Source organism: Hordeum vulgare, chromosome 2H, assembly GCF_904849725.1.
Source record: "Hordeum vulgare subsp. vulgare chromosome 2H, MorexV3_pseudomolecules_assembly, whole genome shotgun sequence".
Taxonomy (NCBI): Eukaryota; Viridiplantae; Streptophyta; class Magnoliopsida; order Poales; family Poaceae; genus Hordeum; species Hordeum vulgare.
Window position 1 is genome coordinate 651,532,524 of NC_058519.1, and position 72,089 is coordinate 651,604,612.

General features: G+C 43.3%; 1 protein-coding gene across 1 annotated transcript; it reads left to right on the forward strand.

The window, feature by feature from the left end:
* The first annotated feature begins 21,869 nt into the window (after nucleotides 1–21,869).
* Nucleotides 21,870–24,505, forward strand: LOC123431234 (G-type lectin S-receptor-like serine/threonine-protein kinase At2g19130). Its single transcript, XM_045115060.1, has one exon. The coding sequence runs from the start codon at nucleotides 21,991–21,993 to the stop codon at nucleotides 24,391–24,393; it is 2,403 nt and encodes an 800-aa protein (XP_044970995.1). The 5' UTR covers nucleotides 21,870–21,990; the 3' UTR covers nucleotides 24,394–24,505.
* The last annotated feature ends 47,584 nt before the right edge of the window (nucleotides 24,506–72,089 follow it).

Sequence of the window (72,089 nt, forward strand, 5' to 3'; positions counted from 1 at the left end):
CAAATTTTGCAGTCTGAATATCCAAAGCGACTCAAAATCTTATCAACATAGTGGGATTGCAGAAGTGTAATCCCACCCTCATCATCTCTCAACAGCTTGATGTTCAAGATAACGTCAGCCACCCCAAGGTCCTTCATCTCAAAGTTTTGAGACAGAAAAGACTTAACCTCCTCAATTACTTTGAGGTTGGTTCCAAATATCAGTATGTCATCAACATACAAGCACAATATAACTCCTTCGCCCCCACCATGGAGATAGTATACACATTTGTCAGCTTCATTAACAACGAAGCCAACAGATGTCAGAGTTGTATTAAACTTCTCATGCCATTGCTTAGGTGCTTGTCTCAGACCATATAAAGATTTCAGCAACTTACACACCTTTCCTTCCTGACCTTCTATCACAAAGCCATCTGGCTGTTGCATATAGATTTCCTCATTTAGCTCTCCATTCAGGAAAGCCGTCTTAACGTCCATTTGATGAACGAGAAGACCATGAGAGGCCGCCAATGAGAGTAGTACTCTAATGGTGGTCAGTCTAGCCACAGGTGAATAAGTATCGAAGAAATCTTCCTCTTCTTTCTGGGCATAGCCCTTGGCCACAAGCCTAGCCTTGTACTTTTCAATCGTACCATCGGGCCTAAGCTTCTTTTTGAACACCCACTTGCATCCCAATGGTTTGCACCCATAGGGACGATCAGTGATTTCCCATGTCCCGTTAGCCATGATGGAATCCATCTCGCTACGGACCGCAGCTTTCCAGTAATCAGCATCTGGAGAAGCATACGCTTCTGAAATAGAAGTGGGATTATCATCCACGAGGTATACGAAGAAATCATCACCAAAGGTCTTTGCAGTCCTTTGTCTCTTGCCCCTACCACGGGCTTCCTCGTCATCCTCCTCAGGATTTTCATCATGTGTTTGTTCATAATATTCCATAGGAATGGCAGGCTCAGGAGTTATCTCAGATTCCTGTCTAGAAGTGCTTTGCATATCTCTCATGGGAAATATATCCTCAAAGAATGTAGCATCCCTCGACTCCATTCTTGTACCGACCTTCACGTGAGGTACCTCAGATTTCACTACTAGAAATTTATAGCCTACGCTATTCTTAGCGTATCCCAAATTAACGCAATCCACAGTCTTTGGTCCAAGCTTACGCTTCTTGGGGATCGGTACATTGACTTTCGCCAAGCAGCCCCAAGTACGTAAGTACGAGAGTGTCGTCCTTCTCTTCGACCACTCCTCGTAGGGAGTGACCTCATTATCTTTTGTAGGAACTTTATTCAGGACATGACACGCGGTCAATATAGCCTCCCCCCACCATGCCTTGGATAAACCCGATGTATCTAACATGGCGTTAACCAAATCAGTTAGAGTACGGTTTTTCCGCTCGGCAACCCCGTTTGACTGGGGTGAATAGGGAGGCGTCCTCTCATGAATAATGCCGTGTTCCGCACAAAATGAATCAAATTCGTTTGAGAAGTACTCTCCACCACGATCAGACCGGACTCGTTTAATTTTCTTTTCAAGTTGATTCTCAACTTCTGCCTTATAGATTTTAAAGTAGTGTCGAGCCTCATCTTTAGTATTTAAGAGATACACATAGCAAAATCTAGTGGAATCATCTATCAATGTCATGAAGTATTTCTTTCCACCTTTAGTCAACACACCATTCATCTCACAAAGATCAGAATGTATGAGTTCTAATGGTGCCAAGTGTCTCTCCTCTGCAGCCTTGTGAGGCTTGCGAGGTTGCTTTGCTTGCACACACGAGTGGCACTTAGAACCTTTGGCTAAAGTGAAAGTTGGGATTAAATTCAGTTTTGCTAGCCGCGACATAACACCGAAACTTATGTGACAAATACGTGAATGCCAAACTTCAGATTCATTAACACTCGAATGAATATTGTTCACGACTTTATTACAAAAATCTGCTAGAGAAAGGCGGAACAGACCTCCGCATTCATAACCTTTTCCAACGAAAAGTCCATATTTCGTAACTACTACTTTATTAGACTCGAACACCAACTTAAACCCTTCTCTACACAGAAGGGAGCCACTAACGAGATTCTTCTTGATGGCGGGGACATGCTGCACGTTCTTCAGCTGCACGATCCTTCCCGAAGTAAACTTCAGATCGACCGTGCCAACACCAAGAACAGAAGCACTCGCGCCATTCCCCATCAATACGGACCCGCGACCGGTGGCCTGATAAGAAGAGAACAATGATAAGTCAGCACACACATGAATATTTGCACCCGTGTCCACCCACCAATCGGTGGACTGACAAACTGTAAATACAGTAAGTAAATTACCGTACCCAGATGCACCACTTTCATTGTTGCCCACAATCATGTTTGCAGACTTGGAGTCCTGCGCCGGCTTCTTGTACTTGTTTGGGCATTTGTTCGCCCAATGTTCCTCTGAACCACAAGTATAGCAGCCATCTCCCTTCTTATTCTTCTTGAAGGGCTTCTTCCCCTTCTTCTTGAAGTCGGTATTCTGTTGGACAGAGTTCTTTCCCTTGGGCTTGTGAGAATTGAAGTTCCTCTGATGTACCATATTGGCAGCAGAAGAGCTTTCCACCGCTTTTCCATTGGAGTCCTTTGCTCTCGAGTTCTGCTCAACACTCAGATGGCCGATGATGTCCTCTACTGAGAACTCACGCCTCTGATGTTTCAGAGTAGTAGCAAAGTTCCTCCAGGAATTAGGGAGCTTAGCAATTATACAGCCCGCGACGAACTTGCCCGGCAAATTGCACTTAAGAACCTCAAGTTCCTTAGCTATGCATATTATCTCATGAGCTTGTTCCAATACAGAACGGTTGTCAACTATCTTGTAATCGTGGAACTGCTCCATAACATACATCTCACTCCCAGCATCGGTGGCCCCGAATTTAGATTCGAGCGCCTCCCACAAGTCCTTGGCAACATGCATATGTAAATATGCATCAACCAGCTTATCTCCGATCACGCTAATAACTGCTCCAAGGAATAGGACGGTGGCCTCCTTAAACATCTTCTCCTGTTCAGGAGTGATAGTTTCCGTAGGAGTGACACCGGCTACCCAGAACACGTTCATAGCCGTGAGCCATAAGGTGGTTCTCGTTTGCCAACGCTTGAAAAAAGTACCGGTAAACTTATCCGGTTTCAGTGCAGCAGCAAAACCATTACTCGAAAAATTCCTACAGACATTAGGTTTTTGGATTGTTGAGTAAATAGGCAATTTTCCGAGTACATTAATCCACAAAATAATAACTAGCATGGCATTGACTAGACTAATGACATACTGATCTTGAGCTAACCTAGCACATACTACGCATATAGTGGATGCATCTATGGAAACAAGTAGTACTGCTAGGATAAATACGAACATGAGGATAAACGAGTCATACCCTCCAATCGGCCAGTTGGCTGTAGCAGCAGCAGCGGCGGCGGCGGCAGTATCCTCTGCCGTCTTCTTCTCGGCTTCCTCGCGGAGACGATCAGCTTCGCTTGGTGAAGACATGGCGATGACGAGGGCGACGCGGACGTAGACGAAGCAGACGGACGGAGGCGAGCAGTCGCGTGATCGCTCCCCAAAAACCTAATCGCCCCTCTCCCGTACAGGAACCGGAGAGGCGAGGTTTCGGAGGCCTGCTCTCCCGTCGACCGTGTACGCGGTAAACGGGATGGAGTCGCCGGCGGCAGCAGCAGTCAAGGAACGAAGGCGTGAGGCAGATGTGATCTGATTCTCGTGACGGCTAGGGTAGGCGACCGCGTGCTTATAAAGGCGGCTGGGTGGAGAGACGTGGGCCAAGCCCACGTCCGAGTCGGTAACAGCCATGATCCGACGTCTCGGATCGTTCCTTGTCCGTTACGTATTCTCCGTTCCTGACCGGCAAAAATAAGCGCGTAGGTATGAGCTCGGCTCAGCCCATTCCCGCGTCGCGTCGCGTCGTGACGAGGCGTGGCGTGGCGTGGCGTGGCGAGGCGGGCGGCGGAGGAGGAGTGCGCGAGGACACCTTCTCTTCTCACTCTCCAATAGCATGTGGAAGAGAGACCCTTATAAAGGGGTCCAAACTCTCCTCCACTAGCGGGGTGGGACTAAACTCCCACCACCTTGCCATGCCACCACCTACATGGGCCCTTGTAGATTTTCTGAAATTCTCTAATGGGCCTAAGGCCTACCTCCAAATTTCAACAATCCCCCACCAGATCTCAAGGGCACATCGTGTTCCCTCGTTCCAATCACTGTTTTAATATACCAGCATTTCAGTGAAGACCTATTAAGGTTGAGCTTCACCTAGAACAAGTAGCTACACTCCTTTCCTATTCATGAGTTTACTAGAGATCACCCAAACCTCATAGACTGTGACCAGCAGTCAAGCTCATATAGGTGTGTTCCTCCAAAGATCGCTCTGTAGGACAGCATCTTGCTTACATATAAGCTTTAGAACACATTAAGACAGTAGTCATCCTACCGTACAGTATCCGAGAGTATTGCATCTCCAACGGAGTGGGTTAGTAAAGTTACTCTCTTCAGTTCACCACTGGCTTGTTTTCCCAGGTCCTACTTCACGGGATCTCCGATCATATAGGTTGGGTTACTATCATGGCAACTCATGTGGGTCTGATACCCATCTCCCTCGATGCACTATCTATCACAACACGTGATAGCCCTTTAGTAAAGGGATCTGCCAGATTCTTAGCCGTTTGGATATAATCCAACGCTATCACTCCGGAGTTTCTCAAACGTCTGACAGCCTTCAATCTCATTCTTATATGTTTGTTGGACTTCATATTGTCCTTTGAACTCTTCACTTTAACAATAACCGTCTGATTATCGCAGTTCATAAGGATAGCCGGAACCGGCTTCTCAACCACAGGTAAGTCCATCAAAAGATCTCGAAGAAATTCTGCTTCGACACCAGATGTGTCTAATGCTGTTAATTCTGCTTCCATTGTCGATCTTGTTAAGATCGTTTGCTTGCAAGACTTCCAGGAAACAGCACCACCCCCAAGAGTAAACATATACCCAGTAGTGGCCTTCATCTCATCAGCATCAGAGATCCAATTCGCGTCACTATACCCTTCAAGTACCGATGGGAATCCCGTATAGTGAAGCCCGTGGTTGACAGTACCTTTCAAGTAGCGCATAATTCTTTCAACAGCACGCCAATGAACATCGCCCGGGTTTGCAACAAACCGGCTAAGTTTGCTCACAGCAAACGCGATGTCAGGCCTCGTTGCGCTAGCTAGGTACATAAGTGAACCGATAATTTGAGAGAATCTCAATTGATCTATAGCTGTGCCTTTAAACTTTCGAATAAGCACACTAGGATCATATGGTGTTTGACAAATTTTGCAGTCTGAATATCCAAAGCGACTCAAAATCTTATCAACATAGTGGGATTGCAGAAGTGTAATCCCACCCTCATCATCTCTCAACAGCTTGATGTTCAAGATAACGTCAGCCACCCCAAGGTCCTTCATCTCAAAGTTTTGAGACAGAAAAGACTTAACCTCCTCAATTACTTTGAGGTTGGTTCCAAATATCAGTATGTCATCAACATACAAGCACAATATAACTCCTTCGCCCCCACCATGGAGATAGTATACACATTTGTCAGCTTCATTAACAACGAAGCCAACAGATGTCAGAGTTGTATTAAACTTCTCATGCCATTGCTTAGGTGCTTGTCTCAGACCATATAAAGATTTCAGCAACTTACACACCTTTCCTTCCTGACCTTCTATCACAAAGCCATCTGGCTGTTGCATATAGATTTCCTCATTTAGCTCTCCATTCAGGAAAGCCGTCTTAACGTCCATTTGATGAACGAGAAGACCATGAGAGGCCGCCAATGAGAGTAGTACTCTAATGGTGGTCAGTCTAGCCACAGGTGAATAAGTATCGAAGAAATCTTCCTCTTCTTTCTGGGCATAGCCCTTGGCCACAAGCCTAGCCTTGTACTTTTCAATCGTACCATCGGGCCTAAGCTTCTTTTTGAACACCCACTTGCATCCCAATGGTTTGCACCCATAGGGACGATCAGTGATTTCCCATGTCCCGTTAGCCATGATGGAATCCATCTCGCTACGGACCGCAGCTTTCCAGTAATCAGCATCTGGAGAAGCATACGCTTCTGAAATAGAAGTGGGATTATCATCCACGAGGTATACGAAGAAATCATCACCAAAGGTCTTTGCAGTCCTTTGTCTCTTGCCCCTACCACGGGCTTCCTCGTCATCCTCCTCAGGATTTTCATCATGTGTTTGTTCATAATATTCCATAGGAATGGCAGGCTCAGGAGTTATCTCAGATTCCTGTCTAGAAGTGCTTTGCATATCTCTCATGGGAAATATATCCTCAAAGAATGTAGCATCCCTCGACTCCATTCTTGTACCGACCTTCACGTGAGGTACCTCAGATTTCACTACTAGAAATTTATAGCCTACGCTATTCTTAGCGTATCCCAAATTAACGCAATCCACAGTCTTTGGTCCAAGCTTACGCTTCTTGGGGATCGGTACATTGACTTTCGCCAAGCAGCCCCAAGTACGTAAGTACGAGAGTGTCGTCCTTCTCTTCGACCACTCCTCGTAGGGAGTGACCTCATTATCTTTTGTAGGAACTTTATTCAGGACATGACACGCGGTCAATATAGCCTCCCCCCACCATGCCTTGGATAAACCCGATGTATCTAACATGGCGTTAACCAAATCAGTTAGAGTACGGTTTTTCCGCTCGGCAACCCCGTTTGACTGGGGTGAATAGGGAGGCGTCCTCTCATGAATAATGCCGTGTTCCGCACAAAATGAATCAAATTCGTTTGAGAAGTACTCTCCACCACGATCAGACCGGACTCGTTTAATTTTCTTTTCAAGTTGATTCTCAACTTCTGCCTTATAGATTTTAAAGTAGTGTCGAGCCTCATCTTTAGTATTTAAGAGATACACATAGCAAAATCTAGTGGAATCATCTATCAATGTCATGAAGTATTTCTTTCCACCTTTAGTCAACACACCATTCATCTCACAAAGATCAGAATGTATGAGTTCTAATGGTGCCAAGTGTCTCTCCTCTGCAGCCTTGTGAGGCTTGCGAGGTTGCTTTGCTTGCACACACGAGTGGCACTTAGAACCTTTGGCTAAAGTGAAAGTTGGGATTAAATTCAGTTTTGCTAGCCGCGACATAACACCGAAACTTATGTGACAAATACGTGAATGCCAAACTTCAGATTCATTAACACTCGAATGAATATTGTTCACGACTTTATTACAAAAATCTGCTAGAGAAAGGCGGAACAGACCTCCGCATTCATAACCTTTTCCAACGAAAAGTCCATATTTCGTAACTACTACTTTATTAGACTCGAACACCAACTTAAACCCTTCTCTACACAGAAGGGAGCCACTAACGAGATTCTTCTTGATGGCGGGGACATGCTGCACGTTCTTCAGCTGCACGATCCTTCCCGAAGTAAACTTCAGATCGACCGTGCCAACACCAAGAACAGAAGCACTCGCGCCATTCCCCATCAATACGGACCCGCGACCGGTGGCCTGATAAGAAGAGAACAATGATAAGTCAGCACACACATGAATATTTGCACCCGTGTCCACCCACCAATCGGTGGACTGACAAACTGTAAATACAGTAAGTAAATTACCGTACCCAGATGCACCACTTTCATTGTTGCCCACAATCATGTTTGCAGACTTGGAGTCCTGCGCCGGCTTCTTGTACTTGTTTGGGCATTTGTTCGCCCAATGTTCCTCTGAACCACAAGTATAGCAGCCATCTCCCTTCTTATTCTTCTTGAAGGGCTTCTTCCCCTTCTTCTTGAAGTCGGTATTCTGTTGGACAGAGTTCTTTCCCTTGGGCTTGTGAGAATTGAAGTTCCTCTGATGTACCATATTGGCAGCAGAAGAGCTTTCCACCGCTTTTCCATTGGAGTCCTTTGCTCTCGAGTTCTGCTCAACACTCAGATGGCCGATGATGTCCTCTACTGAGAACTCACGCCTCTGATGTTTCAGAGTAGTAGCAAAGTTCCTCCAGGAATTAGGGAGCTTAGCAATTATACAGCCCGCGACGAACTTGCCCGGCAAATTGCACTTAAGAACCTCAAGTTCCTTAGCTATGCATATTATCTCATGAGCTTGTTCCAATACAGAACGGTTGTCAACTATCTTGTAATCGTGGAACTGCTCCATAACATACATCTCACTCCCAGCATCGGTGGCCCCGAATTTAGATTCGAGCGCCTCCCACAAGTCCTTGGCAACATGCATATGTAAATATGCATCAACCAGCTTATCTCCGATCACGCTAATAACTGCTCCAAGGAATAGGACGGTGGCCTCCTTAAACATCTTCTCCTGTTCAGGAGTGATAGTTTCCGTAGGAGTGACACCGGCTACCCAGAACACGTTCATAGCCGTGAGCCATAAGGTGGTTCTCGTTTGCCAACGCTTGAAAAAAGTACCGGTAAACTTATCCGGTTTCAGTGCAGCAGCAAAACCATTACTCGAAAAATTCCTACAGACATTAGGTTTTTGGATTGTTGAGTAAATAGGCAATTTTCCGAGTACATTAATCCACAAAATAATAACTAGCATGGCATTGACTAGACTAATGACATACTGATCTTGAGCTAACCTAGCACATACTACGCATATAGTGGATGCATCTATGGAAACAAGTAGTACTGCTAGGATAAATACGAACATGAGGATAAACGAGTCATACCCTCCAATCGGCCAGTTGGCTGTAGCAGCAGCAGCGGCGGCGGCGGCAGTATCCTCTGCCGTCTTCTTCTCGGCTTCCTCGCGGAGACGATCAGCTTCGCTTGGTGAAGACATGGCGATGACGAGGGCGACGCGGACGTAGACGAAGCAGACGGACGGAGGCGAGCAGTCGCGTGATCGCTCCCCAAAAACCTAATCGCCCCTCTCCCGTACAGGAACCGGAGAGGCGAGGTTTCGGAGGCCTGCTCTCCCGTCGACCGTGTACGCGGTAAACGGGATGGAGTCGCCGGCGGCAGCAGCAGTCAAGGAACGAAGGCGTGAGGCAGATGTGATCTGATTCTCGTGACGGCTAGGGTAGGCGACCGCGTGCTTATAAAGGCGGCTGGGTGGAGAGACGTGGGCCAAGCCCACGTCCGAGTCGGTAACAGCCACGATCCGACGTCTCGGATCGTTCCTTGTCCGTTACGTATTCTCCGTTCCTGACCGGCAAAAATAAGCGCGTAGGTATGAGCTCGGCTCAGCCCATTCCCGCGTCGCGTCGCGTCGTGACGAGGCGTGGCGTGGCGTGGCGTGGCGAGGCGGGCGGCGGAGGAGGAGTGCGCGAGGACACCTTCTCTTCTCACTCTCCAATAGCATGTGGAAGAGAGACCCTTATAAAGGGGTCCAAACTCTCCTCCACTAGCGGGGTGGGACTAAACTCCCACCACCTTGCCATGCCACCACCTACATGGGCCCTTGTAGATTTTCTGAAATTCTCTAATGGGCCTAAGGCCTACCTCCAAATTTCAACAATCCCCCACCAGATCTCAAGGGCACATCGTGTTCCCTCGTTCCAATCACTGTTTTAATATACCAGCATTTCAGTGAAGACCTATTAAGGTTGAGCTTCACCTAGAACAAGTAGCTACACTCCTTTCCTATTCATGAGTTTACTAGAGATCACCCAAACCTCATAGACTGTGACCAGCAGTCAAGCTCATATAGGTGTGTTCCTCCAAAGATCGCTCTGTAGGACAGCATCTTGCTTACATATAAGCTTTAGAACACATTAAGACAGTAGTCATCCTACCGTACAGTATCCGAGAGTATTGCATCTCCAACGGAGTGGGTTAGTAAAGTTACTCTCTTCAGTTCACCACTGGCTTGTTTTCCCAGGTCCTACTTCACGGGATCTCCGATCATATAGGTTGGGTTACTATCATGGCAACTCATGTGGGTCTGATACCCATCTCCCTCGATGCACTATCTATCACAACACGTGATAGCCCTTTAGTAAAGGGATCTGCCAGATTCTTAGCCGTTTGGATATAATCCAACGCTATCACTCCGGAGTTTCTCAAACGTCTGACAGCCTTCAATCTCATTCTTATATGTTTGTTGGACTTCATATTGTCCTTTGAACTCTTCACTTTAACAATAACCGTCTGATTATCGCAGTTCATAAGGATAGCCGGAACCGGCTTCTCAACCACAGGTAAGTCCATCAAAAGATCTCGAAGAAATTCTGCTTCGACACCAGATGTGTCTAATGCTGTTAATTCTGCTTCCATTGTCGATCTTGTTAAGATCGTTTGCTTGCAAGACTTCCAGGAAACAGCACCACCCCCAAGAGTAAACATATACCCAGTAGTGGCCTTCATCTCATCAGCATCAGAGATCCAATTCGCGTCACTATACCCTTCAAGTACCGATGGGAATCCCGTATAGTGAAGCCCGTGGTTGACAGTACCTTTCAAGTAGCGCATAATTCTTTCAACAGCACGCCAATGAACATCGCCCGGGTTTGCAACAAACCGGCTAAGTTTGCTCACAGCAAACGCGATGTCAGGCCTCGTTGCGCTAGCTAGGTACATAAGTGAACCGATAATTTGAGAGAATCTCAATTGATCTATAGCTGTGCCTTTAAACTTTCGAATAAGCACACTAGGATCATATGGTGTTTGACAAATTTTGCAGTCTGAATATCCAAAGCGACTCAAAATCTTATCAACATAGTGGGATTGCAGAAGTGTAATCCCACCCTCATCATCTCTCAACAGCTTGATGTTCAAGATAACGTCAGCCACCCCAAGGTCCTTCATCTCAAAGTTTTGAGACAGAAAAGACTTAACCTCCTCAATTACTTTGAGGTTGGTTCCAAATATCAGTATGTCATCAACATACAAGCACAATATAACTCCTTCGCCCCCACCATGGAGATAGTATACACATTTGTCAGCTTCATTAACAACGAAGCCAACAGATGTCAGAGTTGTATTAAACTTCTCATGCCATTGCTTAGGTGCTTGTCTCAGACCATATAAAGATTTCAGCAACTTACACACCTTTCCTTCCTGACCTTCTATCACAAAGCCATCTGGCTGTTGCATATAGATTTCCTCATTTAGCTCTCCATTCAGGAAAGCCGTCTTAACGTCCATTTGATGAACGAGAAGACCATGAGAGGCCGCCAATGAGAGTAGTACTCTAATGGTGGTCAGTCTAGCCACAGGTGAATAAGTATCGAAGAAATCTTCCTCTTCTTTCTGGGCATAGCCCTTGGCCACAAGCCTAGCCTTGTACTTTTCAATCGTACCATCGGGCCTAAGCTTCTTTTTGAACACCCACTTGCATCCCAATGGTTTGCACCCATAGGGACGATCAGTGATTTCCCATGTCCCGTTAGCCATGATGGAATCCATCTCGCTACGGACCGCAGCTTTCCAGTAATCAGCATCTGGAGAAGCATACGCTTCTGAAATAGAAGTGGGATTATCATCCACGAGGTATACGAAGAAATCATCACCAAAGGTCTTTGCAGTCCTTTGTCTCTTGCCCCTACCACGGGCTTCCTCGTCATCCTCCTCAGGATTTTCATCATGTGTTTGTTCATAATATTCCATAGGAATGGCAGGCTCAGGAGTTATCTCAGATTCCTGTCTAGAAGTGCTTTGCATATCTCTCATGGGAAATATATCCTCAAAGAATGTAGCATCCCTCGACTCCATTCTTGTACCGACCTTCACGTGAGGTACCTCAGATTTCACTACTAGAAATTTATAGCCTACGCTATTCTTAGCGTATCCCAAATTAACGCAATCCACAGTCTTTGGTCCAAGCTTACGCTTCTTGGGGATCGGTACATTGACTTTCGCCAAGCAGCCCCAAGTACGTAAGTACGAGAGTGTCGTCCTTCTCTTCGACCACTCCTCGTAGGGAGTGACCTCATTATCTTTTGTAGGAACTTTATTCAGGACATGACACGCGGTCAATATAGCCTCCCCCCACCATGCCTTGGATAAACCCGATGTATCTAACATGGCGTTAACCAAATCAGTTAGAGTACGGTTTTTCCGCTCGGCAACCCCGTTTGACTGGGGTGAATAGGGAGGCGTCCTCTCATGAATAATGCCGTGTTCCGCACAAAATGAATCAAATTCGTTTGAGAAGTACTCTCCACCACGATCAGACCGGACTCGTTTAATTTTCTTTTCAAGTTGATTCTCAACTTCTGCCTTATAGATTTTAAAGTAGTGTCGAGCCTCATCTTTAGTATTTAAGAGATACACATAGCAAAATCTAGTGGAATCATCTATCAATGTCATGAAGTATTTCTTTCCACCTTTAGTCAACACACCATTCATCTCACAAAGATCAGAATGTATGAGTTCTAATGGTGCCAAGTGTCTCTCCTCTGCAGCCTTGTGAGGCTTGCGAGGTTGCTTTGCTTGCACACACGAGTGGCACTTAGAACCTTTGGCTAAAGTGAAAGTTGGGATTAAATTCAGTTTTGCTAGCCGCGACATAACACCGAAACTTATGTGACAAATACGTGAATGCCAAACTTCAGATTCATTAACACTCGAATGAATATTGTTCACGACTTTATTACAAAAATCTGCTAGAGAAAGGCGGAACAGACCTCCGCATTCATAACCTTTTCCAACGAAAAGTCCATATTTCGTAACTACTACTTTATTAGACTCGAACACCAACTTAAACCCTTCTCTACACAGAAGGGAGCCACTAACGAGATTCTTCTTGATGGCGGGGACATGCTGCACGTTCTTCAGCTGCACGATCCTTCCCGAAGTAAACTTCAGATCGACCGTGCCAACACCAAGAACAGAAGCACTCGCGCCATTCCCCATCAATACGGACCCGTGACCGGTGGCCTGATAAGAAGAGAACAATGATAAGTCAGCACACACATGAATATTTGCACCCGTGTCCACCCACCAATCGGTGGACTGACAAACTGTAAATACAGTAAGTAAATTACCGTACCCAGATGCACCACTTTCATTGTTGCCCACAATCATGTTTGCAGACTTGGAGTCCTGCGCCGGCTTCTTGTACTTGTTTGGGCATTTGTTCGCCCAATGTTCCTCTGAACCACAAGTATAGCAGCCATCTCCCTTCTTATTCTTCTTGAAGGGCTTCTTCCCCTTCTTCTTGAAGTCGGTGTTCTGTTGGACAGAGTTCTTTCCCTTGGGCTTGTGAGAATTGAAGTTCCTCTGATGTACCATATTGGCAGCAGAAGAGCTTTCCACCGCTTTTCCATTGGAGTCCTTTGCTCTCGAGTTCTGCTCAACACTCAGATGGCCGATGATGTCCTCTACTGAGAACTCACGCCTCTGATGTTTCAGAGTAGTAGCAAAGTTCCTCCAGGAATTAGGGAGCTTAGCAATTATACAGCCCGCGACGAACTTGCCCGGCAAATTGCACTTAAGAACCTCAAGTTCCTTAGCTATGCATATTATCTCATGAGCTTGTTCCAATACAGAACGGTTGTCAACTATCTTGTAATCGTGGAACTGCTCCATAACATACATCTCACTCCCAGCATCGGTGGCCCCGAATTTAGATTCGAGCGCCTCCCACAAGTCCTTGGCAACATGCATATGTAAATATGCATCAACCAGCTTATCTCCGATCACGTTAATAACTGCTCCAAGGAATAGGACGGTGGCCTCCTTAAACATCTTCTCCTGTTCAGGAGTGATAGTTTCCGTAGGAGTGACACCGGCTACCCAGAACACGTTCATAGCCGTGAGCCATAAGGTGGTTCTCGTTTGCCAACGCTTGAAAAAAGTACCGGTAAACTTATCCGGTTTCAGTGCAGCAGCAAAACCATTACTCGAAAAATTCCTACAGACATTAGGTTTTTGGATTGTTGAGTAAATAGGCAATTTTCCGAGTACATTAATCCACAAAATAATAACTAGCATGGCATTGACTAGACTAATGACATACTGATCTTGAGCTAACCTAGCACATACTACGCATATAGTGGATGCATCTATGCAAACAAGTAGTACTGCTAGGATAAATACGAACATGAGGATAAACGAGTCATACCCTCCAATCGGCCAGTTGGCCGTAGCAGCAGCAGCGGCGGCGGCGGCAGTATCCTCTGCCGTCTTCTTCTCGGCTTCCTCGCGGAGACGATCAGCTTCGCTTGGTGAAGACATGGCGATGACGAGGGCGACGCGGACGTAGACGAAGCAGACGGACGGAGGCGAGCAGTCGCGTGATCGCTCCCCAAAAACCTAATCGCCCCTCTCCCGTACAGGAACCGGAGAGGCGAGGTTTCGGAGGCCTGCTCTCCCGTCGACCGTGTACGCGGTAAACGGGATGGAGTCGTCGGCGGCAGCAGCAGTCAAGGAACGAAGGCGTGAGGCAGATGTGATCTGATTCTCGTGACGGCTAGGGTAGGCGACCGCGTGCTTATAAAGGCGGCTGGGTGGAGAGACGTGGGCCAAGCCCACGTCCGAGTCGGTAACAGCCACGATCCGACGTCTCGGATCGTTCCTTGTCCGTTACGTATTCTCCGTTCCTGACCGGCAAAAATAAGCGCGTAGGTATGAGCTCGGCTCGGCTCATTCCCGCAACCCGCGTCGCGTCGGGACGAGGCGTGGCGTGGCGAGGCGGGCGGCGGAGGAGGAGTGCGCGAGGACACCTTCTCTTCTCACTCTCCAATAGTATATGGAAGAGAGACCCTTATAAAGGGGTCCAAACTCTCCTCCACTAGCGGGGTGGGACTAAACTCCCACCACCTTGCCATGCCACCACCTACATGGGCCCTTGTAGATTTTCTGAAATTCTCTAATGGGCCTAAGGCCTACCTCCAAATTTCAACAATCCCCCACCAGATCTCAAGGGCACATCGTGTTCCCTCGTTCCAATCACTGTTTTAATATACCAGCATTTCAGTGAAGACCTATTAAGGTTGAGCTTCACCTAGAACAAGTAGCTACACTCCTTTCCTATTCATGAGTTTACTAGAGATCACCCAAACCTCATAGACTGTGACCAGCAGTCAAGCTCATATAGGTGTGTTCCTCCAAAGATCGCTCTGTAGGACAGCATCTTGCTTACATATAAGCTTTAGAACACATTAAGACAGTAGTCATCCTACCGTACAGTATCCGAGAGTATTGCATCTCCAACGGAGTGGGTTAGTAAAGTTACTCTCCTCAGTTCACCACTGGCTTGTTTTCCCAGGTCCTACTTCACGGGATCTCCGATCATATAGGTTGGGTTACTATCATGGCAACTCATGTGGGTCTCATACCCATCTCCCTCGATGCACTATCTATCACAACACGTGGTAGCCCTTTAGTAAAGGGATCTGCCAGATTCTTAGCCGTTTGGATATAATCCAACGCTATCACTCCGAAGTTTCTCAAACGTCTGACAGCCTTCAATCTCATTCTTATATGTTTGTTGGACTTCATATTGTCCTTTGAACTCTTCACTTTAACAATAACCGTCTGATTATCGCAGTTCATAAGGATAGCCGGAACCGGCTTCTCAACCACAGGTAAGTCCATCAAAAGATCTCGAAGAAATTCTGCTTCGACACCAGATGTGTCTAATGCTGTTAATTCTGCTTCCATTGTCGATCTTGTTAAGATCGTTTGCTTGCAAGACTTCCAGGAAACAGCACCACCCCCAAGAGTAAACATATACCCAGTAGTGGCCTTCATCTCATCAGCATCAGAGATCCAATTCGCGTCACTATACCCTTCAAGTACCGATGGGAATCCCGTATAGTGAAGCCCGTGGTTGACAGTACCTTTCAAGTAGCGCATAATTCTTTCAACAGCACGCCAATGAACATCGCCCGGGTTTGCTCACAGCAAACGCGATGTCAGGCCTCGTTGCGCTAGCTAGGTACATAAGTGAACCGATAATTTGAGAGAATCTCAATTGATCTATAGCTATGCCTTTAAACTTTCGAATAAGCACACTAGGATCATATGGTGTTTGACAAATTTTGCAGTCTGAATATCCAAAGCGACTCAAAATCTTATCAACATAGTGGGATTGCAGAAGTGTAATCCCACCCTCATCATCTCTCAACAGCTTGATGTTCAAGATAACATCAGCCACCCCAAGGTCCTTCATCTCAAAGTTTTGAGACAGAAAAGACTTAACCTCCTCAATTACTTTGAGGTTGGTTCCAAATATCAGTATGTCATCAACATACAAGCACAATATAACTCCTTCGCCCCCACCATGACGATAGTATACACATTTGTCAGCTTCATTAACAACGAAGCCAACAGATGTCAGAGTTGTATTAAACTTCTCATGCCATTGCTTAGGTGCTTGTCAGAGGACACCTTCTCTTCTCACTCTCCAATAGCATGTGGAAGAGAGACCCTTATAAAGGGGTCCAAACTCTCCTCCACTAGCGGGGTGGGACTAAACTCCCACCACCTTGCCATGCCACCACCTACATGGGCCCTTGTAGATTTTCTGAAATTCTCTAATGGGCCTAAGGCCTACCTCCAAATTTCAACAATATATATAGTACCTGGATGTCACCCTTCAGGTGTGATCTCTTGGATGTGAGTATGGTACCGTACCAGAGCTCACAAGTGAGCATTTTGCATGTTCTCTGTGGTGGTCATTTAAGCATTATGAATACAAAATACACACAAAGGTAAGAAATTGTTATTGGTGCTTCATGTTAGTTGTGGTGTACCTAGTGGGAAATGCATGTGAACAAGATTTATATGTGTGATGAAACGCGGGAGTTGCAGACCCCATTCAATCCCTGGGTCGCAGCTCGCATGAGTGGAGACCCTGTTCTTGCTGCAGGATGAAGGGAGTGGACAGAAGTCATCTTCCGTTCGTCAGCTCATTTGAGCTCGCGATGAACCATAAAATGAAAAAATAAAACGAAAAAACATTCAGAAAATTCTGATTTTTTTTCTGCAAACATTCACAAAATTTTTAAATGCTCACAAATTTTCATGCTGAAAAGACATTCGTGGAAGTCGTGTCGAAAGAAACAAAATCAGCACTCCGAAATGCTTTCGAAAATAGCACTTTTGGAGCATCATTGTTTTCTTCTTTTGCCACAACTTCCAAGAATGTGATTTCAAGATGAAATTTTGCGAGCGCGTAAAATTTTGGTCAATATTGCCACCAAAAAATCAGAATGATTTGATCTTTTTTAATTGTTTTTGGCTTTTTTGTTCACGGAACTCATTTGAACTCGAGCTCAAAAAGTCCACTTCCAGAGTGGAGCGCTTTGCTCTTTCCTGTTAGGCCCTTCCCAGTGCTCTATGATGTATATATGATAAAGGTGCCACATAGACAAAAAAAAAGGTGACGTGGCAAAGCAATTAAAGAAGAAAAAAGTTGCTAAACATGCAGGCCTATGTAAAATGCTTATCACCAAAGCATGAAATAGTTTAGACATTAAACAAGTAAATAAAGGAAGCTTAACTACAAAAGCTAAGCATGTATATATTTTAATGACTAGTTGCTAAAGTTTTTAATGCACTTAACATCTCATCTAAGCACCAATGCATTGGAGAGGCCTAAGACGCCAATGGAGAGAAAAAAAAAGGCATTTTACTTGCAGTGGGTGTACCTACTTATCATAAGCTTGTTTTTTTGCGGGTGCTACTTACCATAAGCTATACATGCTTTGTTCGCTACTCCATGCCTTCATCTATTACTACTTATAAAAGAGTATTGTCTGTTTAAATCAACTGCTTTGGTTGAACTCTTTAATTCTATCTCCTGCTAAGCAACAATGCCAGCAGCAATACACATACGTATGGATGCAGGATTTGGATGAAATCACACGGCTTACCAGCAGAGGTGCAAGCAAAGCCCTTGGGGTACGGTGAAATTAGAACAGGGATACTCGAAAAAATTCAAACAGCATACATCCTTTGAGAGTTTGAAGCAAAACAGGGCATCACCGATGCTGCCCTTTCGATCACAAACCAACAGTACATGCTGTTAACAAGTCAAGCTGTGTACCTAAAACGCGGATAATCATCGATTAGGTTGACGGATTTACATTTAAAAATACAAAGTTGCAGTTCAGATTAGGTATTGATGCTATTAAGATATGACAGAAATGTATCATTAAGATGCACTGGCGCCACTAGACATGTGCAGGGCCCTTGCATGGCTGCTACCAACCATTGACCAAGACAAGCGTGACTTCGGTCGGTCTCAGTCGGTTCCCATGGATGATCCATGGGTCCCCGACGCATGCCCTTTGGCCACTATACATTACTTACCTGCTGCGTGCTCTGTACGGCGAACGCGCTTCATATAGCATCTTGTTTTCTCATCGGAACATGCCGGCGAAGGCCAAGGCGGCGGCAAAAACGGGAACACGGGAGCTCAATAAAATTCTCTTCGGCACAGTACAAGGACAGGTGGACATCGCGGTTACTCGCCCTATTCCTGCAGCTTATTGTGTTTGATGCACGGCACACAAACACTCTCAATAGAACACCTAAGGTGCATACAGGAGGATTTTATCAAGACACTGCTAGTTATAGTGGAAGATACGTACGCATTCGGGTCCAGATTCTCCGCGGCCCTTTTCTCCCGTGGATTCACATCATGACAGGCCATGGGTGTGGAAGCTTCTTGCAGGTTGACAACAATCTTTCCCGGTCTACTTTAATTTCACACTGTAATTGGAATCTGCAGGACAGTTGGGAATTTGGTATTTCAGATGTGACTCTCTTTTATCATCCCAAATAGAATACGAATACGCGATCATCTTTTCTCGGTGGATCATCTTTTTTCCAGGGTCCAGGCTCCAGAATGGAACAATAGAGAAACTAGCAAGAATATAAAGAAGCAAAGATGAAGACATATCAGACTATGGAATAGGAAACACAATTGCCCACCTTGGAGTTTTCACCCTCGTCCTATTTATCCTTGTTGCCTTGTTGGGGTTGCCTTGGCCAGTTGGCCCTTCCAGCTGCCTTTAGCTCATCGCCCCTATCCAATTCTCTATGCTTTTTTTTTGGGTTCCAATTCTCAATGTTGAATCCTTCTGTGTTGCTTGTATTTTGTTATCCCGATAAGGTATGAGTAGACATGCAAGATTATGAGCCTAGTTTTTCCTTGATGTGATGTCGATCTGTACGTGTGATTGCAAATTAGCAAGACATGTAAACTACAAGAGCCACGATGAAAATGATGGAATCATATACCTTATCGAGACAACCCCTAGCAAAGCATTACTAGTTTGGGATGATAGCAGTGCAATCTGCACATAAGAATGCCTCTATGATGCAACATGCGTTAGTGTGTTCAGTGTTCTAAGGAAGTTTAAATCTCATTGTATTTATCATGAAAATTTAAATTTTTATGTTAATTTTTTCTATAGAAATTTCTCATATTCTTAAAATATTTTAAAATGGACCCGCTATAACCCAAATGGACACTTTTTATTTGATCTTCTTAATGATTACCATCGAAGGAACCTCCTCGTTGCGGAATACTCTTGCGTTTCTCTCTCAGCAAACCTCCCAGCAGGAAATACTGTTAACAAGTCAAGGAAGATTTATCTATCGTGTGTACCTAAGACGGGGATAATCACCCATTATACATTTATGAATACAAAGTTGCAGTTCAAACAATCTGACATGTACCTAAGACGGGGATAATCACCCATTATACATTTATGAATACAAAGTTGCAGTTCAAACAATCTGACATAAATATACACTCCTCCGTCCCAAAACAGACGAAGGATTTTTTTTTAATATAGAAAATATGTTAATATCTTGAAGATATCAAAAATAAAATATCGAAAGACAAGGATGCGCACAAAAAAATAGACGGAGGGAATATATGACAGGAATGTCTCGTTGTGATCCATATCCACTGTCGCCACTAGATATACGGAGCAGGAATCGGTTGGTACCAGCAGTTGACGAAGACCCACGCGCATGCACTGACCGTCCTGCAGTCCGGCAACCCTCCCACGGGCCAGTCTCACTCGGTTTCATACTTTCATTCGATTCCTTGCCCACTATGCTCTGTCCAGCGAACGCGGCCGATGTACTGCGTTTTCCATATGCTCTCTACACCCAAGGCGGCCGATGTAATCCAGTGCGTGGGAATCGAATCGTTGAACGTCAAGTGGGCTCCTACCGTCTCTTTTACAAAAGGGCACCCAATTTTGAAAGCATTGGAGAAGAAGCACCACACTATCCATTCTTCTTCTTCTTCTTCCACGCATCCAGCCATGTCACCGGCGGTCTTCGGGCTTCCTCTTCCCATCACCCTTCACTTGTGCATCGTCCTCGTAGCCTGACACTGGCGGTGGGAGTTTTAACCTCCTTTTCGAAGAAAAAAAAGTGTTTGTGCGGCTCTGGCACCATGGCAGCCTGCATGACTGGATTCTCAGCTGAGCCGCCAACCCAACCATGTTTGCATCGCCCACACATAAATGTGTCTAGTTTGTCGATCAAACCATGAGAGCTGCTAAAAAGCACTCAGAGTGAGAGTATCATTTTGCGAGCACCTTAACTTTCATCCAAATAAGTGTAGTGTTTTTCGGCTGAAAAATTACTCCACTTTGTGTCTCACAGACACTTCCATATATATATTTATTAAATACTAGCTAGCGAATTTGGAGAAATGAGATGACCCGAACTCCCTGGTCGCTGGCTTCCTGATTTACTAATGCTAGAGCTAACAACGAGAGGTGGTGGCATGCCATGCACAGACTCTCCTTCCTTCCAGATTCTACACTACTTTACTTCCATCAAGAAGGTCACCCGCTATGCTGGAAAAAGAATAACAAGTAGCACCTCACTACGTGAACAAGCTAGCATGACACAACCACCGGGAAATAAACTGAATGAAGCGCCTTCCACTTGCTTGGTTTTCCTCCAGTATCTCAGAGCTCATGGACATATTGAATGGGGGTGGAAACCAAAATGTAAGTCAAGCATAACACATTAGCGCGGATTATCGCTCTTGATCTACATGTAGTTTTGTTTTGAAGCAACTTCCTGGAAGCATATATATAGTACCTGGATGGATGTCATCCTTCATGTGTGAGAGCTCTTGCATGTGACTATGTGAGTACGGTATTCATTCGTTTTGTGGTTCATGTACCGTACAAGAGCTCGGTATTCATTCGTTCTGTGGTTCATGTACCGTACAAGATCTCACATGCAAACATCTTGTATGTTCTCTTTGGTGTTCTTTAAAGAATTATTATGAATCTAAAATATACTCGAAAGGTTAGAAAATGTTAGTTGGTTGCGGTGTAGCTAGCGGGAAATGCATGTGAACAAGATCTATATGTGTGATGAAACGTGTGAAGCTGCAGATCCCACAGGTCAGTCCCGCTCGATCGGTTCCATCGTCCCAGTTGGCCGCTATATGTGCTCTCAGTGATGCTGCTCATACCATCAATCACTAACCAACAGTAAACATTGCTAACATATTAAGAAAGATTCGTCAACAACATGTGTGTGTACCTAAACCAGGTGGATAGTCACCGATTAGATTGAAGAACACAAAGTTGCAGTTTAAATAATCTTTTGATTGATTGATAGAAGTGTCTTGTTGTGATCCACTGGCACGAGCGGACCCAACGGCTGGCACCAACCCTTGACCAAGACCCACGCGCATGCATTGCACTGACCCAACCTGCAGTCTCCATGGATGAAGTTCCCATGGATGATCCCCAGCTGGGTCCCTGACGCGTGCAACTTGCCCTCTGTACCGCGAACGCGGCTAAAGCACAAGCCTTTTCCATGAGCCACTATGTTTCTCATCCAGTGTATGTGTATGAGAAACGAATCATTGATCACCATGTTGGGTGAAGTACTAGCCTTTTTCCATGAGCTAGTTGGCCACTATGTTTCTCATCCAGTGGTGTTCTATAAAAGGGACACCGCCATTTCCAAGCGTAGGAGAAGCACCACGCCAGCAGTCCTCCTTCCCACTATTCTTCTTCCTCCTCCACGGATCGAGCCATGTATCCTCTGGTCTTCGGGCTTCTCCTGCTCATCACCCTCCACCTGCACGCCCTCCCTCCGTGCCATGCCGCCACGGACACCCTCTCGCCCAGCCAGGAGCTCGCCGGCCGCGACAAGCTCGTGTCTAGCAACGGCAGGTTCGCTCTCGGCTTTTTCCAGACCGGGAGCAACTTCTCCGACGGCACGCCCAAGTGGTACCTCGGGATATGGTTCCACACGGTCCCCAAGTTCACCCCCGTGTGGGTCGCCAACGGCGAGAACCCCATCGCCAACCTCACGGCGTGCAAGCTCATGCTCACCGGTGACGGCAACCTTGCCGTCCACCACCAGGACACCACGGTCTGGTCCACCAAAGCTAACGCCACAGCCAACGCCACCGTCGCCGCTCTCCTCGACAACGGAAACCTTGTCCTCCGCAGCAGCAGCGGCGGCGGCTCATCCAATGCGTCCGATGTTTTCTGGCAGAGCTACGATCACCCAACCGACACTGTTCTCCAAGGTGGGAAGATAGGCTGGAACAATTCCACCGGCGTGATCCGCCGTCTCGTCTCCAGGAAGAACGCCGTTGACCAGACTCCCGGCATGTACTCTTACGAGTTACTTGGCCACAATGGTGATACTTCCATCGTCTCTACGTTCAACTCGTCCAAGCAATATTGGTCCAGCGGGAAGTGGGGCGGCCAATACTTCAGCAACATCCCGGAGAGCGTGGGCCAGAAATGGCTCTCCCTTCAGTTCACCAGCAACAAAGAAGAGCAGTATGTCCGGTATGCCATTGAGGATCCGACAGTGCTGTCACGCGGCATAATGGACGTCTCCGGCCAAATGAAGGTGCTCTTGTGGTTCGAGGGATCATCGCAAGATTGGCAGGCCGTCTACACGGTGCCGAAATCTCAGTGTGATGTCTATGCTACCTGTGGCCCTTTCACGGTCTGCAACGATGTCCCGTCCCCCTCTTGCAGCTGCATGAAGGGCTACTCCATACGGTCGCCTCAAGACTGGGAGCTTGGTGATCGATCGGCTGGATGCGCGAGAAATACTCCACTCTACTGCAGCAGCAACAGCAACAGCAGCGGAGCCGGCGGTGAGACAGATAAGTTCTACCCTATGGCTTCTGTCCAACTTCCTACTGATGCCCAGAACGTTGGGACGGCCACCACTGCGGATGAGTGCTCACTTGCGTGCCTGGGGAACTGCTCCTGCACCGCGTATTCCTACGATCAAGGTGCCTGCTCCGTTTGGCACGACAAGCTGCTCAATATTCGGGAACAAGGTAACAGTGTTCTTCACCTTCGCCTCGCTGCAAAAGAAGTGCAAAGTAGTAAAACGAGTAGAAGGGGACTCATCATTGGCGCTGCTGTTGGTGCAAGCACTGCCGCTTTGGTTTTTATATTTCTGCTGATGATTTGGATGAGAAAAAAGCAGCAGTATGGTGATGATGCTCAGGGTGGCATGGGGATCATCGCGTTTCGATACATCGATTTACAACATGCAACAAAAAAGTTCTCAGAGAAGTTGGGGGCTGGCAGTTTTGGTTCAGTATTCAAGGGTTCGCTGAGTGACTCGACAGCCATAGCGGTGAAAAGGCTTGATGGACTCCGCCAGGGAGAGAAGCAATTCAGGGCTGAGGTGAGCTCAACTGGAGTCATCCAGCATGTCAATTTGGTTAAACTGATTGGCTTTTGCTGCCAAGGTGACAGGAGGTTACTTGTGTACGAGTACATGCCCAATGGCTCCCTGGACTCCCATCTCTTCCAGAGCAATGGCATGGTGTTGGATTGGACTACCAGGTACAAAATAGCTCTTGGAGTTGCTAGAGGGCTAGCCTATTTGCATTCAAGCTGTCGGGACTGTATTATACACTGTGATATCAAGCCAGAGAACATACTTCTAGATGGATCTTTCATCCCTAAAGTTGCCGACTTCGGAATGGCCAAACTTTTGGGAAGGGATTTCAGTCAGGTTGTTACCACGATGAGGGGAACTATTGGGTACCTTGCTCCTGAATGGATCAGCGGAACTGCCATCACATCAAAAGTCGATGTTTACAGCTATGGGATGGTTCTGTTAGAGATCGTATCGGGCAGCAGGAAATCCAGCAAGCAAGCCTCCTCCCAGAATGTTGTTCATGAAGGGTATTTTCCGGTGCGAGTTGCACGCAGTCTTGTCGATGGAGAGGTTGCAAGTCTGGTGGATGCGAAATTGCTGGGCGATGTGAATCTGGAGGAGGTTGAAAGAGTTTGCAAAGTGGCATGCTGGTGTATTCAAGATGATGAGCTTGATCGACCCACGATGACCGAGGTGGTGCAGTTTCTCGAGTGTCTGTCTGAAGTTGAGACACCTCCGGTGCCGAGGTTACTTCAAGCCATTGCCGGACACCCAAATCCGAAGATAATGTAGTTGCTAGTTTGGCCACCCTCTTTACATGGTAGTTGGGCGTGTTGTTGCTTTTCCTTTGTGCTACGCTTGTAATTTGGTCTCCCCAACAAGCTGTGAAAACTACGATGCTAACCACGAGGGCACAGATGTTCGCGGGCTTGGCAGTTGGCACAGACCAGATCAGGGCCCAGATCTTCGCGGGCTTGTGGTTGCTTCTTGGGCTGCGAAGGTCTGTTCATACTACTCTTCCAAACGGAAGCTCTCTAACCACAGAAAAAAAGGGAAGCTCTCTTTGGAGTTATTTCTTTCATAAAAATAATATTTGGGCGTTATGATTCTATTTTCCACTCTCTCTGTATTAAAATATAAGACATTTTAAGGTTAAGAAAATATAGGACATTTTAAAATAATATGAGAAAAATATAAGACGTTTTTAGAGACAATGATGATATAAAAAAATCATCTTATATTTTGGTGCGGCGATTGAGTAACTCAATGTCCTTGGGTTGTCACACGTTAGTGAAAAAAATACATACATGTGTGTTGCTTCAACACAATAACAAAATGGTGGTATATAGATATTGGTCAAAGTAAATTATATCATGATTTTTTAGTTTTTGCATTGTTGCACTTTGGCCGTCAACGTGGAATCTATCCTCTCATTTGGGGTGTGACTATATGTACTCCCTCCGTTCCTAAATATAAGTCTTTTAAGAGATTTCACTAGAAGACTACACACAAAGCAAAATGAATGAATCTACACTCTAAAGTATGTGTATACACATCCGTATGTAGTCACCTAGTAGAATCTCTAGAAAAACTTACATTTAGGAACGGAGGGAGTAAGTTGCATGCAAATAACTAAAGCATCGGTTGATTTTGGAGCACCCTATTTCTTCTTCTTCCTCCTCGCTCCTAGTGAATGATCGGGAACGTTGCATGGGAAACAAAAAAAATTCTACGCACATACAAGATCTATCCATGGTGATGACCATATACGAGAGGAGAGATCGGATCCACATACCCTTGTAGGTCGCTAAGGGGAAGCATATATAACGCGGTTGATGTAGTCGAACATCTTCGCGATCCAAATCGCAATCCGTCACGCGATCCCATCACGATTCGTTCCACGATCTCATCACGATCCATCCCGATCTAGTGCCGAATGGACGGCACCTCCGCGTTCAGCACACGTACATCTCGATGCCGATCTCCACCTCCTTGGTCCAGCAAGCGAGGGTGGAGAGGTAGATGAGTTCTCCGACAGCACAACGGCGTGGCGGCGATTGTGGTGGATCTGTCCCGGCAGGGCTTCGCCAAGCACTACCGAAACTGATCTAGAGTAGAAACAAACTAGAGGGAAGGAGAGAGGGTTGCGCCTTGGATTAAGGTGTAGCTATCCTCTCTCCCCTTCACTATATATAGGAGGAATGGGTTGGTTGGGGCACCCAAGGGTTTCCCCTGGGGCCTTGGCCGCCCCCCAAAGGAGGAGTCCTTCTCCACCAAGGGAGATGGAGTCCTAGTAGGACTTCCGCCCCACTTGGCCTCCTCCCACCTCTTGGCGCAAGGGCCTTTAGGGGCTGGCTGCCCAGCCCACTAGGGGCTAGTGCGCAACCTCTTAGGCCCATGTGGTCCCTGGGGTGCGTAGAACTCTCCTAATGGACCCCCGGAACCCATTCGTCACTCCCGATACAATACCAGAAGTACCCGAAATCATTCGAAGTCCAAATACCCTTATCCTATATACCAATCTTCGTCTCTGGACCATTCCATAACTCCTCGGGATGTCCGGAATCTCATCCGGGACTCCGAACAACCTTCCACAACCAACATACATAACTCAACTATACCGAAATGTCACAGAACCTTAAGTGTGCAGACCCTGCGGGTTCGAGAACTATGCAGACATGACCGAGACACTCTCTGGTCAATAACCAATAGTGGGACCTGGATGCCCATATTGGCTCCTACATATTCTACGAAGATATTTATCAGTCGAACCTCAGTGTCAAGGATTCAGTTAATCCCATACGTTGTTCCCTTTGTCCATCGGTATGTTACTTGCCCGAGATTTGATCATCGGTATCTCCATACCTAGTTCAATATCGTTACCGGCAAGTCTCTTTACTCGTTTCGTAATACAAGATCCCGTGACTAACTCCTTAGTCACATTGCTTGCAAGCTTCTTGTGATGTTGTATTACCGAGTGGGTCCAGAGATACCTCTTCGTTATATGGAGTGACAAATCCCAGTCTTGATTCACGCCAACCAAACAAACACCCTCGGGGATACCTGTAGAGCACCTTTATAGTCACCCAGTTACGTTGTGACGTTTGATACACACAAGGCATTCCTCCGGTGTCCGGGAGTTGCATGATCTCATGTTCATAGGAACACATACTTTGACATGCAGAAAACAGTAGCAATAAACGGACACGATCACATGTTACGTTCATAGTTTCGGTCTTGTCCATCACATCATTCTCCTAATGATGTGATCCCGTTATCAAATGACAACTCATGTCTATGGTCAGGAGACCTTGACCATCTTTGATCAACGAGCTAGTCCATCAGAGGCTCACTAGGGATAGTGTGTTGTCTATGTATCCACACATGTATTTGAGTTTCCAATCAATACAATTCTAGCATAGATAATAAATGATTATCATGAACAAGGAAATATAATAATAACTAATTTATTATTGTCTCTAGGGAATATTTCCAACAGACTCCCACTTGCACTAGAGTCAATAATCTAGTTCACATCACTATGTGATTCACACAAAATAAGTTTTGGGGATTAATCATGTTTGCTTGTGAGAGAGGTTCTAGTCAACGGGTCTGAACCTTTTAGATCCGTGTGTGCTTTAAAAATCTCTATGTTATCCTGTAGATGCTGTTACCACGCGCCATTTGGAATCATTCCAAATGACTGCTCCGCTATATGAATCCGTTTGCTACTCAGAGTCATCTGGATTGGTGTCAAAGCTTGCATCAATGTAACCCTTTACGACGAACTCTTTTATCACCTCCATAATCGAGAAACATTTCCTTAGTCCTCAAGTTACTGAGGATAATTTTGACCGCTGTCCAGTGATCCATTCCTGGATCACTCTTGTACCCCTTGATAGACTCATGGCAAGGCACACATCAGGTGCGGTACACAACATGGCATACTATAGAGCCTACAGCTAAGGCATAGGGGACGACCTTCGTCCTTTCTCTTTCTTCTGCCGTGGTCAATCTTTGAGTCTTACTCAAATTCACACCTTACAACACAGCCAAGAACTCGTTCTTTGACTGATCTATTTTGAACTCCTTTCAAAATCTTGTCAAGGTATGTGTCCATTGAAAGTTTTATCAAGTGTCTTGATCTATCTCTATAGATCTTGATGCTCAATGTTAAAGTAACTCAATCCAGGTTTTCCTTTGAAAAACACTTTTTCAAACAACCCTATATGCTTTCCAGAAATTCTACATCATTTCGATCAACAATATGTCAACCACATATACTCATCAGAAATTCTATAGTTCTCCCACTCACTTTCTTGGAAATACAAGTTTCTCATAAACTTTGTATAAACCCAAAAGCTTTAATCATCTCATCAAAGCGTATATTCCAACTCCGAGATGCTTGCTCCAGTCCATAGAAGGTTTGCAGGAGCTTGCAAACTTGTTAGCATACTTAGGATCGACAAAATCTTCTGGTTGTATCACATACAACCTTTCCTCAAGGAAACTGTCGAGGAAACAATGTTTTGGTTTCCATCTGCAAGATTTTATAACCAAAAAATGCAACAAGTGCCAACGTAATTCCAACAGGCTTTAGCATCACTACGGGTGAGAAAGTCTCATCGTAGTCAATTCCTTGAATTTGTTGGAAACCTCTTTGCGACAAGTTGAGCTTTCTAAATGGTGACATTCACCATCATCGCCTGTCTTCCTTTTAAAGATCCGTTTCTACTTAATAGCCTTACGACCATCAAGTAGTTCTTCCAAAGTCTACACTTTGTTTTCATACATGGATCCTATCTCGGATTTCATGGCCTCCAGCCATTCATCAGAATGCAGGCCCACCATCGCTTCTCCATAGGTTGTAGGTTCATTGTTGTCCAACAACATGACCTCCAAGACAGGATTAGCGTACCACTCTGGAGTAGTACGTGCCCTTTTCGACCTATGAGGTTCGGTAGCAACTTGATATGAAGCTTTATGATCATCATCATTGGCTTCCACTTCAATTTTGGTGTAGGCGCCACAGGAACAACTTCCTGCGCCCTGCTACACTCCGTTTGAAGTGACGGTTCAACAACTCATCAAGTTCCACCATCCTCCCACTCAATTCTTTCGAGAGAAACTCTTTCTCGTGAAAGGACACGTTTTCATCAACAAACACTTTGCTTTCGGATCAGAGACAGGAGGTATACCCAACTGATTCCTTTGGGTATCCTATGAATGATGCAATTATCCGCTTTGGGTTCGAGCTTATCAGACTAAAGCCTTTTAGTATAAGCATGGCAGCCCCAAACTTTAATAATCGATAGCTTAGGTTTCTCCAAACCATAGTTCATATGATATCATCTCAACAGAATTACGTGGTGCCCTATTTAAAGTGGATGTGGTTGTCTCTAATGCATAACCCCAAAACGATAGTGGTAAGTTGATAAGAGACATCATAGTATGCACCATATCTAATAGGGTGCGGCTACGATGTTCGGACACACCATCACACTATGGTGTTCCAGGTGGCATGAGTTGTGAAACAATTTCCACATTGTCTTAAATGTATACCAAACTCGAACTCAGATATTCATCTCTACGATCACATCATAGATATTTCATCGTCTTGTCATGATGATCTTCAACTTCACTCTGAAATTTCTTGAACTTTTCAATAATTCAGACTTGTGATTCATCAAGTAAATACACCTGTATCTACTCAAATCATGTGTGAAGTAAGAACATAACGATATCCACTGCGTGCCTCAGCACTCATTGGACTTCATACATCAAAATGTATTATTTCCAATAAGTAACTTGCTCGTTCCATCTCACTAGAAAAAGGAGGCCTTCAGTCATCTTGCCCATGTGGCATGGTTTACATGTCTCAAGTGAGTCAAAAAGATCCATCTGCATGGTGTTTTATCATGCGTTTACACCAATAGGCATGGTTCACATGTCTCAAACGATTCAAAAACGAGTGAGTCCAAAGATCCATCAGCATGGAGCTTCTTCATGCGTTTTATACCAATATGACTTAAGCGGCAGTGCCAGAAGTAAGTGGTACTATCATTACTACTTTGTATCTTTTGGGATCAATATTATGAACATGTGTATCACTATGATCGAGATTCAATAAACCATTCATATTAGGTGCATGACCATTGAAGGTATTATTCAAATAAATAGAGTAACCATTATTCTTTTTGAATGAATAACCATATTGCAATAAACATGATCTAATTATGTTCATGCTCAACGCAAACAACAAACAACATTTAGGTTCAACACTAATCCCGAAGGTAAATGGAGCGTGTGATGGTGATCACATCAACCTTGGAATCACTTCCAACACACATCATCACCTCGCCCTTAGCTAGTATCCGTTTATTCTGTAGCTTTTATTTCGAGTTACTAACATTTAGCAACTGAACCGGTATCTAATACCCTAGTGCTACAAGGACTACTAGTAAGGTACACATCAAGAACATATATATCCAATATAATTTTGTCGACGTTGCTAACCTTCTTATCTACCAAGTATCGAGGGCAGTTCCGCCTCAGTGATCATTTCCCTCATCATAGAGGCACATAGTCTTGGGTTTGGGTTCAACCTTGGATTTCTTCATTGAAGCGGCAACTTACTTGTCATTCTTGAAGTTTCCCTTCTTTCCCTTGCCCTTCTTGAAACTAGTTGTTTTACTAACCATCAACACTTGATGCTCCTTCTTGATTTCTACCTTTGTGGTGTCAAACATCGCAAATAGCTCAGGGATCATCATCTCTATCCCTGATATGCTACAGTTCATCACGAAGCTCCAGTAGCTTGGTGGCAGTGACTTTGGAGAACTATATCAATCACTATCTCATCTGGAAGATCAACACCCACTTGATTCAAGTAATTGTAGCACCCGAACAATCTGAGCACACACTCAACGATTGAGCTTTTCTCCTTTACTTTGCTGGAAAAGAATCTTGTCGGAGGTCTCATACCTCTCAACACGGGCACGAGCCTGAAATCCCAATTTCAGATCTTGGAACATCTTATATGTTCCGCGACGTTCAAAAACGTCTTGGAGGCCTCAATTCTAAACCGTAAAGCATGACGCACTGAACTATCACGTAGTCATAAAAAACGTGTATGTCAGATGTTCGCAACATCCACATACGACGCTGGGGGGGGGGGCAACACACCGAGCAGTGCATTAAGGACATAATCCTTGTGTGCATCAACGAGGACAATCCTCAGTTTTACGGACTGAGTCCGCATAATCGTTGGTACCATCTTTCAACCTAATTTTCTCTATGAACATATCAAAAATTCAGGGGAGCTACATCGCAAGCTTAATTATCTACAACATAACTTGCAAAGACATTTTGACTATGTTCATGATAATGAGTTCAATTAATCATATTACTTAAGAACTCCCACTCAAATTGACATCCCTCTGGTCATTCGAGTGGTACATAGATAACCCACAAGTATAGGGGATCGCAACAGTTTTTGAGGGTAGAGTATTCAACCCAAATTTGTTGGTTCGACACAAGGGGAGGTGATGACCCACAAGTATAGGGGATCAATCGTAGTCCTTTCGATAAGTAAGAGTGTCGAACCCAACGAGGAGCAGAAGGATCTGACAAGTGGTTTTCAGCAAGGTATAATCTGCATGCACTGAAATTGTCGGTAACAAGTGATTTGTGTGGTGAGATGATTCGTAGCAAGCAACAAGTAACAAAAGTAGAAACGGTGCAGCAAAGTGGCCCAATCCCTTTTGTAGCAAGGGACAAGCCTGGACAAAGTCTTATACGAGGAAAAACGCTCCCGAGGACACACGGGAATTTCTGTCATGCTAGTTTTCATCATGTTCATATGATTCACGTTCGTTACTTTGATAGTTTGATATGTGGGTGGACCGGTGCTTGGGTACTGCCCTTACTTGGACAAGCATCCCACTTATGATTAACCCCTCTCGCAAGCATCCGCAACTACGAAAGAAGAATTAAGACAACGTCTAACCATAGCATTAAACTAGTGGATCCAAATCAGCCCCTTACAAAGTAACGCATAAACTAGGGTTTAAGCTTCTGTCACTCTAGCAACCCATCATTTACTTACTACTTCCCAATGCCTTCCTCTAGGCCCAAATAAGGGTGAAGTTTTATGTAGTCGACGTTCACATAACACCACTAGAGGAAAAACAACATACAACACATCAAAATACCGAACGAATACCAAATTCACATGACTACTATTAGCATGTCTTATCCCATGTCCTTAGGAACAAAAGTAACTACTCACAAAGAATAATCATATTCATGAACAAAGAGGTAATGAGTAGCATCAAGGATCTGAACATAAACTCTTCCACCAAGTAATCCAACTAGCATCAACTACAAAGAGTAATCAACACTACTAGCAACCTTACAAGTACCAATCGGAGTCGCGAGACAGAGATTGGTTACAAGTGATGAACTAGGGTTTGGAGATGAGATGGTGCTAATGAAGATGTTGATGGTGAAGAGCCCCCTCCGATGGGAGGAGTGTTGGTGATGACGATGGCGATGATTTCCCCCTCCGGGAGGGAATTTCCCCGGCAGGATCGTTCTGCCGGAGCTCTAGATTGGTTCTGCTCAAGTTCCGCCTCGTGGCGGCGGCGAAACCATGAAAAAGCTCCTCCTTGATTTTTTTCTGGATGAAGCTCTTCATATAGCAAAAGAGGGCGGCAAGTGGGCCAGCAGGGTGCCCACAAGCCCTCATGGCGCGGCCAGGGGGGTGGCCGCGCCGTGCATGCTTGTGGCCACCTGCACGCCCCCCTCTAGCACTTCTTCGGCCCAGTATTTTTGATAAATCAGGAAAAAATCCTCGTTGATTTTTACAACGTTTGGAGTTGCGCAGAATAGGTATCTCAACTTTGCTCCACTTTCAGGCCAGAATTCCAGTTGCCGGTATTCTCCCTCTTCATGTAAACCTTGCAAAATAAGAGAGAAAAGGCATAAGAATTGTACCGGGAAGTGAAATAACAGCCCAAGAAGCGATAAATATCAACATGAAAACATGATGCAAAATGGACGTATCAACTCCCGCAAGCTCAGACCTCGCTTGTCCTCAAGCGAAAGCCTAGCTCAATAAATATGTCCACATGTTTAGGGAGAGAGGTGTCGACAAAACAAGATACGAACATGCATGCATCATGATCAAGCTCAAAACAGCAATACCAACATATTATCTCTCATGCTAAAGTGATAATTCCTTCACAAAGTAAAGCATGGATCAAGAACCTTATCGAGAAGTAACAACCGATAGCCTTTAGTCATTGAAACAATTGCAATTTATCACAACATCAGAAAGAGTCAAATAAGAGCTTGTAAAGCAAATCCACATACTCAATCATTCTTTCGTTCTCTACAATTTCTACAACTCACATGGTATTCATGAGATCAAAGTTTTAGCTGGACACAGAGAAAGATAGGGGCTTATAGTTTTGCCTCCCAACTGCTTACCTCAAGGGTAATGTCAACGATAATAATTCATGAATACTTACCTCCAAGTTGACATATGAATATAGATCTTCCCCAAGCATATGACATTAGCCAAGATATAGGCGAAATAAGGAATTGGTGAAGATCACCATGACTCTTTCAAGGGAAAAAAGTAAAGGTACAAGATAGGCCCTTCGTAGAGGGAAGCAGAGGTTGTCATGCGCTTTTCAGGTTTGGATGTGTGTCCTCTTAGTGCGGAGGAACGTCACTTTATATTGCCCCCTGTGATAAAGAACCTTATTATGCAGTTTGTCGCTTTTATGTCTTCCTCATCACAGGTTCGTACAAAGCTTATTTTCCACACACTAATAGATCATACATATTAGAGAGAAATTTTTATTGCTTGCACCGATGACAACTTACTTGAGGGATCTTATTCAATCCATAGGTAGGTATGGTGGACACTCATGGCAAAACTGGTTTGAAGGTTTATGGATGCACAAGTAGTATCTCTACTTGGTGCGGGAGGTTTTGGCTAATATGAGGTGGAAGCAATCGTCACATGCTAAGGGATCTCTAATCATATAACATTGTCCGGAGCCAAGCAAACACAATTCATTATGTTTTCTTCCTTGACCAACATCTACTTCTAGGCATGCAATAGTTTAGTGAGTGTTCACAATCATAGATGGTGTCAGAGATGATATATTTATATGTGAACCTCTCCTTCTTTATCACTTCCTATTAATTGCAACCATGACCAAGGTCTACGTTTGCCTACCCTCAACAAGTTTCAATCATCATTCTTTTTATATGTGAAGCCATCACTTCCCATAAGATCATTACATGATCTTTCATGCTTTTGTTCTATTCTCACCCTTTTGATCATGGCAAGAGGCAAAGCCCTTCAACTAAGACACTCTTTATTATATGGATCACGAGCTCGAATACATCGGGGGTGACACAAAGCAAAACTCAAGACTAAAACACTAAGACTTTTACTCTACTAGAAAAAGAGAAAACTGAAAAGGAAAACTAAAACAAAAGGTAAAGGCAAAAGATGTGATGGTGATACAATACTGGGGCACCTCCCCCAAGCTTGGCACAAGCCAAGGGGATTGCCCATACCAATGCTCAGTTGTCTTCCTTTGGAGGTGATGGTGGAGGAGTTGTTGAAGTGGTCTTGAGCTTGTTTAATTTCCACTTGAGCATGAAATTCTGCTCCCTCGGATCATCATTTTCCTCTTCAAGCTTCAACACCCTTTGGCATAATTCATGCTTACTCTCCTGCAAGAAACGAGAAGGGATAAACAAGGTATTAGGCTTATTCCTTGAGTCAGGGAGGCTCGACTTCTTGAACTCCACATGCGTGCGTCCAGGTTGAGGTAGAGGAGCCTCCTCTTCATCGGAACTCGTTTGTTCCTTCCCCTTGGGATCATAATCTTCTTCCTCATCACAGGTCCAGTCATAAGGATCAAAGTCCCCATAGACCTTGGGGTTAGCAAGGTAATCATCCACATAGCTCTCCGCCACTGAATACTGAGAAGACATCTTGACCTAGATTTGCGGCAGAACACAGGCTCGAAACAAAAAGCGGAAGAAATCGGCATGATGCAGGGGTCAGACCAAACGGAAGTATATATAATGATTTTTTTCAAACCAGAAGGAGTTCTGTGCACGAAAACGGAGTCCGGGAGGCGCACGAGGTGGCCACAAGCCCTCACGGCGTGGCCGGGGGGTGGGCCTGCGCCGTGCAGGCTTGTTGCCTCCTCGCGCACTTCCGGACTACTTCCAATTTTTGTATTTTTTCAAATATTCCAAAACAGAGAAAATTTCCTACTAGAAAAGTTTTGGACTCTGTTTACTTACCGAAACATATACCTCTTCGTTTTCAGAGTCTGAAACAGGGTGATAAACATCCCTTAGGTATTCCTCTAGAGTTATGGTATTGATTATATTGCTCTCAACATTTTATGGGAGTACCTGAGATATAATGCTTAATTATCTGCCCATTTACAACTCTCGGACAATTACCTTCCGTTCTGTTGATCTTGATAGCACCAGAACGATATACTTCCTCAACAACATAGGGACCTTCCCATTTAGAGAGAAGCTTGCCTGCAAAGAATCTTAAACGAGAGTTATATAGCAAGACATAATCACCTAAATTGAACTCATGCTTTTGTATCCTCTTATCGTGCCACCTCTTAACATTCTTTTTGAACAACTTGGCATTCTCATATGCCTGAGTTCTCCATTCATCAAGCGAGCTAATGTCAAATAACCTCTTCTCACCGGCAAGTTTGAAATCAAAGTTGAGCTCTTTGATTGCCAAATAAGCTTTATGCTCTAGATCAAGAGGTAAATGACATGCTTTACCATACACCATTTTGTATGGAGACATGCCCATGGGATTCTTATAGGCAGTTCTATAAGCCCACAATGCATCATCAAGCTTCTAAGACCAATTCTTTCTAGACCTGTTGACAATCTTTTGCAAAATTAGTTTAATTTCTCTATTGCTTAGCTCTACTTGACCACTCGACTGAGGGTGATAGGGAGACACAATTCTATGGTTGACATCGTACTTAGCAATCGTTTTACGGAAAGCACCATGAATGAAGTATGAACCACCGTCGGTCATTAGATATCTAGGGACTCCAAATCTAGGGAAGATAACTTCTTTAAGCATCCTGATAGAAGTGTTGTGATCAACACTACTAGTAGGGATAGCTTCTACCCACTTAGTGACGTAATCAACAACAACTAGGATGTGAGTATACCCATTGGATTTTGGAAAAGGTCCCATATAATCAAAGCCCCAGACATCAAATGGTTCAATGACAAGTGAATAGTTCATAGGCATTTCCTGACATTTGCTAATATTACCTATTCTTTGACATTCGTCACAAGACAAGACAAACTTACGGGCATCCTTGAAGAGAGTGGGCCAATAGAAACCTGATTGCAATACCTTGTGTGCAGTTCTATCTCCCGCATGGTGTCCTTCATAGGCCTCGGAGTGACACTTCTGTAGGATCTGTCCCTGTTCATGTTCAGGTACACAATGTCTAATAACACCATCTACTCCTTCCTTATAAAGGCGAGGATCATCCCAAAAGTAATGTCTCAAGTCAAAGAAGAATTTCTTCTTTTGCTGGTACGTGAAACTAGGTGGTATGTATTTGGCGACGATATAGTTTACATAATCAGCATACCACGGTGCACGACGTGAAGCATTGATGACATTCAATTGTTCATCGGGGAAGCTATCATCAATAGCTTGTGGGTCATCAAGAACGTTCTCCAACCTAGACAAGTTATCTGCTACGGGGTTATCATCACCTTTTCTGTCAACAACGTGCAAATCAAATTCTTGTAGCAAGAGAACCTATCTGATAAGTCTAGGTTTAGCGTCCTTCTTCTCCACTCGGTACTTAATAGCAGCATGATCAGTGTGAATAGTGACTTTGGAATCAACTATGTAAGACCTGAACTTTTCACATGCAAACACAACTGCTAAAAATTCCTTCTCATTAGTAGCATAGTTTCTCTGGGCACTGTCTAGAGTTTTACTAGCATAGTGAATAACATTCAACTTTTTATCAACTCTTTGCCCTAGAACAACACCAACAAGATAATCACTAGCATCACCCATGATTTCAAAAGGCAAGTTCCAATCAGGTGGTTGAATAATAGGTGCAGTTATCAAAGCCCTCTTAAGTATTTCGAAGGTTTCCTCACAATCATCGTCAAAGACAAAAGGAATATCCTTTTGCAAGAGATTGGTAAGAGGCCTAGAAATCTTAGAGAAGTTTTTAATGAACCTTCTATAGAAACCATCATGACCAAGGAAACTTCTTATACCTTTGATATCTCTGGGGTATGGCATTTTCTTGATTGCATCAACCTTAGCCTTATCGACTTCAATACCTCTTTCAGAAATTTTATGTCCTAAGACGATGCCTTCATTAACCATAAAGTGTCACTTCTCCCAATTCAAGACAAGATTGGTGCCTTTACATCTCTGTAAGACTCGATCAAGGTTGCTGAGGCAATCATCAAAGGAAGACCCGTAAACGGAGAAGTCATCCATGAAAACCTCGACAATCGTTTCACAAAAGTCAGAGAATATAGCCATCATACATCTTTGAAAGGTGGAACGTGCATTACATAAGCCAAAAGGCATACGTCTGTACGCAAAGGTACCGAAAGGGCAGGTGCAAGTGGTTTTCTCCTGATCAGATTGTGCAACTGGTATTTGGGAGAAACCAGAATAACCGTCTAGAATGCAGAAGTGTGTGTGTTTAGACAACCTTTCTAGCATTTGGTCAATAAAAGGCAGAGGGTAATGATCTTTCCTAGTGGCTTTATTCAACTTCCTAAAATCAATCACCATCCTATAGCCAGTAATAATCCTCTGTGGGATTAATTCATCCTTATCATTAGGGACAACGGTAATGCCTCCCTTCTTAGGAACGCAATGCACCGGACTCACCCAATCGCTATGAGCAACAGGATAGACAATACCCGCTTCCAGGAGCCTTAGTATTTCTTTTCTTACTACTTCTTTCATCTTAGGATTTAATATCCTATGATGATCAGCAACTGGTTTGAAGTGAGGATCAGTTTGAATCTTGTGCTGGCATAGAGTGGGACTAATAGCCTTAAGATCATCAAGAGTATATCCAATAGCAGCACGGTGCTTCCTCAGAGTTTTTAGTAACTTCTTTTCTTCATGCTCTGAGAGGCTAGCACTAATAATAACATGATATATCTCCTTTTCATCAAGATAAGCATACTTAAGAGTATCAGGCAATTGTTTAAGCTCGAAGACAGGATCACCCTTTGGTGGGGGTGGATCCCCAAGCAGTTCAACAGGCAAGTTATTCTTAAGACAACTCTATCTATTTGATCCCTTTCACCCATATGCATATCATTTTCATGCCCAAGCAAGTATTGCTCTAAGGGATCAGTAGGAGGCACGACAATAGAAGCTAAGGCAATAGTTTCATCCTTACTATGCAACTCTTTTTCATGAGGTTGTCTACCAAACTTGGAGAAATTGAACTCATGTGACACACCTTCAAAGCCAATAGTGACAATTTGCTTCTCACAATCAATATGAGCATTGACGGTATTGAGAAAAGGTTTGCCAAATATGATGGGACAAAAGCTATCTTGTGCGGTAGCAAGAACGAGGAAATCAGTAGGATACTTCGTTTTACCACACAAGACTTCAACATCCCTAACAATTCCCACAGGGCAGATAGTATCTCTATTGGCAAGCTGAATAGTTACATCAATAGGGTCTATCTCAACAGGTGCAATCTCGTCCTTAATTTCATCGTATAAGGATTGAGGTATTGCACTAACACTAGCACCCACGTCACATAAACCATGATAACAATGATCTCCTATCTTAACAGAAACCACAGGCATGCCAAAAACATGCCTATGTTTGTCTCTAGCGTGAGGTTTAGCAATTCTAGCAGCATCTTCACAGAAGTGAATATTATGTCCCTCAACTTCTTCAGACCGAAGATCTTTGATAAGAGCAATGCTAGGTTCAACTCTAATTTGCTCAGGGGGTGTAGGTGTTCTAATGTAGCCTCTACGTATCATAGTTGAAGCTTTAGAATGATCCTTTATCCTAATAGGGAAAGGTGGTTTCTCAATGTAAGCATTGGGAACCACAGGATCATTATAGGCAATGACTTTCTCTTCAACTGGAGTGGGTTTAACTACATTGACTTCTAAAGGAGGATGATATTTAAACCACTTCTCTTTGGGAAGATCAATATGGGCAGCAAAGGATTCACACTGTGAAGCTACTATCTCAGAGTCAAGTCCATACTTAGCGCTAAAGTCACAAAAAGTATTTTTGTCTCAGCAAAGGATTTAACGCAATCAAAAGTGAAATTCATACTTGACTCCTTACCTTCTTCAAGCTCCCAATCTTCAGAGTTGCGTTTCATTCTCTCCAATAAATTCCATTTGAAGTCAATATCTCTCTTCATAAAAGAACCGGTACAAGAAGTGTCAAGCATGGTGCGATCATCATGAGAGAGCCGAGCATAGAAGTTTTGAATGATAATTTCTCTCGAGAGCTCATGATTGGGGCATGAATATAGCATTGATTTAAGCCTCCCTCAAGCTTGAGCGATGCTTTCACTGTCACAAGGCCAAAAATTATTAATATAATTCCGATCACCATGTACTAAATGCATAGGATAAAACTTTTGATGAAATTCCAATTTCAACCGATTGTAGTCCCATGATCCAGTATCATCACATAGCCTATACCATGTCAACACCTTATCCTTCAAAGATAAAGGAAAGACCTTCTTCTTGACCTCATCCTCGGGCACACCTGCAAGCTTAAATAAACCACAAACCTCATCTACATAGATTAGATGCAAGTCTGGATGTGATGTTCCATCTCTTGTAAAAGGATTAGCCAGCAGTTTCTCAAGCATACCCGAAGGAAATTCAAAGAAAATATTTTCAGTAGGTGCAGCAGGTTGAGGAGCAACTCTTTGTGCTTCCGTTCGAGGTGAAGATACCCGAACAAGCCCCTCAAAGGATTAGTATCCATAGTGACAAGTGACAATAAATTTCAGCACACTATATGAATGTTTCCTTACCAAGTTCCACTTACCAAAGGCGCTTCACTCCCCGGCAATGGCGCCAGAAAAGAGTCTTGATGACCCACAAGTATAGGGGATCAAACATAGTCCTTTCGATAAGTAAGAGTGTCGAACCCAACGAGGAGCAGAAGGATCTGACAAGTGGTTTTCAGCAAGGTAAAATCTGCACACACTGAAATTTTCGGTAACAAGTGATTTGTGTGGTGAGATGATTCATAGCAAGCAACAAGTAAAAAAAGTAGCAACGGTGCAGCAAAGTGGCCCAATCCCATTTGTAGCAAGGGACAAGCCTGGACAAAGTCTTATAGGAGGAAAAACGCTCCCGAGGACACACGGGAATTTCTGTCATGCTAGTTTTCATCATGTTCATATGATTCGCGTTCGTTACTTTGATAGTTTCATATGTGGGTGGACCGTTGCTTGGGTAGTGCCCTTACTTGGACAAGCATCCCACTTATGATTAACCCCTCTCGCAAGCATCCGCAACTACAAAAGAAGAATTAAGACAAAGTCTAACCATAGCATTAAACTAGTGGATCCAAATCAGCCCCTTACGAAGTAACACATAAACTAGGGTTTAAGCTTCTGTCACTCTAGCAACCCATCATCTACTTACTACTTCCCAATGCCTTCCTCTAGGCCCAAATAATGGTGAATTTTTATGTAGTTGACGTTCACATAACACCACTAGAGGAAAAACAACATACAACACATCAAAATACCGAACGAATACCAAATTCACATGACTACTATTAGCATGACTTATCCCATGTCTTCAGGAACAAAAGTAACTACTCACAAAGCATAATCATATTCATGACCACAGAGGTAATGAGTAGCATCAAGGATCTGAACATAAACTCTTCCACCAAGTAATCCAACTAGCATCAACTACAAAGAGTAATCAACACTACTAGCAACCTTACAAGTACCAATCGGAGTCGCGAGACGGAGATTGGTTACAAGTGATGAACTAGGGTTTGGAGATGAGATGGTGCTGATGAAGATGTTGATGGTGACGAGTCCCCTCCGGTGAGAGGAGTGTTGGTGATGACGATGGCGACGATTTCCCCCTCCAGAGGGAAGATTCCGCGGCAGGATCGTTCTGCCGGAGCTCTAGATTGGTTCTGCTCAAGTTCCACCTTGTGGCGGCGGCGAAACCACGAAAAAGCTCCTCCTTGATTTTTTTCTCGACGAAACCCTTCATATAGCAAAAGAGGGAGGCAAGTGGGCCAGCAGGGTGCCCACAAGCCCTCATGGCGCGGCCAGGGGGGTGGCCGCGCCGTGCAGGCTTGTGGCCACCTGCACGCCCCCCTTAGCACTTCTTCGGCCCAGTATTTTTGATAAATCAGGAAAAAAATCCTTGTTGATTTTTACGGCGTTTGGAGTTGTGCAGAATAGGTATCTCAACTTTGCTCCACTTTCAGGTCAGAATTCCAGTTGCCGGTATTCTCCCTCTTCATGTAAACCTTGCAAAATAAGAGAGAAAAGGCATAAGAATTGTACCGTGAAGTGAAATAACAGCCCAAGAAGCGATAAATATCAACATGAAAACATGATGCAAAATGGGCGTATCAAGAGGCAAAGTATATTCTCGAGTATTAGCAGTTGAGTTGTCAATTCAACCACACCTGGAAGACTTAGTATCTGCAGCAAAGTTTCAGTAGGGAAGTAGTGTGATAGTAACGGTAGCAGCGGTAATAGTAGCAATAGTGACAGCAGTAGCGGTAAAGTAACTTAGCAAGGACCGGTAGGAAAAGCTCGTAGGCATTGGATCGGTGATGGATAATTATGTCGGATGACATTCATCATGTAACAGTTGTAACATAGGGTGATATGTAACTAGCTCCAGTTCGTCAATGTAATGTAGGCATGTATTCCGTATTTAGTCATACGTGCTTATGGAAAAGAACTTGCATGACATCTTTTGTCCATCCCTCCCGTGGCAGCGGGGTCCTAATGGAAACTAAGGGATATTAAGGTCTCCTTTTAATAGAGAACCGGAACAAAGCATTAGCACATAGTGAATACATGAACTCCTCATACTATGGTCATCTCCGGGAGTGGTTCCGGCTATTGTCACTCCGGGGTTGCCGGGTCATAACACATAGTAGGTGACTACAACTTGCAAGATAGGATCAAGAACACACATATATTGATGAAAACATAATAGGTTCAGATCTGAAATAATGGCACTCGGGCCCTAGTGACAAGCATTAAGCATAGCAAAGTAGTAGCAACATCAATCTTAGAACATAGTGGATACTAGGGATCAAACCCCATCAAAACTAACTCGATTACATGATAGATCTCATCCAACCCATCACTGTACAGCAAGCCTACGATGTGATTACTCACGAACGATGAAGAGCATCATGGAATTGGCGATGAAGGATGGTTGGTGATGACGACAACGTCGATTTCCCCTCTCCGGAGCCCAGAATGGACTCCAGATCTGCCCTCCAGAGGAAGAACAGGTGGTGGCGGCGGCTCCGTGTCGTGTAATGCGATGAACTCTTCTATCTTAATTTTTCTGGGCCAGAGAGAATATATAGAGCTGGAGTTGGAGGCTGCGGAGCCACGATGGCCTCACAAGCCTGCCAGGCGTGACCTAGGGGGCGCCTCCGGGGCTTGTGGGCTCCTGGCTCTGTGTCTTCGGGTGATTCTTGCGCCAGTATTTTTTATATATTCCACAAAAAATCCTCGTAAATTTCGTGTCTTGTGGGCTCCCGGCTCCGTGTCTTCAGGTCATTCCTAGAACTTTTATTTCTGTGCAAAAACAACACCATGGCAATTCTGCTGAAAACAACGTTAGTCCGGTTAGTTCCATTCAAATATGCAAATTAGAGTCCAAAACAAGGGCAAAAGAGTTTGGAAAAGTAGATACGATGGAGAAACATTAACTCCCCCAAATTTAAATCCTTGCTTGTCCTCAAGCAATTCAGTTCACAAACTGAAAGAGACAAAAGAAAAAACTTTTACGAACTCTGTTTGATCTTGTTGTTGTAATTATGTCTAACTCATATTCGGATTTTCAGCAAGATCATAAGCTAACCACATAAGCAATAACATTTAGGTCTCATGGTGTACTCATATCAATGGCATAATCAACTAGCGAGCAATAATAAGAAGTTTCAAACGTCAACACTTCAATCAAAACAATCATAAAACAATATGAACAGATGGTATCTCGCTAGCCCTTTCTAAGACCGCAAAACATAAATGCAGAGCACCTTCAAAGACCAAGGGCTGACTGAAGATTGTAATTCATGGCAAAGAAGATCCAGTCACAGTCATACTCAATACCAATTAAAAGCAAAGCATAAAAATGACGGAGGTGCTCCCTAACTGGTGCTTTTAATAAGAAGAGGAGGACTCAACAGAAACGTAAATAGATAGGCCCTTCGCAGAGGGAAGCATTGATTTGCAGAGGTGTGATACGTCCATTTTGCATCATGCTTTCATGTTGATATTTATTGCTTTTTGGGCTGTTATCACACTTCAAGGTACAATACTCATGCCTTTTCTCTCTTATTTTGCAAGGTTTACATGAAGAGGGAGAATGCCGGCAACTGGAATTTTGGCCTGAAAAAGGAGCAAGTTTGAGATACCTATTCTGCGCAACTCCAAAAGCCGTGAAAATCAACGTGGATTTTTTAGGATTTAAGAAAATACTGGGCCGAAGAAGTGCCAGAGGGGCGCGAGCAGGTGGCCACAAGCCTGCTAGGCGCGGCCACCCCTGTGGCCGCGCCTAGGGGACTTGTGAGCTCCCTGCTGGCCCACTGGCCCCCCTCTTTTGCTACAAGAAGGGTTTCGGTCTGGAAAAAATCAGGAGGAGGCTTTTCGGAGGATTCGCCGCCGCCACGAGGCGGAACTTGAGCAGAACAAATCTAGAGCTCCGGCAAGACGATCCTGCCGGGGAAACTTCCCTCCCGGAGGGGGAAATCGTCGCCATCGCAATCACCAACACTCCTCTCATTGGAGGGGACTCATCACCATCAACATCTTCATCAGCACCATCTCATCTCCAAACCCTAGTTCATCTCTTGTAACCAATCTCCGTCTCGCGACTCCGATTGGTACTTGTAAGGTTGCTAGTAGTGTTAATTACTCTTTGTAGTTGATGCTAGTTGGATTACTTGGTGGAAGAGTTTATATTCAGATCTTTGATGCTACTCATTACCTCTCTGGTCATGAATATGATTATGCTTTGTGAGTAGTTACTTTTGTTCCTGAGGACATGGGATAAGTCATGCTATAAGTAGTCATGTGATTTGGTATTCGTTCGATATTTTGATGTGTTGTATGTTGTTTTTCCTCTAGTGGTGTTATGTGAACGTCGACTACATAACACTTCACCATTATTTGGGCCTAGAGGAAGGCATTGGGAAGTAGTAAGTAGATGATGGGTTGCTAGAGTGACAGAAGCTTAAACCCTAGTTTATGCGTTGCTTCGTAAGGGGCTGATTTGGATCCACTAGTTTAATGTTATGGTTAGACTTTGTCTTAATTATTCTTCCGTAGTTGCGGATGCTTGCGAGAGGGGTTAATCATAAGTGGGATGCTTGTCCAAGTAAGGACAGTACCCATGCACCGGTCCACCCACATATCAAACTATCAAAGTAACGAACGCGAATCATATGAACATGATGAAAACTAGCATGACAGAAATTCCCGTGTGTCCTCGGGAGCGTTTTACCTCCTATAAGACTTTGTCTAGGCTTGTCCCTTGCTACAAAATGGATTGGGCCATGTTTCTGCACTGTTGTTACTTTTGTTACTTGCTACTTGCTATGAATCATCTCACCACACAACTACTTGTTACCGATAATTTCAGTGCTTGCAGATATTACCTTGTTGAAAACCACTTGTCAGATCCTTTTTCTCCTCGTTGGGTTTGACACTCTTACTTATCGAAAGGACTACGATAGATCCCCTATACTTGTGGGTCATCAAGACTCTTTTCTGGCGCCGTTACCAGGGAGTGAAGCGCCTTTGGTAAGTGGAACTTGCTAAGGAAAGATTTATATAGTGTGCTGAAATTTATTGTCACTTGTCACTATGGAAACTAATCCTTTGAGGGGCTTGTTCGTGGTATCTTCACCTCGAACGGAACCACAAAGAGTTGCTCCTCAACCTGCTGCACCTACTGAAAATATTTTCTTTGAATTTCCTTCGGATATGCTTGAGAAACAGCTGGCTAATCCTTTTACAGGAGATGGAACATCACATCTAGACTTGCATCTAATCTATGTAGATGAAGTTTGTGATTTATTTAAGCTTGCAGGTTTGCCCGAGGATGAGGTCAAGAAGAAGTTATTTCCCTTAACTTTGAGGGATAAGGCGTTGACATGGTATAGGCTATGTGATGATACTGGATCATGCAACAACAATCGGTTGAAATTGGGATTTCATCAAAAGTTTTATCCTATACATCTAGTACATCGTGATCGGAATTATATTTATAATTTTTTGCCTCGTGACAGAGAAAACATCGCTCAAGCTTGGGGGAGGCTTAAACCAATGTTATATTCATGCCCCAACCATGAGCTCTTGAGAGAAATTATCATTCAGAACTTCTATTCTCGGCTTTCTCATGATGATCGCACCATGCTTCACACTTCTTGTACCAGTTCTTTTATGAAGAAAGATATTGACTTCAGATGGAATTTATTGGAGAGAATTAAACACAACTCTGAAGATTGGGAGCTGGAAGAAGGTAAGGTGTCAGGTATGAATTTCAAGTTTGATTGCGTTAAATCCTTTGTTGAAACAAATACTTTTAGTGATTTTAGCGCTATGTATGGACTTGACTCTGAGATAGTAGCTTCATTGTCTGAATCATTTGCTGCTCATATTGATCTCCCCAAAGAGAAGTGGTTTAAATATCATCCTCCCTTAGAATTCAATGTAGTTAAACCCAATCCAGTTGAAGAGAAAGTCATTGCCTATAATGATCCTCTTGTTCCCAGTGCTTACATTGAGAAACCACCTTTCCCTGTTAGGATAAAGGATCACTCTAAAGGTTCAACTGTGATACGTAGAGGCTACATTAGAAAACTTACACCCCGTGAGAAAATTAGAGTTGAACCTAGCATTGCTATTATCAAAGATCTCCTGTCCGACAATGTTGATGGCCATGATATTCACTTCTGTGAAGATGCTGCTAGAATTGCTAAACCACACGCTAGAGACAAACATAGGCCTATTGTTGGCACGCGTGTTGTTTCTGTTAAGATAGGAGATCATTGTTATCATGGTTTATGTGCCGTGGGTGCTAGTGTTAGTGCAATACCTCAATCCTTATATGATGAAATCAAAGACGAGATTGCAGCTGTCGAGATAGAACCCATTGATGTCACTATTCAGCTTGCCAATAGAGATACTATCTGTCTTGTGGGAATTGTTAGAGATGTTGAAGTCTTGTGTGGTAAGATGAAGTATCCTGCTGATTTCCTCGTTCTTGCTACCACTCAAGATAGCTTTTGTCCCATCATATTTGGCATACCCTTCCTTAATACCGTCAATGCTCATATTTACTTTGAGAAGCAAACTGTCACTGTTGGCTTTGAAGGTGTGTCACATGAGTTCAATTTGTCCAAGTTTGGTAGACAACCTCATGAAAAGGAGTTGCCTAGTAAGGATGAAACTATTGCCCTAGCTTCTATTGCCGTGCTTCCTACTGATCCTTTAGAGCAATACATGCTTGAGCATGAAAATGATATGCATATGGATGAAAGGGATGAGATAGATAGAGTTGTCTTAGAACAATATCCTATCCTTAAGAACAATTTGCCTGTTGAAATGCTTGGGGATCCACCCCCACCAAAGGGTGATCCTGTGTTCGAGCTTAAACAGTTGCCTGATACTCTTAAGTGTGCTTATCTTGATGAAAAAGAGATATATCATGTTATTATTAGTGCTAGCCTCTCAGAGCATGACGAAAAGAAGTTACTAAAAACTCTGAGGAAGCACCGTGCTACTATTGGATATACTCTTGATGATCTTAAGGGCATTAGTCCCACTCTATGCCAGCACAAGATTAAAACTGATCCTGATTCCAAACCAGTTGCTGATCAGCAACGGAGCTTAAATCCTAAGATGAAAGAGGTAGTAAGAAAAGAAATACTAAAGCTCCTGGAAGCGGGTATAATCTATCCTATTGCTCATAGTGATTGCGTGAGTCCGGTGCATTGCGTCCCTAAGAAGGGAGGTATTACCGTTGTCTCTAATGATAAGGATGAATTGATCCCATAGAGGATTATTACTTGCTATAGGATGGTGATCGATTTTAGGAAATTGAATAAAGCCACTAGGAAAGATCATTACCCTTTGCCTTTTATCGACCAAATGCTAGAAAGACTGTCTAAACACACACACTTCTGCTTTCTAGACGGTTATTCTGGTTTCTCCCAAATGCCAGTTGTGCAAGCTGATCAGGAGAAAACCACTTTCACCTGCCCTTTCGGTACCTTTGCTTATAGACGTATGCCTTTTGGCTTATGTAATGCACCTACCACCTTTCAAAGATGTATGATGGCTATATTCTCTGACTTTTGTGAAACGATTGTTGAGGTTTTCATGGATGACTTCTCCGTCTACGGGTCTTCTTTTGATGACTGCCTCAGCAACCTTGATCGGGTCTTGCAGAGATGTAAAGATACCAATCTTGTCTTGAATTGGGAGAAGTGCCACTTTATGGTTAATGAAGGCATTGTCTTAGGACATAAAATTTCTGAAAGAGGTATTGAAGTCGATAAGGCTAAGCTTGATGTAATCGAGAAAATGCCATACCCCACAGATATCAAAGGTATAAGAAGTTTCCTTGGTCATGCTGGTTTCTATAGAAGGTTCATTAAAAACTTCTCTAAGATTTCTAGGCCTCTTACCAATCTCTTGCAAAAGGATATTCCTTTTGTTTTTAACGATGATTGTGAGGAAGCCTTCGAAATACTTAAGAAGGCTTTGATAACTGCACCTATTGTTCAACCACCTGATTGGAACTTACCTTTTAAAATCATGTGTGATGCTAGTGATTATGCTGTTAGTGCTGTCCTAGGGCAAAGAGTTGATAAGAAGTTGAATGTTATTCACTATGCTAGTAAAACTCTAGACAGTGCCCAAAGAAACTATGCTACTACGGAAAAGGAATTTTTAGCAGTCGTGTTCGCATGTGAAAAGTTCAGGTCTTACATAGTTGATTCCAAAGTCACTATTCACACTGATCACGCCGCTATTAAGTAACTATTGGAGAAGAATTTGATTTGCATGTTATCGATAGGAAGGGTGCTGATAACCTAGTAGCTGATAACTTGTCTTGGTTGGAGAATGTTCTTGATGACCCACAACCTATTGATGATAGCTTTCCTCATGAGCAATTGAATGTCATCAATACTCCACGTAGTGCACCGTGGTATGCTGATTATGCAAACTATATCGTTGCCAAATATATACCACCTAGTTTCACATACCAGCAAAAGAAGAAATTCTTCTTTGACTTGAGACATTACTTTTGGGATGATCCTCACCTTTGTAAGGAAGGAGTAGATGGTATTATTAGGCGTTGTGTATCTGAACATGAGCAGGGACAAATCCTAGAGAAGTGCCACTCCAAGGCCTACGGAGGACACCATGCGGGAGATAGAACCGCACACAAGGTATTGCAATCAGGTTTCTATTGGCCCACTCTCTTCAAGGATGCCCGTAAGTTTGTCTTGTCTTGTGACGAATGTCAAAGAATAGGTAATATCGGTAAACGTCAGGAAATGCCTATGAAATATTCACTTGTCATTGAACCATTTGATGTCTGGGGCTTTGATTATATGGGATTTTTTCCAAAATCCAACGGGTATACTCATATCCTAGTTGCTGTTGATTACGTCACTAAGTGGGTAGAAGCTATCCCCACTAGTAGTGCCGATCACAACATCTCTATCAGGATGCTTAAAGAAGTTATTTTCCCTAGATTTGGAGTCCGTAGATATCTAATGACCAACGGTGGTTCACATTTCATTCATGGTGCTTTCCGTAAAACACTTGCTAAGTACGATGTCAACCATAGAATTGCGTCTCCCTATCACCCTCAGTCCAGTGGTCAAGTAGAGCTAAGCAATAGAGAGATTAAATTGATTCTGCAAAAGATTGTCAATAGGTCTAGAAAGAATTGGTCTAAGAAGCTCGATGATGCACTGTGGGCTTATAGAACTGCCTATAAGAATCCCAGGGGCATGTCTCCGTACAAAATGGTGTACGGTAAAGCATGTCATTTACCTCTTGAGCTAGAGCATAAAGCTTATTGGGCAATCAAAGAGCTCAACTTTGATTTCAAACTTGATGGTGAGAAGAGGTTATTTGATATTAGCTCGTTTGATGAATGGAGAACTCAGGCATATGAGAATGCCAAGTTGTTCAAAGAAAAGGTTAAGAGGTGGCGTGATAAAAGGATACAAAAGTGTGAGTCCAATATAGGTGATTATGTCTTGCTATATAATTCTCGTTTAATATTTTCTGCAGGCAAGCTTCTCTCTAAATGGGAAGGTCCTTACATTGTTGAGGAAGTATATCGTTCCGGTGCTATCAAGATCAACAACACGGAAGGTTATTTTCCAAGAGTGGTAAATGGATAGAGAATCAAGCACTATATCCGAGGTACTCCCATAAATGTTGAAAGCAATATTATCAATACCATAACTCCGGAGGAATACCTAAGGGATATTTATCAGCCTGTTTCAGACTTCGAAAACGAAGAGGTATGTGATTCGGTAAGTAAATAGACTCCAAAACTTTTCCAGTAGGAATTTTTCTCCGTTTTGGAATATTTAGAAAAATAGAAAAAATTGAAGTAGTCCGGAAAGCGCACGAGGAGGCGATAAGCCTGCCAGGCGCGGGCCACCCCCTGGCCGCGCCTAGGGGGCTTGTGGCCACCTCGTGTGCCTCCCGGACTCCGTTTTCCTATAGAGTACTCCTTCTGGTCTGGAAAAAATCATTATATATTCTCCCGTAAGGTCTGACCCTCGTATCACGCAAATTTCCTGTGTTTTCTTTTCGAGCATGTTTCTGCTGCAGATCTAGATCGCTATGGCGTCCCCAAAAGCTCCAAAGGACAAGATCTTCGAGATGGTCATCAATCCCTACCTCACGGGAGTGCTGCAACACCCTCAATCTATCGAGATGCGTGAGGGGATGTTGCACATCCGTGATGTTGAGGGTCCCAAGAAGACCGGAAGCGTGGAGGCGAGGCTCGAAGCAATGGAGCAACAAGTCTTCAAGTGCCAAGGGATGGTGGAGTGTGGACTCAACGCCAACCACATGATGATCACGGAGTTCATCAGCAAGAACAGGATCGACGCCAATGACATCGGGAAGCACCTCTCGAGGCTCTATGACATGATTGATCACCTCCAAGCCCAGATCTATGACCCGCAGAACCAAAACTGTGAGTATGAGTATAGATTTAAATCTATACGGTTGGCTGCAGATTTGAGGATTCCGGAGACTCATTCATCTTTTCATGATGGAGCACCTATGCCTTGGAAGACGGAGGATCAAACTCATGTTGCAACAACTCCACCACCATCACCTCCAAAGGAAGACAACTAAGCATGGGTATGGGCAATCCCCTTGGCTTGTGCCAAGCTTGGGGGAGTTACCCCGGTATCGTATCACCATCACATCTTTTGCCTTTACCCTTGTTTTAGTTTGTTCCTTTTCAGTTTTCTCTTTCTCTAGTAGATTAAAGGTCTTAGTGTTTTAGGCTTGAGTTTTTCTTTGTGTCACCCCCGATGTATTCGAGCTCGTGAGCCATATAATAAAGAGTGTCTTAGTTAAGGGCCTTGCCTCATGCCATGATCACAAGATTGAGAACAGAACAAAAGCATGAAAGATCATGTAATGATATGATGGGAAGTGATGGTTTCACATATAAAAAGAATGATGATTGAAACTTGCTGAGGGTGGACAAACGTAGACCTTGGTCATTGTTGCAATTAATAGGAAGTGATAAATAAGGAGAGGTTCACATATATGATTGTGAACACTCACTACACTATTACATGCTCAGAAGTAGATGTTGGACAAGGAAGACAACATAATGAATTGTGTTTGCTTGGTTCCGAACAATGTTATATGACTAGAGATCCCTTAGCATGTGATGATTGCTTCCACCTCATATTAGCCAAAACTTCCGCACCAAGTAGAGATACTACTTGTGCATCCATAAACCTTCAACCCCAGTTTTTCCATGAGAGTCCACCATACCTACCTATGGATTTAATAAGATCCCTCAAGTAAGTTGTCATCGGTGCAAGCAATAAAAATTGATCCCTAATATTTATGATCTATTAGTGTGTGGAAAATAAGCTTTGTACGAACCTGTGATGAGGAAGACATAAAAGCGATAGACTGCATAATAAAGTTCTTTATCACAGGAGGCAATATAAAAGTGACGTTCCTCCACACTAAGAGGACACACATCCAAACCTCAAAAGCGCATGACAACCTCTGCTTCCCTCTGCGAAGGGCCTATCTTGTACCTTTACTTTTCGCCCTTGAAAGAGTTATGGTGATCTTCACCAATTCCTTATTTCGCCTTTATCTTGGCTAACGTCATATGCTATGGAAAGATCTATATTCATATGTCAACTTGGAGGTAAGTATTCATGAATTATTATTGTTGACGTTACCCTTGAGGTAAATAGTTGGGAGGCGAAACTATAAGCCCCTATCTTTCTCTGTATCCAGCTGAAACTTTGATCTCATGAGTACCACGTGAGTTGTAGCAATTGTAGAGAACGAAAAGATGATTGAGTATGTGGATTTGCATTACAAGCTCTTATTTGAATCTTTCTGATATTGTGATAAATTGCAATTGCTTCAATGAATATAGGCTATCGGTTGTTAATTCTGGGTAAGGTTCTTGATCCATGCTTTACTTTGTGAAGGAATTGTCACTTTAGCATAAGAGTTGATATGATGGTATTGCTGTTCTGATCATGATCATGATGCTTGCATGTTCGTATCTTGTTTTGTCGACACCTCTCTCCCTGAACAGGTGGGCATGTTTATTGATCTCAGCTTTTGCTTCAGGACAAGCGAGGTCTAATCTTGGGGGAGTTGATACGTCCATTTTGCATCATGCTTCAAAATTGATATTTATTGCTTTTTGGGCTATTATTACACTTCAAGGTACAATACTTATGCCTTTTCTCTCTTATTTTGCAAGGTTTACATGAAGAGGGAGAATGCCGACAGCTGGAATTCTGGCCTGAAAAAGGAGCAAGTTTGAGATACCTATTATGCGCAACTCCAAAAGCCATGAAAATCAACGTGGATTTTTTTGGGATTTATAAACAATACTGGGCCGAAGAAGTGCCATAGGGGCGCCAGCAGGTGGCCACAAGCCTGCTAGGCGCGTCCACCCCCATGGTCGCGCCTAAGGGGCTTGTGAGCTCCCTGCTGGCCCACTGCCCCCCCTCTTTTGCTACAAGAAGGGTTTCGGTCTGGAAAAAATCACGAGGAGGCTTTTGAGAGGATTCGCCGCCGCCACGAGGCGGACCTTGAGCAGAACCAATCTAGAGCTCCGGCAGGATTTCCCTCCCGGAGTGGGAAATCGTCGCCATTGCAATCACCAACACTCCTCTCATCAGAGGGGACTCGTCACCATCAACATCTTCATCAGCACAATCTCATCTCCAAACCCTAGTTCATCTCTTGTAACCAATCTCCGTCTCGCGACTCCGATTGGTACTTGTAAGGTTGCTAGTAGGGTTAATTACTCTTTGTAGTTGATGCTAGTTGGATTACTTGGTGGAAGAGTTTATGTTCAGATCTTTGATGCTACTCATTACCTCTCTGGTCATGAATATGATTATGCTTTGTGAGTAGTTACTTTTGTTCCTGAGGACATGGGATAAGTCATGCTATAAGTAGTCATGTGAATTTGGTATTCGTTCGATATTTTGATGTGTTCTATGTTGTTTTACCTATAGTGGTGTTATGTGAACATCGACTACATAACACTTCACCATTATTTGGGCCTATAGGAAGGCATTGGGAAGTAGTAAGTAGATGATGGGTTGCTAGAGTGACAGAAGCTTAAACCCTAGTTTATGCGTTGCTTCGTAAGGGGCTGATTTGGATCTACTAGTTTAATGCTATGGTTAGACTTTGTCTTAATTCTTATTTCGTAGTTGCGGATGCTTGCGAGAGGGGTTAATCATAAGGGGATGCTTGTCCAAGTAAGGGCAGTACCCAAGCACCGGTCCACCCACATATCAAACTATCAAAGTAAGGAACGCGAATCATATGAACATGATGAAAACTAGCATGACAGAAATTCCCGTTTGTCCTCGGGAGCGTTTTACCTCCTATAAGACTTTGTCCAGGCTTGTCCCTTGCTAGAAAAGGGATTGGGCCACTTTGCTACACCGTTGTTACTTTTGTTACTTGCTACTTGCTACGAATCATCTCACCACACAACTACTTGTAACTGATAATTTCAGTGCTTGCAGATATTACCTTGCTGAAAACCACTTGTCAGATCCTTCTGATCCTCGTTGGGTTCGACACTCTTACTTATCAGAAGGACTACGATAGATCCCCTATACGCGTGGGTCATCAAGGTGCCAGAGCTCATGCTTTTAAAACAGAGATAAATAATTTTGGGTGGCATGCTTTCATTGTCAACGCGATGACCAAGAGTTTTCACCATCTTCCATGCTACACACATTGTAGGCGTTCCCAAACAGAAAAGTAAAGTTTTGACTCCCCCACCACCGATCAATCACACTCCACGACTAGCCAAATCCTTGGGTGCCATCCATACCAACAACAATCCAGGTGGAGTTTTGTTTACAATTATATTTTTGATTTGAGCATGGAACTGGGCATTCCGATTACCGGCCCCTTTCTCGTGAGTGATAGTGATTAAACATGTATCGAGGATAACACGCCTAGCATGGAAGATACTGACCGCCCCTTGTCACCACATGAGCGGTTCGGGCATACAAAACAGATTATTACTTGAAGGTTTAAAGAGTGGCACATGCAAATTTACTTGGAACGGCAGGTAGATACCGCATATAGATAGGTATGGTGGACTCATATGGAACAACTTTGGGTTTATGGAAGTGGATGCACAAGCAGTATTCCCGCTTAGTACAAGTGAAGGCTAGCAAAATACTGGGAAGCAACCAACTAGAGAGCGACAACAGTCATCAATATGCATTGACATTAACCAACATTGAGTGCAAGCCTGAGTAGGACATAAATCACCATAAACATGAATATTACAGAGGCTAAGTTGATTTTGTTTCAACTACATGCGTGAACATGTGCCAAGTCAAGCCACTTGAATCATTCAAAAGAGAATACCATCCTATCATACTGCATCATAATCATCTTGAAATTCATGTTGGCATCCAAGACAAACCATTATAAGCTCCTAGCTAATTAAGCATGGCATCAGAAACTATGATCTTTAAGTTGTCATTGCAAACATGTTTGTCTCATAACAAAGCTAAATTAGGAACGATGAGCTAGTCATATTTACAAAAACAAAAAAGGTCGACTTCATACCAGCTTTTCCAGGCTTAGTCACTTCATCATATATCGTCATTATTGCCTTTTACTTGCACGACCGAATGATGTGAATAATAATGAGAGTGTTCGTGCATTGGACTAAGATGGAATCTACAAGCAAACTCAGAGGAGAAGACAAAGTAATATGGCTCTTCGACGGATAAACAATAATGCATATGAGAGCCACTAAACATTTTAACCATGGTTTTCTACCTTGACCCAAAGAAAAAGAAAACTATTTACACGGGAAAGCTCCAAACAAGCAAATGAAGAACGGGAAATATTTTTGGGTTTTCCTTTTTTAAAAACCACTAAGCAAGCTGGAAAGTAAACTTACAACTAATTTTTTTTTGTTTTTCTCAATTTCAACAAACACACAAGAAGAAAGCGAGAAAAAGAAATAAACTAGCATGGATGATACAATGGCAAAGTGTGAACACGAGCAATGCTATACCTACGTAAGGTAGTTACTTAAACTTACGTAATTGCTTATCTGTCCTTTTTTAATTGGGATTAGTTAGGGGAGGGGGGCCCACCCACTTGAAATCAGGGAGGGGGGAGAGATTGTTTAGGAAAGTTACGTAAGAGTACGTAGGAATTTTACGTAAGTGTAGCATTTTTGGTGTGAACACCGATGTATCAAAGTGAATGTGTGAGCATGAATATAAAGTCGGTGAGAAACACGTACTCCCTCAAGCTTAGGATTTTGGCCTAAGTTGGTCTACTCCCAAGGAGGGAAGTAACCATCTCCGGGGTACTCCAGAGTGTACTGAGTATGCCACTGCTGGGTGAGCTCCTCTGGCTCCCATTGATAAACTGGCGTCTGGTACTCGACTGGTAGCTCGGGCACGGGCGCGTGTGGTGGCGCTATGCCCCAATATGCGTAGATGTCCCAGGGCATAATAATGTACCTGCCTAGATGAAGATTGAACAAAGAAGGAGCAGGCAAAGTAATAGTCTCACGAGTACCCTGGCTAAATACCAAGTTATAAATTATCCTCTTACTATTATCTTTATCAAGAAAGTCATGGCGAACCATGCTATCATAATCTAAATATCTCTCAGGAAGAAGCATCTCTTCTTCCTCGTAGAGTCTAATAGGTATCTCAAAATGTTTACCAAGGCGGGTAGCATAGATACCTGCATAAACATCGCCTTTAGTACGGTTCGTGTTCAACCGTTGAGCCACTATAGCGCCCAAGCTATAAGTTTTATCTTTATAAAGAGCTTCGTGCAAAACCGCAAGATCTGGGGAGATAAGAGCCCCAGCTTTCCCACGACCAATCAAACATTTTCCCACGAATAAAGAGAGATACCGAAGCACGGGAAAATGTACGCTAGCAACTCTAGGGCAAGATACTCCTCTCTCCTCTCCTACAACAATAGTATCGATGAAAGCCTCCAAGTCCCGTGGACGAGGTTCATGAATATCCCCAACATAAGGTAAATTGCAAACAGTGCAAAAATCCTGAAGTGACATGCGTTGGGGGATATCAGATAACTTGAACTCAACCATAGGAGAACTCTTCCTTGGATAGAATATAAATCTTTGCACGAAAATATTAGTGAGGAGGAGGTATTGTGGACACTTATCTTCGACAAAGGCGGTAAGGCCTGCGTTCTCCACCAAGTAATAAAAATCCTCATAAAGACCAGCGGCTTGTAAGAACACATCGCTTGGCCACTCGCATGCTCGAACTTCTGCAACTCGGGGGATCGGATACTTGGGTTTCTTCTTCTCATTTTCATCTTCCTTGGGGTCACGGCTTGAAGAGCCTCTTAGGAACCTCCTCATCTTTTCCTTTTTCTTTCTCTGATTTTTTTTGAAATTTTTAGTGACTCAAAAGAAAAGTGAACAAGGCTCAACAAAACTCATAGCAACTACTCCTACAAGTGCCTAGAGGCCATAACATGCATCAAAACTACTTGAGACCAACTACAATTAACATGCAAAGCTCAAGAACAGGGTCACCAAGGCAGCAAAACCTAATTGGACCAATGGAGGAGTCACATACCAAGGAACAATTCCCCAAAACAGTTTGGTGAATGGGGCTTTGCACAAGGAGATCGAAAAAAATGCAGCAAGAAGAGCAAGAACACAGGTTTGAGCTGTTGAATGATTTTTTCTGGAGGTAGAAGAAGGAGATGGGAGCTGGAATAAGTGGAGGGGGCCGACGTGGGACCCACAAGCCTACCAGGCGCGGCTAGGGGGGGTGCCCGCGCCTCCTGGGCTTGTGGCCCACGGGTGCATCCCCCTGACTAGCTTTCTATCTCAGAAATTTTCAAATATTCCAAAAAAATCATACTTGAATTTCAGGACATTTGGAGAACTTTTATTTTCGGGTCACTTTTCTAAGGGACGGAAAAAGCAGAAAACAGGAAAATAAAGCTAAATTTATCATTTTTCTTCTAAAGAACAGAAAGTAAAAGTTGGGAACAGAAGGCTGTGACTTCTAGATTCATCCATCTCATGGTCATCAAAAGAAATCCGTCAATGAGGTTGATCAAGTCTCCTTGACAAACTTTTTTCGAATCACATAAAACCGGAGAATTTTCGAATAATCACTAGGTTACCTCAATGGGGATGTGCATATCCCCAACAAGTAAATCATACTTCATCTTGATAGTAGGTATAGGGCATTTAAAGCTTCCAATAAGAATTGATGAAGATTTCTCAATAGCATTGATGAAATGAACTCGATATTGTTTCTTCGGAAAGTGCACCGTGTGCTCATTACCATTAACATGGAAAGTGACATTGCCTTTGTTGCAATCAATAATAGCCCCTGAAGTGTTTAAAAAGGGTCTTCCAAGGATGCCCGCCATGGCATCATCCTCGGGAATATCCAGAATAACAAAGTCCGTTAAGATAGTAACGTTCGCAACCACAACAGGGACATCCTCGCAAATGCCGATAGGAAAAGCAGTTGATTTTTCGGCCATTTGCAAATACATTTCAGTGGGTGTCAACTTATCCAATTCAAGTCTACGATATAAAGAGAGAGCATAACACTAACACCAGCTGCAAGGTCGCATAAAGCAGTTCTAACATAATTTCCTTTAATGGAGCAAGGTATAGTGGGCACTCCGGGATCACCTAGTTTCTTAGGAGTCCCACCCTTGAAGGTGTAATTAGCAAGCATGGTGGAAATCTCAACCTCAGGTATCTTCCTTTTATTAGTCACAATATCTTTCATGTACTTAGCATAAGGGGGCATTTTGAGCATATCTGTCAAACACATTTGCAAAAATATAGGTCTAATCATTTCAACAAAGCGCTCAAAATCTTCATCATCCTTTTTCTTGGATGGTTTGGGAGGAAAGGGCATGGGTTTCTGAACCCATGGTTCTCTTAAATTTACCATGCTTCCTAGCAATAAAGTTGTTCTTATCATATCTCTTGTTCTTAAGTTGTGGGTTATCAAGATCAACAATAGGTTCAATCTCCACATCCATATCATTACTAGGTTGAGCATCAACATGAACACCACTATCAATATTATCACTAGGCTCATGTTCATCACCAGATTGTGTTTCGGCATCAGAAACAGAGACATCATTTGGATTCTCGGGTGTAACAGCAACATGTTTTCTAGCATGCAAGTTCCTATCATCTTTCTTTTTCTTCTTAATACCAGGATGACTAGGTGCATCAGTGTTAACTCCTTGAGAATCTTGTTCAATTCTCTTAGGATGGCCCTCAGGATTCAAAGGTTCCTGAGTCATTCTACCACCTCTAGTGACAACTCTAACAGAATTGTCATTCAACTAATTTAGCAAGTCATTTTGAGCCTTAAGTACTTGTTCTACTTGAGTTGTGACCATAGAAGCTTGTTTTATCAAAAGCTTAAGATCATTGACATTTCTATCCACACAAGCACTTATATGACTAATCATACAAGCATTTTGTCTCAATTGTCTGCTAACATAATCATTGAAACTTTGTTGTTTGGCAACGAAGTTATCAAATTCATCTAAGCATAAACTAGCAGGTTTATCATAAGGAATATCACTCTCATTGAATCTACAAAGAGAATTTACCTCTACTACCTGTGTCGGGTTATCAAGACCATGTATTTCTTCAATAGGTGGTAGTTTCTTCACATCTTCATATTTAATACCTTTCTCTTGCATAGATTTCTTGGCTTCTTGCATATCTTCAGGACTGAGGAATAGAATACCTCTTTTCTTCGGAGTTGGCTTCGGAGGTGGTTCGACAATAGTCCAAGAATTATCATTGCTCAAGATATTATTCAATAGAATTTCAGCTTGTTCCACAGTTCTTTCCCTGAAAACACAACCAGCACAACTATGTAGGTGGTCCCTAGAAGCATCGGTCAGTCCATTATAAAAGATATCAAGTATTTCATTTTTCTCAAGAGGGTGATCAGGCAAAGCATTAAGTAACTGGACAAGCCTCCCCCAAGCTTGTGGGAGACTCTCTTCTTCAACTTGCACAAAGTTAGATATATCCTGCAAGGCAGCTTGTTTCTTATGTGCAGGAAAATATTTCTGAGAGAAGTAGTAGATCATATCCTGGGGACTACGCACACAACCAGGAGCAAGAGAAGTAAACCAAGTTTTAGCATCACCCTTTAGTGAGAAAGGAAACAACTTAAGGATATAGTAATGGCGAATTTTTTCCTCATTCGTGAATAGGGTGGCTATATCATTCAGCTTAGTAAGACGTGCTACAACCGTTTCAGATTCGTAACCATAAAAAGGATCAGACTCAACTAAAGTGATTAACTCAGGATCAACAGAGAATTCATAATCCTTATCGGTAACAAAGATGGGTGAAGTAGCAAACTTAGGATCGTATTTCATTCTAGCATTCAAAGATTTTTCTTTCCACTTGTGTAATAAATTCTCAAGATCGTAGCTATCCTTACAAGCAAGAAAGTCTTCAGCTACCTCTCCCTCCATAACATAACCCTCAGGTATATTAGGCAATTCATATCTAGGAGAGCTAGTTCTAACAGGTGAAACAACAGGTTCCACTTCAATAATTTCATCAGTTTCAGAAGTATCATCACATTCAACAGCAACTCTAGCAATTTGTGCATCAAGAAATGCACCCAGTGGCATATCATTATCAAGCAAAGCATCATCATAAGCATCATGGATAGCAGAAGTAGCATCATCAAGCACAGGCGACATAACAGAATTACTAGTAGGTGGTGGTGTCGCAAATATACTCATAACTGAAGGTGAATCAAGTGCACAGCTAGATGGCAGTTCCTTACCTGTCCTCGTAGTTGAGGGCAAGACTTTAGTTTTTGGATCTCTCGGATTACTCATAGCGATCAACAGACGTAAATCCCAGGTGACTCAGAGAATAGAGCTATGCTTCCCCGGCAACAGTTTTCGAGGGTAGAGTATTCAACCCAAATTTGTTGGTTCAACACAAGGGGAGGCAAAGAATATTCTCGAGTATTAGCAGTTGAGTTGTCAATTCAACCACACCTGAAAACTTAGTATTTGCAGCAAAGTTTCAGTAGCAAAGTAGTGTGATAGTAACGATAGTAGCGGTAACAGTAGAAGTAGTGACAGCAGTAGCGGTAAAGTAACTTAGCAAGGACCAGTAGGAAAAGCTCGTAGGCATTGGATCGGTGATGGATAATTATGTCGGATGACATTCATCATGTAACAGTTATAACATAGGGTGATATGTAACTAGCTCCAGTTCGTCAATGTAATGTAGGCATGTATTCCGTATTTAGTCATACGTGCTTATGGAAAAGAACTTGCATGACATCTTTTGTCCATCCCTCCCGTGGCAGTTGGGTCCTAATGGAAACTAAGGGATATTAAGGTCTCCTTTTAATAGAGAACCGGAACAAAGCATTAGCACATAGTGAATACATGAACTCCTCATACTATGGTCATCTCCGGGAGTGGTTCCGGCTATTGTCACTCCGGGGTTGCCGGGTCATAACACATAGTAGGTGACTACAACTTGCAAGATAGGATCAAGAACACACATATATTGATGAAAACATAATAGGTTCAGATCTGAAATCATGGCACTCGGGCCCTAGTGACAAGCATTAAGCATAGCAAAGTAGTAGCAACATCAATCTTAGAACATAGTGGATACTAGGGATCAAACCCCATCAAAACTAACTCGATTACATGATAGATCTCATCCAACCCATCACTGTCCAGCAAGCCTACGATGAGATTACTCACGAACGATGAAGAGCATCATGGAATTGGCGAGGAAGGATGGTCGGTGATGACGACGGCGTCGATTTCCCCTCTCCGGAGCCCAGAACAGACTCCAGATCTGCCCTCCAGAGGAAGAATAGGTGGTGGCGGCGGTTCCGTGTCGTGAAACGCGATGAACTCTTCTCTCTTAATTTTTTCTGGGCGAGAGAGAATATATAGAGCTGGAGTTGGAGGCTGCGGAGCCACGAGGGCCTCACAAGCCTGCCAGGCGCGACCTAGGGGGGGCGCCTCCTCGGCTTGTGGGCTCCTGGCTCCGTGTCTTCAGGTGATTCTTGCGCCAGTATTTTTTATATATTCCACAAAAAATCCTCGTAAATTTCCATGTCATTCTGAGAATTTTTATTTCTGCACAAAAACAACACCATGGCAATTCTGCTGAAAACAACGTCAGTCCAGGTTAGTTTCATTCAAATCATGCAAATTAGAGTCCAAAACAAGGGAAAAAGAGTTTGGAAAAGTAGATACGATGGAGACGTATCATACATGATCCAAGATAAGCAACCCATGTCCGATCATCACGTGATATGAGGTGGTTTCAATGGTGAACATCTCCATGTTGATCATATCTACTATATGACTCATGTTCGACCTTTCGGTCTCCTGTGTTCAGAGGCCATGTTTGTACATGCTAGGCTCGTCAAGTTTCACCCGAGTGTTCCGCGTGTGCAAAACTATCTTGCACCCGTTGTATGTGAACGTAGAGTCTATCACACCCGATCATCACGTGGTGTCTCGAAACGACGAACTTTCGCAATGATGCACACTCAGGGAGAACACAATTTTATCTTAAAATTTTAGTGAGGGATCACCTTATAATTCTACCGTCGTCCTAAGCAAAACAAGGTGCATAAAAGGATTAACATCACATTCAAATCATAAGTGACATGATATGACCATGATCTTGTGCTTTTGATCTCCATCTCCAAAGCACCGACATGATCTCCATCATCACCGGCGCCACACCATGATCTCCATCATTGTGCTGCCATGGAGGTTGTCATGCCAACCATGCTTGTACTACTATTGCTACCGTTTGGCTATAAAGTAAAGCATCACCTATCATTTAATGAGTGACACGAAGGTCATACAATAATAAAAGACAACCCTATGGCTCCTACCGGTTGCTGTAGCATCGACATGCAAGTCGATATTAACTATTAAAACATGATCATCTCATACATCAAATATATAACATCATGTCTTTGTCTATCATATCACAACATACCCTGCAAAAACAAGTTAGACGTCCTCTAATATGTTGTTGCATGTTTTACGTGGCTGCTGTGGGTATCTAGCAAGAACAATTCTTACCTACGCAAAACCACAAGGTGATACACAAGTTGCTATTTAACCTTCTCGAAGGACCGCCTTTGTCGAATCCGATTCAACTAAAGTAGGAGAGACACACACCAGCCAGCCATCTTTATGCAACAAGTTGCATGTTAGTCGATGGAACCGGTCTCTCGTACGTGGACGAATAAGGTTGGTCCGGGCCGCTTCATCCCACAATAACGCCGAATCAAGTAAAGACTAAGGAGGGAAACAATCTGAATATCAATGCCCACAAACTCCTTTGTGTTCTACTCAAGATGTCATCTACGCATAGACCTAGCTCATGATGGCACTGCTGAGGAATGTTGCATGGGAAAAAAATTCCTACGCAGATTATACAAGATCTATCCATGGTGATGACCATCTACGAGAGGAGAGATCGGATCCACATACCCTTGAAGATCACTAAGCGGAAGCGTATATAACGTGGTTGATGTAGTCGAACATCTTTGCAATCCAAATCGCAATCCGTCCCGTGATCCCATCACGATCCATCCAGCGATCTCATCACGATCCATCCCGATCTAGTGCCGAACGGACGATACCTCCGCGTTCAGCACACGTATAGCTCGATGAAGATCTCCACCTCATCAATCCAGCAAGAGAGGGTGGAGAGGTAGACGAGTTCTCCGACAGCACGACGACGTGGCGGCGATGGTGCTGGACTTGTCCCGGCAGGGCTTCGCCAAGCACTACCGAAACTGATCTAGAGGAGAAACGAACCAGCGGGAGGGAGAGAGGCTTGCGCCTTGGATTAGGGTTTAGCTTCCCTCTCTCCCCTCCACTATATATAGGAGGAAGGGGGGTGGTTGTGGAGGCCAAGGGTTTCCCCTAGGGCCTTGTCCATCACCCCAAAGGAGGAGTCCTCCACCAAGGGAGGTGGAGTCCTAGTAGGACTCCCTCCCCACTTGGCCTACTCCCACCTCTTAGCGCAAGGGCCTTTAGGAGCTGGCTGCCCAGCCCACTGGGGCTGGTGCACCACCTCTTAGGTCCATGTGGCCCCTGGGTGGGTGGACCTCTCCTGATGGACCCCCGGAACCAATTCGTCACTCCTGGTACACTACCGGAAGTGCCCGAAATCATTCCGGAGCCCAAATACCCTTTTTCTATATATCAATCTTCGTCCGCAGACCATTCCGGAACTCCTGGCGACGTCCGGGATCTCATAATGGACTCCAAACAACCTTCGGTCACCAACATACATAACTCAACTATACCGAACATCATCGAACCTTAAGTGTGTAGACCCTGCGGGTTCGAGAACTATGCAGACATGACCGAGGCACTCTCTGGTCAATAACCAATAGCGGGACCTGGATGCCCATATTGGCTCCTACATATTCTATGAAGATCTTTATCAATCGAACCTCTATGTCAAGGATTCAATTAATCCCATACGTCGTTCCCTTTGTCCATCGGTATGTTACTTGTCCGAGATTCGATCATCGGTATGTCCATACCTAGTTCAATCTCGTTATCGGCAAGTCTCTTTACTCGTTCCGTAATACAAGCTCTCGTTACTAACTCCTTAGTCACATTGCTTGCAAGCTTCTTGTGATGTTGTGCTACCAAGTGGGCCCAGAGTTACCTCTCCGTTATATGGAGTGAAAAATCCCAGTCTCGATTCACGCCAACCCAACAGACACCTTTGGAGATACCTGTAGAGCACCTTTATAGTCACTCAGTTACGTTGTGACGTTTGATACACACAATGCATTCCTCCGGTGTCCGAGAGTTGCATGATCTCATGGTCATATGAACACATACTTTGACATGCAGAAAACAGTAGCAATAAACTAACACAATCACATCCTAGGTTCATAGTTTGGGTCTTGTCCATCACATCATTCTCCTAATGTTGTGATCCTATTATCAAATGACAACCCATGTCTATGATTAGGAAACCTTGACCATCTTTGATCAACGAGCTAGTCCAGCAGAGGCTCACTAGGGACAGTGTGTTGTCTATGTATCCACACATGTATTTAAGTTTCCAATCAATACAATTCCAGCATGAATAATAAACGATTATCATGAATAAGGAAATATAATAATAACTAATTTATTATTGTCTCTTGGACATATTTCCAACACTGAACACCCTCCCCCCTCCCCCCCCCTACCTACACATACACAAAAAAAACATATCCACCTCATCTCCACCCTTGTCATTGTGGTCAACTGCATCACCGCCTCCTCCGGATCATTTCTCGTGAGCCTCGTCAGGATGGTGTGACCAGCCAAGAACTCCCATCTCTAGGGCGACGCTTTGCTCCTCTTCTATTTATCTCTAGAAATCTACTGGCGCTATAATTGTTTTCAGGGCATATACCAAACGTGATTTGCTTTTCCTAGTCCATTTCCATCTTCCAAGGAGACAAAGTGGATCTTTCCTCCTGTCTTCATTGCTCTCTGCATGCCCAAACTCCACAAGATATACGACATGTGCTACACCCCCGTTACTATGCTAGACATGCATATTGCACGGTGAATTGGTAACTTTTTTTTCCTATTTGTTGTGTAAAATTATTTGAAGCAAGCATTATAAGACAACGTAAAATCCAAATTTGTATTATGATAATTAGAAGTATTGTAACGCACTAAATTATGCAAGTAAAGTACTCGCTCCATCCCATAATATAAAATCTTATCACATCCAATTTGCTACAAATTCAAATTAAATGTAATAAGATCTTATATTATGGGACAGAGGGAGTACTATGTAAGATCGAATTTGCACCTCCAGCATATTAGATTGGGGGAGGAGGGGGGGGGGGGATGTGCATAGGCATTTACTATTCGTGTCAACAAATGATAGAGAATGATCCACCTTTCATAATCTTTGACATCATGGACCGCACATCATAGTACTTTATTTCCTAAACTAAAATACAGCCCTAGTTATCGACAATTCACTACGAAATCCGATAAAACTTTGATACTATTATACATCAAGATTTTTTTTGTGAAATGGCAAGATTCCAACATTCATTAAGAAGAAAAGAGTTGCTGGACATTTAATAAGCGTCATATGATAGAACATGATCCACCTTTCACAATATTTGACATCATGGACCACACATCATAATACTTTGTTTTCTAAACTAAAATACAGCCCTAGCTATCGATAATCCACTACTAAATTCAGAAAAACTTTGATACTATTATACATCAAGATTTTTTTCTAAATGGCAGGATTCCAACATTCATCAAGAAGAAAAGTGTTGCTCGGCATTTACTACTCGTGTCAACAAATGATAGAACATGATCCACCTTTCACAATATTTGACATCATGGACCGCACATGATAGTACTTTGTTTTCTAAACTAAAATACAACCCTAGCTATCGATAATCAACTACGAAATTCAGCAAACTTTGATACTATTATACATCAAGATATTTGTTTTTTGAAATGGCAGCATTCCAACATTCATTAAGAAGAAAAGTGTTGCTCGACATTTACTACTCGTGTCAACAAATGATAGAACATCATCCACCTTTCACAATCTTTGACATCATGGACCGCACATCATAGTACTTTGTTTTCTAAACTAGAATACAGCCCTATCTATGATACTTCACTACGAAATTAAGAAAAACTTTGATACTATTATACATCAAGATTTTTTTTCTTTGAAATTGTAGGATTCCAACATTCATTAACAAGAAAAGAGTTGCTCAATTAATTAAGGAAAACCGAGCGAAAACCAAATCGTACAATTCACTATGAAAAACCAGATGAAAAACCATCACAGCCGCTGTGAGGCACACATCTGGTACAGAAAATATATTAAGACTTTCACATAATAGTACAATGATAAATCTAAGCTCACCCAACAAGGGCAAAGGAGCTCATCATCAAATTGGTCATGATTAGTCTCGAAAGAACGTGATTAACTGTAAGTGTAGCCCATTCTTTCATTTTCAGTAAACTGTGGCTGGTCACAATGAAAGTATCGTAGATTGTATCATGCATGCCAACTAGCTAGAGACTAGTGGAGAAATGGCTACCCAAAACTTTTGTTGGTGGTGGGCCATTTCCAACCAACGCCAGCACTATAGTTTTCAAATAGCGCTTGCGTCGCCCATTTTCACACGACATAGGTAATTACTTAGTGTTGACGTTGAAATTTAATCAAATGTCACTTGTATGTGGGCTCCAATTTTGTGTGCAGGCGTAATTTACTGTTGGCGTAGCAGATCTATGCCACGCCGGCAATATTTCCTATACTGACGTTGCTTTCTTCCAGACGCCAGCACCATGTTTTGTGAGTCCATTTTTGTCAGTCCACTTTGCGGATCACGTAACACCGACGTAGTCGAATATGACACGTCAGGAATATACATTGTAGTGATGTCGTTGCCTTGGGTTGCAACACCAGCAATAAAGTCACAACACTATTTCCACGTGATAACCGTTGTGTATTCACCTAGTATATTCCCTTCTTCTTGCTCTTGCTCTTCCTTTTCCTCCTCTCTCTCCCCCTTCATCTTGAGAAACCCAATTATTTTATAAGCTTGATTCTTAATTAGGTAGTTAGATCTAGCTAGGTGATGCATTAATTATGTTTGTTAGCCTCCACACACTCACTCTCTAAGCTAGCTATCTAGTTGTCTCCTCCACCCACGTGCATTAAATTTTGCTACATTCTCCATTAATGGTGCCCTCCAACCTATGCGCGGTCGACCGACTTCTCGCGCAATCGATCGAGGACTAGCTCGGCTCGCGTATCATCTATTTGAGGTAATTAACACAAACACTTTCTTGATATTTAATTATGTGTGTGTGTGTGCGCGATTGTTATAAATATATGGTGAAACATGTATGGGAAATTTGTCGAGCGCACACAATGATGTTACGACAAGCAGATATAATCATTTCTTGGCAGCAGACTCCCAAGGGCCCCTTAAAGAGAGAGCATACAATGGCAGGAAGGCACATGATCGAAGCCCAAATCACTAGAGAGCACAAATCCAAATTTGTTGCTTGGTTAAAAGAGCGAATTCGAGAGAAACCACTGCCAATGAGTATTGCCAATGCAAATCTCATCTATGCATTAGCAGTAGGGCCCGTATGCGGTGTCGCCATCTAGCAATCATATGATATCAATGAATACACATTCTATACTGAGGCAAAATAAAAAAACTATGATTATCAGAACTCAGGCGTCACGCTAGTTGCCTTCACCGAGAATGAAAATAACAGGTATTACAGAAGATCAAATAGATATGGGCACTTGAGTAAGCCGAAGATCACACGGTGCCACTATTCCGGGTCAAATGGGCGAAGAATGTTGAGAAGGAAGAATGTGGTGTCTTTACCATGTCTTTGCTTGAACCTGCTGGTGCAAAGGGTGTGAAAGGAATTACCGCCAAATAGGAGCCTTGGTCGCTAAGAATGTGTCACAATGCTTCTACATAACTGATCCAGCAAAGCCGAGTCGTGTTGTCGTCAGGTGATCCAAGAGGAGCATCCTTAGGATGAACGAAGTGGCGAACGAGGATGACTATGATCAGTTTGGCGTGGACCCAAAAGAAGAGGAGAACTGTGATGACGATGGAAATTACACCACCAGAAGAGCAGAACTACGTTGCCTGAGACAGGACATCCCTTCTTACGAAAGACTCACGGAAGTATTCAAGCAAGACTAAAAACACCCAAACAATCATTGATAGGATTGTGAAACTACATCGTACTTGATTTATGTACTTTTGTGTACTTTTCATTGTGTAATACCTCACACATTTGTACATCATTTGTGTGTACCTCCTTAATTGTATTATTATATACTTTGATCCATACTTTTTATGTAATATGAATTTTCTCACGCCACCTGTCAATTAGAGCAGCCCTAAAACAACACCAAATACTGCTGGCTTTAGCCACATCATTGACGCCAACACTAACAACCAATCGACACTTTAGTTTACACTGCTGTGAGAACAACTCATTTCAGCCTCCTCCTCTGCCCCCCTTCCCACCCCCGCCGTAGGACACTGTTCTCCCATGAGTCGCGCCATTCCACGCCCAGCCATGCCCCCGCGCTGCCCAGCCGTTCCCAACCAGCTCATCCAAGAGCCTCTCCGACCGACGAGCTCACCCTCGTCACGTCTGGACACTCTCTCCCGCCATCGTCCTGTCCGACCGCCCAATCCAACCCGTCCTCTCTGCAACCCGAACCTATCATGCAGGGGCGCCCCCCTCTCGTTCCGGAAGGTACAAAACGACCTATGCCATTTGATGAAATGCATTATATGTTTATTTGTGAATTGATGAAATGCATTATATATGTGTTGCATCGTGTGTTCTTATGAATTTTCTCACGCTATGCTTCCATTTGCAGGGAATGTCGAGAGAGTTGCCAATGATTTGGGGAAACGTGGATTCATTTCCGTTTCATCAAATTTTTGGCATTCAATATGTCCATTTTTGCCAATGGTCATGCCGATTATCCATTGATTTTTTATTCTATGAATGCATCACAAAATGGAAGAATGTCCGTACTGTTCGGACACAACAGGTATGTGCGACGATCCTCACCTTGACAACAATAAATGCTTCTCCATCACACTACTATGTGACTACAAATATTATTGGGTAATCAATCTTAACATTGCTGGTAAATATAATTTTCTGCTTTTTCTTCAGAGTATAATTTATGTTTCTTATTTGTCATCTAGTGTGTCCCTTTCTACGCAAGACCTTTTCTCTTAGACAAGTTTTTTGTCCGCGACATGGAAGAGGTGACTCACATGACTGCTTACCTCAAGACAAAAGATTGTTTCAATTTCAAATGTACGATCTATAATGAGGTAGACCACATATATTTTGCTTGTGCTAATTGGAAAGGGTTCATCAAAGCTTACAGTTTTGAGCCTGGTATGGAAATAATATTTTATATCGACACCTATTCCCTAAGTGATGAAGACATATGGGTGGATTTAGACTTGCTGCCCATTCTTCCTCCTTGTAAGTTTCATGAATAAACTTGTTAAATAACATTTAGATTACACTCCGAAATAGATGTTATTCAACCTTAAGTTATCTTTTTTATTTTAAATTGATAGCTTATTTTCTATCTCTAAGAAACATATGAAACATAGTAGACGACACCTGCTACACTGCCCGTAGTATGATTACTTGGCAGGAAAAATACTACCTTGTTTTCTTTGTTGCTGGTCCAAATGATGCACGATACCTGCCACTAGTTCATACCTTGAACAAAGGAAACATTTATAGAAAATGCATGGTAAGAGTTTCAACTATAGCATCGAAAGTGGCTTTCTGCTTCCGAGCTCATTTGAGCTTGGGTGAACAGTAAAATTGAAACAAATTCAAAAAATGTTCAAACAATTCTGAATTTTTTTAGACCAACTTTGACAAAAGTTTTAAATGCATGCAAAAATTTGCCATGAACTAACACTTCTACAAGGCGTGGAAAAATAAACAAAATCGACACTCTAAAAATGCGCATTTTTAGAGTATCCATTTTGTTTATTTTACCACGCCTTGTAGAAATGTTAGTTCATGCCAAACAATTTCATGCACGTAGAACTTTTGTCAAAGTTGGTCTCAAAAAAATTTCAAAATTGTTTGAACATTTTTCGATTTTACTGTTCACCCGAGCTCAAATGAGCTCGGTAGCAGAAACTCCACGTCCCTATAGCATGTCTTTCACATATATCCATTCTTCTTACACAGGTCAAGTGTGCGTTACTATACATTGCTTACTATGTTACTATTTTGTTCAAGGACAGAAACTCTCAATATGTGTTGTGCCTCTGGTGATGGATGACCACCAGGGTGATATGATAATTATTTTCACCGACAAGATCTAGTTTAGAGGTACATACTTGATTGCATTTAATGGATACCTCAAAATAAATGAATGGAGGCAACTAGTGAGTGACTTCAGCTTGAAGATTTGAGACCGATGGATCTCTGTGTTCCATCATGTAGATGCAGGGTTTTTGGTTTTTTCTATTCTTCAAGGTTGTTCCTAAAGGAGAGGAGTGCTGTATTAGTAGTTACGATCATTAATATATGCATATATATAAATGATGTGCACCCCAATATTAATTATGGTGTGCGTGTTGTAATATCTTATCGGAATCAATTTGGAACGTGCACGACTTTATGTATATACTGAATCAAAATTGCGCTACCGTGGCAGCGTTTTTTTGCAACGTTTTGTCAATTAATAATGGCGTGCGGAAAAAGGTATGACACGAGTAATGATCTCTCTAGTTTCGGACGTTGGAAAAGATCGCACGCCATAGATATGTAAGATATTGTCGTCGTGGTGATATGACCAACGCCATAGGTATCTGAAATACTGTTGGTGTCGGCTCCAACATCATCACTATTTTTTAATTGTGCCGCCATATTGGTAGCGTCGGATGTCCACACCAGTAAGGTCATTTTTGCCACGTCATATCTAGTCTTTTCTACACTAGTGAGACATTTGTGTTGAGGTGTCACATAATTAAACGAGGAAAGAGAATGTTGAATATCATGATATGATATTGATCATATTAAATGTGTACTAGTATGTGTCTTGCAAGCAATAAATGAGACCAATATGATACTAACTTAGAGCATCGTTAATAATATAGCCAGCTGAAGGCTATATGAAACTGACATGTCATCTATAGCCATCATTTATATGCACTCATACAACAATGTGGGTTATAAGGTTGGCTATTACATTAGTGATTTTCTTCATCTTCTCTCTATCTCTTTCTTCACATTAACTGTATTTGCCTAGCAATGCGTATATAGCTAGACGCTTGCATAAGAGCCCACTTCCCTTACTTTTTCACTTTTCTCTCCTCCACATAGGCAAAAGTGTCATGTAAGCGGGCTATAAACCCACTATTGTACTGGCTCTATGTGGAGGAGAGAAAAGTGAAAAAGTAAGCGGGCTATAAACTACAATGCGTAGTATCATAAGAACAAGTACATGATACTAGTTTATGATACTTCTCATTGTGACCAGCCTAATAGTTTATGGAACGACAGAATAGCTCAGAAATTTTAAAACATTCACAATTAATAAGAGTAATCATTGTGATGCTATCTCCGGCAACAAAACATTATAAAAATATGATTTTAGGCATTTTTTATCAAACATACCTCCACACTCACCGGTTCTCAACGAAGCTATTGCGCCCTCTAATTGATCCAGCACAAGAGATTTTATGTGCTGCACGGGAGGGATCGCCTTTACATGCGGCGTTAGGGCGTCTTCAACGCGGATTCTCAAACCGTTCGTATTTGTCCGGAACACGCGGTCCGGACCCTACAAATCATCCAACGGTGTTCTTTACTATCATTTTTCCGCAAACCGGAACCAAGCAAGAGGGCTTTGCGGGAGTTCGAACACCAACCGTGTGGTACTCCGACACCCCAGGCCCCTCTAGTTTGGTTCCGGCAGCGAACGTTTAGCGGGCTGGCATGGTGTCAGCGGTGGGCGTGGTGCAGGGCATGGGCACCATCGTCATCCGTGCAGACGTCGTCCTGGCGTGATCAGTACAAGACTCCCTACTATTACGTCGTCAAGTAGCAGGGAGACGGTCCCTCGCATCCGGCTCCGGGCACGTGCCTTACTACATCAATGTCAACACGGTGCCACATTCTGGGAGTGTGCATCGCCGCAGCTTATCATCATGATGATCCTATTTCCCTGATGCTTGGGACAATGTTGAAATAACAAGGATGCCGAGAGCACATTCTTGACAGAACAATGCTGCTAGACATGCGCAACGAAATGATACACTTCGACATCACATCATCATAATGTTATAAGTATAATTATACAAGTGTTAACGTATACTTACTTCCTTGGACTATGAGAGTATCGAGTACCTTCATGCTGGACGAAGTAATTTGGGGTTCTTCAACCATTACCCATAATACGATGATTATAGTGGCAATTATTGGATACATCGAAAAAGTATATCTAGTGACTTGACAACACAAGATCAAGATTTTTGTTCTCCAATGATGGAGAAATATTCTTCAGGCCTTCTTAGTATTTCGGTATACATCATCGTTTGGCCATACACAGTCTGATATGATCAGGGGATACCAGAATATGAGAACGAGAAAAGGGAACAAATCTGCTAACGTTGATAACTCAGTATTGTGATCAAGTCGTTGCTTCACAAGGATACCATTCAAATTCTCGCCTTGGGTTTTGTCAAGTAGCTAAATAAAGGGAAT

Bases quoted from the DNA above. Each gene is read 5' to 3' on its own strand.
- LOC123431234 (XM_045115060.1), top strand. From the start codon at position 21,991: ATGTATCCTCTGGTCTTCGGGCTTCTCCTGCTCATCACCCTCCACCTG.